The sequence below is a fragment of the Oncorhynchus tshawytscha genome, unplaced genomic scaffold (assembly GCF_018296145.1).
Source record: "Oncorhynchus tshawytscha isolate Ot180627B unplaced genomic scaffold, Otsh_v2.0 Un_contig_6947_pilon_pilon, whole genome shotgun sequence".
Classification (NCBI taxonomy): domain Eukaryota; kingdom Metazoa; phylum Chordata; class Actinopteri; order Salmoniformes; family Salmonidae; genus Oncorhynchus; species Oncorhynchus tshawytscha.
In genome coordinates, this window is record NW_024609040.1 from 1 (window position 1) to 71,266 (window position 71,266).

Below are 71,266 nucleotides of genomic sequence, written 5' to 3' on the forward strand. Positions count from 1 at the left end.
TGGTAACATTATAGCTGGTTTAACAGTATATATATATATATATGAGATGAGTAATGTAGGGTATGGTAACATTATAGCTGGTTTAACAGTATATATATATGAGATGAGTAATGTAGGGTATGGTAACATTATAGCTGGTTTAACAGTATATATATATGAGATGAGTAATGTAGGGTATTAACATTATAGCTGGTTTAACAGTATATATATATGAGATGAGTAATGTAGGGTATGGTAACATTATAGCTGGTTTAACAGTATATATATATGAGATGAGTAATGTAGGGTATGGTAACATTATAGCTGGTTTAACAGTATATATATATGAGATGAGTAATGTAGGGTATGGTAACATTATAGCTGGTTTAACAGTATATATATATATAGATGAGTAATGTAGGGTATGGTAACATTATAGCTGGTTTAACAGTATATATATATGATATTAGTAATGTAGGGTATGGTAACATTATAGCTGGTTTAACAGTATATATATATGAGATGAGTAATGTAGGGTATGGTAACATTATAGCTGGTTTAACAGTATATATATATGAGATGAGTAATGTAGGGTATGGTAACATTATAGCTGGTTTAACAGTATATATATATATAGATGAGTAATGTAGGGTATGGTAACATTATAGCTGGTTTAACAGTATATATATATATATGAGATGAGTAATGTAGGGTATGGTAACATTATAGCTGGTTTAACAGTATATATATATATGAGATGAGTAATGTAGGGTATGGTAACATTATAGCTGGTTTAACAGTATATATATATGAGATGAGTAATGTAGGGTATGGTAACATTATAGCTGGTTTAACAGTATATATATATGATATTAGTAATGTAGGGTATGGTAACATTATAGCTGGTTTAACAGTATATATATATGAGATGAGTAATGTAGGGTATGGTAACATTATAGCTGGTTTAACAGTATATATATATGATAGATTAGTAATGTAGGGTATGGTAACATTATAGCTGGTTTAACAGTATATATATATGAGATGAGTAATGTAATGTAGGGTATTGTAACATTATAGCTGGTTTAACAGTATATATATATGAGATGAGTAATGTAGGGTATGGTAACATTATAGCTGGTTTAACAGTATATATATATATGAGATGAGTAATGTAGGGTATGGTAACATTATAGCTGGTTTAACAGTATATATATATATGAGATGAGTAATGTAGGGTATGGTAACATTATAGCTGGTTTAACAGTATATATATATATATGAGATGAGTAATGTAGGGTATGGTAACATTATATATAGTGGCTAGTGAAACATTTATTACATCCAATTTTTAATTATTAAAGTGGTTAGAGATTTGAGTAACCACCTCAGACATGAGTTTTTAGAAAGGTTATGGTTTGCCTGACCTTTAACCCCTGACGTCTAACCCGTAAACCTCTCTGTGTGTGTGTGTCTCCCCCTCCACAGTGAGGCCTACGCTTTAGGTAAGAAGGAGAGGCCTCCGTTCGTCCCCAGGGACCAGTCCAGTTCCGAGGAAGACGAGGATCCAGTCCCTGATGAGCTCCTCTGTTTGCTCTGTAAAGACCTGATGACTGACGCTGTGGTCATTCCCTGCTGTGGCAACTCCTACTGCGACGACTGTGAGTCGACAAACACACACCTGTAAAGACCTGATGACTGACGCCGTCTCCTCTCCTCAGGTATCCATAGTGACTGACGCCGTCTCCTCTCCTCAGGTATCCATAGTGACTGATGCTGTCTCCTCTCCTCAGGTATCCATAGTGACTGATGCCGTCTCCTCTCCTCAGGTATCCATAGTGACTGATGCTGTCTCCTCTCCTCAGGTATCCATAGTGACTGATGCTGTCTCCTCTCCTCAGGTATCCATAGTGACTGATGCCGTCTCCTCTCCTCAGGTATCCATAGTGACTGATGCTGTCTCCTCAGTTATCCATAGTGACTGATGCCGTCTCCTCTCCTCAGGTATCCATAGTGACTGATGCTGTCTCCTCTCCTCAGGTATCCGTACGTCTCTGCTGGAGTCAGAGGAACATGTGTGTCCCACCTGTAGCCAATCGAATGTCTCCCCTGACGCGCTCATAGCCAATAAGTTCCTGCGCCAGGTAAAACTCTCTCAGGCTCCGCCTACTCAACACTGGCCTTTATTTATTTAGTGAGGTAACGTGTATGAAATGTTCCACAACATACAGGTGTCTTCAGAAAGCATTCAGACCCCTTGACCTTTTCCACATTTTGTTACGTAAGTCTTGTTCTATAATGGATTAAATAGTTTTTTCCCCCTCATCAATCTACACACAATACCCCATAGTGACGTCACAATACCCCATAGTGACATCACAATACCCCATAGTGACATCACACTACCCCATAGTGACATCACAATATCCCATAGTGACATCACAATATCCCATAATGACATCACACTACCCCATAGTGACGTCACAATACCCCATAATGACATCACACTACCCCATAGTGACATCACAATATCCCATAGTGACATCACAATATCCCATAATGACAAAGCTAAAACAGAAACAACACCGTTACATAAGTATTCAGATCCTTTACTCAGAACTTTGTTGAAGCACCTTTGGCAGCGATTACAACCTTGAGTCTTCTTGGGTTTGACGCTACAAGCTTGGCACACCTGTATTTGGGGAGTTTCTCCCATTCTTCTCTGCAGATCCTCTCAAGCTCTGTCAGGTTGGTTGGGGAGCGTCGCTGCACAGCTATTTTCAGGTTTCTCCAGAGATGTTAGATCGGGTTTAGGTCCGGGCCACTCAAGGACATTCAGAAACTTGTTCCAAAGCCACTCTTGTGTCGTTGTCCTGTTGGAAGGTGAACCTTCGCCCCAGTCTGAGATGCTGAGCGTTCTGAAGCATGTTGTTATCTCAAGGTTCTCTCTGTACTTTGCTCCGTTCATCTTTCCCGATCCTGACTAGTCTCCCAGTCCCTGCAGCTGAAAAACATCCCCACAGCATGATGCTGCCACCACCATGCTTCACCGTAGGGATGGTGCCAGGTTTCCTCCAGACGTGACGCTTGGCATTCGGGACAACGAGTTCAATCTTGGTTTCATCAGACCAGAGAATCTTGTCTCTCTCTACCATAAAGGCCTGATTGGTGGAGTGCTGCGGCCAGCTCTAGGAAGAGTCTTGGTGGTTCCAAACTTCTTTCATTTGAGACTGATGGAGCCACTGTGTTCTTGGGGGAACTTCAATGCTGCAGAAATGTTTTGGTACCCTTCCCCAGATCTGTGCCTCGACACAATCCTGTCTCAGATCTCTACGGACAATTCCTTCGACCTCATGGCTTGGTTTTTGCTCTGACATGAACTGTGGGACCTTATGTAGTTGTAGAAACATCTCAAGGATGATCAATGGAAACAGGAAGCACCTGAGCTCAATTTCAAGTCTCATATTAAAGTGTCAGAATAATTATGTAAATAAATAATCATTATTATTAGGTATTTCAGTTTTTTACTGGTAATAAATTTGCTAACATTTCTAAAAACCTGTTCGCCTTGTCATTATGGATATTGTGATGTCATTATGGGGTATTGTGATGTCATTATGGGGTATTGTGATGTCATTATGGGGTATTGTGATGTCATTATGGGGTATTGGGATGTCATTATGGGGTATTGTGATGTCATTATGGGGTATTGTGATGTCATTATAGGGTATTGTGATGTCATTATGGGGTATTGTGATGTCATTATGGGGTATTGTGATGTCATTATGGGGTAGTGTGATGTCATTATGGGGTATTGTGATGTCATTATAGGGTATTGGGATGTCATTATGGGGTATTGTGATGTCATTATGGGGTATTGTGATGTCATTATGGGGTATTGTGATGTCATTATGGGGTAGTGTGATGTCATTATAGGGTATTGGGATGTCATTATGGAGTATTGTGATGTCATTATGGGGTATTGTGATGTCATTATGGGGTATTGTGATGTCATTATGGGGTATTGTGATGTCATTATGGGGTATTGGGATGTCATTATGGGGTATTGTGATGTCATTATGGGGTATTGTGATGTCATTATGGGGTATTGTGTTGTCATTATGGGGTATTGTGTTTAGATTGAGGGAACTTTTTAAATTAATTTTAGAATAAGGCTGGGGTCTGAATACTTTCCTACTGCACTGTATATGCTATACTATATACTGTTAAATAAACATTAAATAAAACTAACATACTGTAGAAATATGTTGAATTCCTCTCCTCTCCTCTCCATCTCCTCCTCTCCTCTCCTCTCCTCTCTCAGGCGGTAAATAACTTTAAGAATGAGACCGGTTACACCAAACGCATGATGACGAGAGTAGCCCAGCCCCCCGTCGTCCCCACCCCTACCCCTCCTCTTCAGCCTCATTCCCGCCCTCAGTGCCCGCTCCAGCCTATCCGGAGCCAGCAGGACCCTCTCATGCCCCGCCCCTCAGCCTTAGACACGCCACCATTGGCTCAGCAGCAGGTTGGCCCGCCCCTCAGGTAAGATAAATGTAGTTGTCACTAGTGTCAAATGCTCAATAACCAACCAGGTGTCTGGGTGACATTTTCCTCACACATCTAATTGTGTTTTTTTCACTCTAGAGTCGGGAACCATAATAACTCCTCCCACATGGCTGCTGGCTCCTCCTATAACTCAACGGGTCCCTCCCCCCAGCACCCAACCAATCACAACAACACACTTATGCTAAAGTAAGATTCTCTCTCTTAAACTTGCCATTTCTTTTCTCTCTCTCTCTCTCTCTCTCTCTCTCTCTCTCTCTCTCTCTCTCAATTCAATTCAATTCAATTCAAGGGCTTTATTGGCATGGGAAACATGTGTTAACATTGCCAAAGCAAGTGAGGTAGACAACATACAAAGTGAATATATAAAGTGAAAAACAACAAAAATTAACAGTAAACATTACACATACAGACGTTTCAAAACAGTAAAGACATTACAAATGTCATATTATATATATATATACAGTGTTCTAACAATGTACAAATGGCTAAAGGACACAAGATAAAATAAATAAGCATAAATATGGGTTGTATTTACAATGGTGTTTGTTCTTCACTGGTTGCCCTTTTCTCGTGGCAACAGGTCACAAATCTTGCTGCTGTGATTGCACACTGTGGAATTTCACCCAGTAGATATGGGAGTTTTTCAAAATTGGATTTGTTTTCAAATTCTTTGTGGATCTGTGTAATCTGAGGGAAATATGTCTCTCTAATATGGTCATACATTGGGCAGGAGGTTAGGAAGTGCAGCTCAGTTTCCACCTCATTTTGTGGGCAGTGAGCACATAGCCTGTCTTCTCTTGAGAGCCATGTCTGCCTACGGCGGCCTTTCTCAATAGCAAGGCTATGCTCACTGAGTCTGTACATAGTCAAGGCTTTCCTTAATTTTGGGTCAGTCACAGTGGTCAGGTATTCTGCCGCTGTGTACTCTCTGTGTAGGGCCAAATAGCATTCTAGTTTGCTCTGTTTTTTTGTTAATTCTTTCCAATGTGTTAAGTAGTTATCTTTGTTTTCTCATAATTTCTGGGTCTAATTGTGCTGCTGTCCTGGGGCTCTGTAGTGTGTGTTTGTGTTTGTGAACAGAGCCCCAGGACCAGCTTGCTTAGGGACTCTTCTCCAGGTTCATCTCTGTAGGTGATGGCTTTGTTATGGAAGGTTTGTGAATCGCTTCCTTTTAGGTGGTTGTAGAATTTAACAGCTCTTTTCTGGATTTTGATAATTAGTGGGTATCGGCCTAATTCTGCTCTGCATGCATTATTTGGTGTTCTACGTTGTACACGGAGGATATTTTTGCAGAATTCTGCGTGCAGAGTCTCAATTTGGTGTTTGTCCCATTTTGTGAAGTCTTGGTTGGTGAGCGGACCCCAGACCTCACAACCATAAAGGGCAATGGGCTCTATGACTGATTCAAGTATTTTTAGCCAGATCCTAATTGGTATGTTGAAATTTATGTTTCTTTTGATGGCATAGAATGCCCTTCTTGCCTTGTCTCTCAGATCGTTCACAGCTTTGTGGAAGTTACCTGTGGTGCTGATGTTTAGGCCAAGGTATGTATAGTTTTTGTGTGCTCTAGGGCAACAGTGTCTAGATGGAATTTGTATTTGTGGTCCTGGTGACTGGACCTTTTTGGAACACCATTATTTTGGTCTTACTGAGATTTACTGTCAGGGCCCAGGTCTGACAGAATCTGTGCATAAGATCTAGGTGCTGCTGTAGGCCCTCCTTGGTTGGTGACAGAAGCACCAGATCATCAGCAAACAGCAGACATTTGACTTCGGATTCTAGCAGGGGAGGCCGGGTGCTGCAGACTTTTCTAGTGCCCTCGCCAATTCGTTGATATATATGTTGAAGAGGGTGGGGCTTAAGCTGCATCCCTGTCTAACCCCACGACCCTGTGTGAAGAAATGTGTGTTTTTTGCCAATTTTAACCGCACACTTGTTGTTTGTGTACATGGATTTTATAATGTCGTATGTTTTACCCCCAACACCACTTTCCATCAGTTTGTATAGCAGACCCTCATGCCAGATTGAGTCGAAGGCTTTTTGAAATCAACAAAGCATGAGAAGACTTTTGCCTTTGTTTTGGTTTGTTTGATTGTCAATTAGGGTGTGCAGGGTGAATACATGGTCTGTTGTACGGTAATTTGGTAAAAAGCCAATTTGACATTTGCTCAGTACATTGTTTTCATTGAGGAAATGTACGAGTCTGCTGTTAATAATAATGCAGAGGATTTTCCCAAGGTTACTGTTGACACATATTCCACGGTAGTTATTGGGGTCAAATTTGTCTCCACTTTTGTGGATTGGGGTGATCAGTCCTTGGTTCCAAATATTGGGGAAGATGCCAGAGCTCTCTCTCTCTCTCTCTCTCTCTGTCTCCCTGTCTCACTCTCTCTCTCTGTCTCTCTCTCTGTGTCTCTCTCTGTCTTTGTTTCTGTCTCTCTCTCTCTCTCTCTCTCTCTGTCTCTCTCTCTCTCTCTCTCTCTCTCTCTGTCTCTCTCTGTGTCTCTCTCTCTGTTTCTCTCTCTCTGTGTCTCTCTCTCTGTCTCTCTCTCTGTCTCTCTCTCTGTGTCTCTCTCTCTGTGTCTCTCTCTCTGTCTCTCTCTCTCTGTCTCTCTCTCTCTGTCTCTCTCTCTCTCTCTGTCTCTCTCTCTCTCTCTCTCTCTGTCTCTCTCTCTGTCTCTCTGTCTGTCTCTGTCTCTCTCTCTCTCTCTCTCTCTGTCTCTCTCTCTCTGTCTCTCTGTCTGTCTCTGTCTGTCTGTCTCTCTGTCTCTCTCTCTGTCTCTCTCTCTCTCTGTCTCTCTCTCTGTCTCTCTCTCTGTCTCTCTCTCTCTCTCTCTCTCTGTCTCTCTCTCTGTCTCTCTCTCTCTCTCTCTCTCTCTCTCTCTCTCTGTCTCTCTCTCTGTCTCTCTCTCTCTCTCTCTCTGTCTCTCTCTCTGTCTCTCTCTCTCTCTCTCTCTCTGTCTCTCTCTGTCTCTCTCTCTGTCTCTCTCTCTCTCTCTGTCTCTCTCTCTGTCTCTCTCTGTCTCTCTCTCTCTCTCTCTCTCTTCCCCTCTCATAGACACAGCCAGTGAAACAGAGGTGTCTGTCAGGTTGAGGTTAAGTAACGATGATACATGTCTGTTTTTCCAGAGAGCCAGAGAGTGGGGGAGTTCAGTCTGTGGTGGTCTCAGCCGACCCCCCTCTTGCCACTGCCCCCATGGCCAAGGTGAACACACACACACACACACACACACACACACACACACACACACACCTTCCAAATAGATCAGGTGTGTATTATCAGACGTTATGTTGTTGTTGCTACCAGAGTGTCTGTGTGTTGTTGTTGTCTATAGGAATACCATGTTCCAGTGATGAGCCAGTCTGACGGTCACTCCCTGCAGAGGACAGGTAACCCCCCACTACCCCAACCCCAGTCTGACGGTCACTCCCTGCAGAGGACAGTACCCCCCCCACTACCCCAACCCCAGTCTGACGATCACTCCCTGCAGAGGACAGGTAACCCCCACTACCCCAACCCCCACCCCCAGTACCCCACCCCCAACCCCCGTCTGACAGTCACTCCCTGCAGAGGACAGGTAACCCCCACTACCCCAACCCCACCCCCACCCCCAGTACCCCACCCCCAACCCCCACCCCCTTCTGACAGTCACTCCCTGCAGAGGACAGGTAACCCCCCACTACCCCCACTACCCCAACCCCAGTCTGACAGTCACTCCCTGCAGAGGACAGGTAACCCCCCACTACCCCAACCCCAGTCTGACAGTCACTCCCTGCAGAGGACAGGTAACCCCCCCTCCACTACCCACCCCCCAGAGACCTTCTCCTCCAACTCACACTGTAGTATTTAACGGTGCTGTTGTCCTCCTAAAACAGGTCCTCCTCCCAGACTTTCTGAAGGACCATCCCATTGGGACAGGTACAGGTGTGTGTGTTTATCTGTGTGTTAACTGACTGGCTCAGTGATCTTTTGCCTATGTTATGAAGTTTTAACATTTGACACATCTGACTAGTGATGTCACGTCCTGTTCCTGTCTCTCTCACTCTCCAGCCCCTCCGGTCGTGGCAGGAACCATAGCGACCGTGCCCCTCCCTCCCAGCCTCCGCCCACCAACGTGCCACCCCTTCTCTACAACCCTCCCTCCATTTTCTCCTCCCCTCTTCCCCATCCCCCAGGTGTCATACCCCCCCACTACCCCCTCCCCACTTCCCCGGGCAACAGCCCCCTCCAGCTACTCCCTGCCCCCTCCTGGCTACCCCCTACCCCAGGAGTCACCAACCCCCTGGGTGCCCCCCAACACCCAGCCCCCCCTCGCCGGGAAGCCAATCCCCTCCTCTTCCTTCCTGTCCAAGGATGAGTTCTACAGACAACAGAAGAGGCTGAAGGATAAGTGAGTAGACTGACTGTCAGTCTGACTGTTGTTCTGACTGTTGTTCTGTGAACTGACTGTCAGTCTGACTGTCAGTCTGACTGTCAGTCTGACTGTTGTTCTGACTGTTGTTCTGATGGACTGACTGTCAGTCTGACTTGTTCTGGTGGACTGACTGTCAGTCTGACTGTTGTTCTGGTGGACTGACTGTCAGTCTGACTTGTTCTGATGGACTGACTGTCAGTCTGACTTGTTCTGATGGACTGACTGTCAGTCTGACTTGTTCTGATGGACTGACTGTCAGTCTGACTGTTGTTCTGGTGGACTGACTGTCAGTCCGACTGTTGTTCTGATGAACTGACTGTCAGTCCGACTGTTGTTCTGGTGGACTGACTGTCATTCTGACTGTCGTTCTGACTGTCCTTCTGATGGACTGCCTGTCATTCCGACTTTTGTTCTGATAGACTGACTGTCATTCCGACTGTTCTGATGGACTGCCTGTCATTCTGACTGTCGTTCTGATGGACTGACTGTCGTTCTGACTGTCGTTCTGATGGACTGCCTGTCATTCTGACTTTTGTTCTGATGGACTGACTGTCGTTCTGACTCGTTCTGATGGACTGCCTGTCATTCTGACTGTCGTTCTGATGGACTGCCTGTCATTCTGACGGACTGCCTGTCATTCTGACTGTCATTCTGACTGTCGTTCTGATGGACTGCCTGTCATTCAGACTTTTGTTCTGATAGACTGACTGTCATTCCGACTGTTCTGATAGCCTGACTGTCATTCCGACTGTTCTGATGGACTGCCTGTCATTCTGACTGTTCTGATGGACTGCCTGTCATTCTGACTGTCGTTCTGATGGACTGCCTGTCATTCTGACTGTCGTTCTGATGGACTGCCTGTCATTCTGACTGTCGTTCTGATGGGCTGCCTGTCATTCTGACTGTCGTTCTGATGGACTGCCTGTCATTCTGACTGTCGTTCTGATGGACTGCCTGTCATTCCGACTGTCGTTCTGATGGACTGCCTGTCGTTCTGATAGACTGCCTGTTGTTCTGGCTGTCGTTCTGATGGACTGACTGTCATTCTGACTGTCGTTCTGATGGATGGACTGCCTGTGTCTGACTTCGTTCTGACTGTCGTTCTGACTGTCGTTCTGATGGACTGCCTGTCATTCTGACTGTCGTTCTGATCTGACTGACTCGTTCTGATGGACTGCCTGTCATTCTGACTGTCGTTCTGATGGACTGCCTGTCTGATGGATTCTGACTGTCGTTCTGATAGACTGCCTGTTGTTCTGGCTGTCGTTCTGATGGACTGACTGTCGTTCCGACTGTCGTTCTGATGGACTGCCTGTCATTCCGACTGTCGTTCTGATGGACTGCCTGTCGTTCTGACTGTCGTTCTGATAGACTGCCTGTCGTTCTGATGGACTGACTGTCGTTCCGACTGTCGTTCTGATGGACTGCCTGTCATTCTGACTGTCATTCTGACTGTCGTTCTGATGGACTGCCTGTCATTCCGACTGTCGTTCTGATGGACTGCCTGTCGTTCTGACTGTCGTTCTGATAGACTGCCTGTCGTTCTGGCTGTCGTTCTGATGGACTGACTGTCGTTCTGACTGTCGTTCTGATGGACTGCCTGTCATTCTGGCTGTCGTTCTGATGGACTGACTGTCGTTCTGACTGTCGTTCTGATGGACTGCCTGTCATTCTGACTGTCATTCTGACTGTCGTTCTGATGGACTGCCTGTCATTCTGACTTTTGTTCTGATAGACTGACTGCCATTCCGACTGTTCTGATAGCCTGACTGTCATTCCGACTGTTCTGATGGACTGCCTGTCATTCCGACTGTTCTGATGGACTGCCTGTCATTCCTTCTGTCGTTCTGATGGACTGCCTGTCATTCTGACTGTCGTTCTGATGGACTGACTGTCGTTCTGACTGTCGTTCTGATGGACTGCCTGTCATTCTGACTGTCGTTCTGATGGACTGCCTGTCATTCCGACTGTCGTTCTGATGGACTGCCTGTCATTCCGACTGTCGTTCTGATGGACTGCCTGTCATTCTGACTGTCGTTCTGATGGACTGCCTGTCATTCTGACTGTCGCTCTGATGGACTGACTGTCATTCTGACTGTCGCTCTGATGGACTGACTGTCATTCTGACTGTCGCTCTGATAGACTGACTGTCATTCTGACTGTCGTTCTGGTGGACTGCCTGTCATTCTGACTGTCGCTCTTATAGACTGACTGTCATTCTGACTGTCGTTCTGATGGACTGCCTGTCATTCTGACTGTTGTTCTGATGGACTGACTGTCGTTCTGACTGTTCTGATAGACTGACTGTCGTTCTGATGGACTGCCTGTCATTCCGACTGTCGTTCTGATGGACTGACTGTCATTCCGACTGTCGCTCTGATGGACTGACTGTCATTCTGACTGTCGCTCTGATGGACTGCCTGTCGTTCTGGCTGTCGTTCTGATGGACTGCCTGTCGTTCTGACTGTCGTTCTGATAGACTGCCTGTCGTTCTGGCTGTCGTTCTGATGGACTGACTGTCGTTCTGACTGTCGTTCTGATGGACTGCCTGTCATTCCGACTGTCGTTCTGATGGACTGCCTGTCGTTCTGACTGTCGTTCTGATAGACTGCCTGTCGTTCTGATGGACTGACTGTCGTTCTGACTGTCGTTCTGATGGACTGCCTGTCATTCTGGCTGTCGTTCTGACGGACTGCCTGTCATTCTGACTGCCTGTCATTCTGACTGTCGTTCTGATGGACTGCCTGTCATTCCGACTGTCGTTCTGATGGACTGCCTGTTGTTCTGACTGTCGTTCTGATAGACTGCCTGTCGTTCTGATGGACTGACTGTCGTTCTGACTGTCGTTCTGATGGACTGCCTGTCATTCTGACTGTCGTTCTGATGGACTGCCTGTCATTCTGACGGACTGCCTGTCATTCTGACTGTCATTCTGACTGTCGTTCTGATGGACTGCCTGTCATTCTGACTTTTGTTCTGATAGACTGACTGCCATTCCGACTGTTCTGATAGCCTGACTGTCATTCCGACTGTTCTGATGGACTGCCTGTCATTCTGACTGTCGTTCTGATGGACTGCCTGTCATTCTGACTGTTGTTCTGATGGACTGCCTGTCATTCTGACTGTCGTTTTGATGGACTGCCTGTCATTCTGACTTTTGTTCTGATGGACTGACTGTCGTTCTGACTGTCGTTCTGATGGACTGCCTGTCATTCTGACTGTCGCTCTGATAGACTGCCTGTCATTCTGACTGTCGTTCTGATGGACTGCCTGTCATTCTGACTGTCGCTCTGATAGACTGGCTGTCATTCTGACTGTCGTTCTGATGGACTGCCTGTCATTCTGACTGTTGTTCTGATGGACTGACTGTCATTCTGACTGTTCTGATGGACTGACTGACTGACTGTTCTGATGGACTGCCTGTCATTCTGACTGTTCTGATAGACTGCCTGTCATTCTGACTGTCGCTCTTATACTGCCTGGACTGTTCTGATAGACTGACTGTTGTTCTGATGGACTGACTGTCGTTCTGACTGTTCTGATAGACTGACTGTCGTTCTGATGGACTGCCTGTCATTCCGACTGTTCTGATAGACTGACTGTCGTTCAGATGGCCTTAAAAGATCCATCAAAGTAGAAGGGGGGGTTGGGGAGTGACAACTGAGTGTGATGTCATTCTTCTCTGCTAATATTTATTGTGTGAGCGACTGGGTCTCGTGCCCGCGTGCTGCTCTGACTGTTAGCCCACTGAACTAAAGTCTCAGTCTGTTTCGATCCGCCTCTTAGTTTATCATTGAAACTACGACGGGAAAACCTTGTTGAACTTTTTGCGGTATTGCTTCTCTCGTCTTACTTCTCCTACCGTTGTCCAAATATCTTCCTCTCGTCCCCCAGCTCCGACTGTCGCTACGGTAACCGGGAAAAGTCCAAGCTGGATGAGTTCACCAACGACTTTGCCAAGGAGCTGCTGGAGTACAGAAAGATCCAGAAGGAGAGACGACGCTCTTATTCCAGGTAGAGTACAGAAAGATCCAGAAGGAGAGACGACGCTCTTATTCCAGGTAGAGTACAGAAAGATCCAGAAGGAGAGACGACGCTCTTATTCCAGGTAGAGTACAGAAAGATCCAGAAGGAGAGACGACGCTCTTATTCCAGGTATAATACTCATATAATACAGAAAGATCCAGAAGGAGAGACGACGCTCTTATTCCAGGTATAATACTCATATAATACAGAAAGATCCAGAAGGAGAGGAGACCCTCTTATTCCAGGTATAATACTCATATAATACAGAAGGAGAGGAGACTCTCTTATTCCAGGTATAATACTCATATAATACAGAAAGATCCAGAAGGAGAGACGACGCTCTTATTCCAGGTATAATACAGAAAGATCCAGAAGGAGAGACGACGCTCTTATTCCAGGTATAATACTCATATAATACAGAAGGAGAGGAGACTCTCTTATTCCAGGTATAATACTCATATAATACAGACGGAGAGGAGACTCTCTTATTCCAGGTATAATACTCATATAATACAGAAGGAGAGGAGACTCTCTTATTCCAGGTATAATACTCATATAATACAGAAGGAGAGGAGACTCTCTTATTCCAGGTATAATACTCATATAGTACAGAAGGAGAGGAGACTCTTATTCCAGGTATAATACTCATATAATACAGGAGAGGAGACTCTCTTATTCCAGGTATAATACTCATATAATAGAGAAGGAGAGGAGACCTCTTATTCCAGGTATAATACTCATATAATACAGAAGGAGAGGAGACTCTCTTATTCCAGGTATAATACTCATATAATACAGAAGGAGAGGAGACTCTTATTCCAGGTATAATACTCATATAATACAGAAGGAGAGGAGACTCTTATTCCAGGTATAATACTCATATAATACAGGAGAGGAGACTCTCTTATTCCAGGTATAATACAGAAGGAGAGGAGACCCTCTTATTCCAGGTATAATACTCATATAATACAGGAGAGGAGACTCTCTTATTCCAGGTATAATACTCATATAATACAGAAGGAGAGGAGACTCTCTTATTCCAGGTATAATACTCATATAATACAGAAGGAGAGGAGACTCTCTTATTCCAGGTATAATACTCATATAATACAGAAGGAGAGGAGACCCTCTTATTCCAGGTATAATACTCATATAATAGAGAAGGAGAGGAGACCCTCTTATTCCAGGTATAATACTCATATAGTACAGAAGGAGAGGAGACTCTCTTATTCCAGGTATAATACTCATATAATACAGAAGGAGAGGAGACTCTCTTATTCCAGGTATAATACTCATATAATACAGAAAGATCCAGAAGGAGAGGAGACCCTCTTATTCCAGGTATAATACTCATATAGTACCCATGCATTATTCACATAGTACTAATAACTGTAATACAATACTCCTACAATACTCGTATAATAGTATTCTATACCTGCGTAGTAGTATTCTATACTTGCAAAATAGTATTCTTTACTCATATAATAGTATTCTATACTACTAACACTTAATCTCTCCCCCATCTCTCTCTCTCTCTGTCTCTCTCTCTCTCTCTCTCTCTCTCTCTCTGTGTCTCTCTCTCTGTGTCTCTCTCTCTGTGTCTCTCTCTCTCTGTCTCTCTCTCTGTGTCTCTCTCTCTGTGTCTCTCTCTCTGTCTCTCTCTCTGTGTCTCTCTCTCTGTGTCTCTCTCTCTCTCTCTCTCTGTCTCTCTCTGTGTCTCTCTCTGTGTCTCTCTCTCTGTGTCTCTCTCTCTGTGTGTCTCTCTCTGTGTCTCTCTCTCTGTGTCTCTCTTTCTCTCTCTCTGTGTCTCTCTCTCTCTGTCTCTCTGTCTCTCTCTCTCTCTCTCCAGGTCTAGGTCGTCCTACAGTAGCTCATCCTACTCCAAATCCCGTTCCCGTTCTCGTTCATACTCCCGTTCCTCCAGTCGATCCAGATCCCGTTCCAGATCCCGTTCCAGATCCCGTTCCAGGTCTTACTCCCGCTCCTCTCCGTACTCCCGCCGCCACGGACGACCTCGCGGCTACCGCTCCCGTTCCCGTGGCTACCGCCGATCACGCTCGCCGCCGCCTTTCAGGGACGGGGGAGGGGCGGGACGGGGGAGAGGACGGGGACGAGGTTACCGGTCACGCTCTAGATCACCTGGCCAAGGGGGGTACCGGACCCACACTCCTCCACCCCCAAGCTCCCGGAAGCCTGCCGCTGCTGGAGCGCCACCGGAGGGTGAGAGGAAGTACCCGGGCCGGACCCGGGAGAGGGATCGGGAGCCTGCCGCTGCTGGAGCGCCACCGGAGGGTGAGAGGAAGTACCCGGGCCGGACCCGGGAGAGGGATCGGGAGCCTGCCGCTGCTGGAGCGCCACCGGAGGGTGAGAGGAAGTACCCGGGCCGGACCCGGGAGAGGGATCGGGAGCCGGCGGTGTACGACTGGGGTCCAGAGCACAAAGACCCGTACGAGAGGGAGAGGTACCGGGAGTGGGAGAAGGAGTACAGGGAATGGTATGAGAAATACTTCAAAAACTACAACTCCCACAACCCTCCTCCCAATAACCCCCCTCCCTACAGGGGCCGACCCCCCCTTGGTTTCGCCCCTGCCCCTGTGGCACCCCCAGCCGGACGAGACAGAGACCCCTACAACCCTCCTCCACCCTCGGACTTCTACCCATCCCCCCGACACCGCCTGGACCGTGGATCCTCCCCCTTCAGTCGAGGGAGGAGGCGAAGTGAGGGCTTTCCCCCTCCCCCCTCACACCCCTCCCCCAGGGGCAGGAACCAGCCAATGACTTACCAGGAGAAGTGTGCTGAGCAGTTTGGAACTCTGCCGCTGTCCCGGTCAGCCAATCAGGATCATCAGATGCCACTGAAGGTCGCAAAGGGTGAGAGAGATCCGTCGTCAAGCGTCGCCTCTCCCGCGGTCACTGTGACCTCCGACCTGAAAGAGCAGAAGCACAGGAAGAGGAAGAAGAGGAAGACTGAGCAGGGGAGAGGGGGAGGGGAGTCCTTCAGTGCTTCTGACTCTACGGACGACGCTCGGAAAGAAGAGAAGAAGAAGAGAACCGGGAGTACTCCCATTGGTTCGTCAAGCCATGACGACTCCACCCCAGTACGGGACGAGCCAATAGACAGCGACGCCTCAGACTCAGTCCCGGACAAAGCTGATAGGTGGACCAGGGACAGTAAGGAGGAGGAAGTGAGGAGAAAGAGTGACAGAGTTTATAAACGCGGACCGGACTCCAGCGTAGCGAGGAAAGACTCATCGTCCAAGAGCTGGAAGACCGTTAGAGAGACAGACCGGGACAAGACTGGTACAGACCGGGACAAGACTGGTACAGACCGGGACCAGACTGGTACAGACCGGGACCAGACTGGTACAGACCGGGACCAGACTGGTACAGCCGGTTTAGTCTACCAGAAGACTTCTCTAACAGAACCGTCAGCCAAACGGGTCAAAGATGAATCTATTCCCCTCCAACCAGACTCTTGCACCTCCCTCCAGAGAGAGATGGAACTCCAACACCCTGCGCCCCTAGCATCAGCTCCCAAACTACCTCTTCCTAAACCCCACGCAGACCAACTCGACACAGTTAGAATCAACCCAGACCTATTCAAACCGGTTAGAACCGACCCAAACCAATTTAAACCTGTCAGAACCGACCCAGACCAGTTTAAACCTGTCAGAACCGACCCAGACCAGTTCAACACAGTTAGAACCGACCCAGACCAGTTTAAACCGGTTAGAACTGACCTGGACCATTCCAGACCAGCCAAAGAGGAGCAGAGAGGGAAGAGAGATCCAGGGTTTCGGCAGGACAGGGGCTCAGGGAGAGAGGACAAGCCCAGGAGAGAGGCTGACATCAGGGTGGGTAGAGAACAGGAGAGAGACCCTGGCAAAGCTCCAGACACCAAGTCTGAGAAGAAGAGGAGGAGGAGGAAGGAGGAGGAGGAGGAGAAGAAGACGACGAGAAAGGAGGAGAGGAGTATGTCTGATAAGGAGATGGAGGTGCCCCGAATCAAATCTCCCGGAGTGGAGCTCACCGAGACCGTAAAACCCTGCAACCTCAAACGTGACGTAGAGGAGGAGAGGGAGAGGGCTTCCGTAAGGCCTCCGATGGAGAGTGGGATGAAAGGAGGAGAACCCCAGAGGAAGATTAAGCCCAACAGAGAAGAAGGGAGGAGGGCCGGCAAGCTTGCGGGCGTGGCCGGAACAGAGGCAGCCAATCAGAGCGGCTATATAAAGGGAAGCGTGGAGAGGAGCAAAGCCAAGAGGAACCGTAAGGTCCTAGCGTCCGACGGACTGGGAACCACAGTGGACGACACCAGGTGAGACTGGCTGTGTGGAAAACTGATTGTTTCATCTAGTAGTAACGAGTTTCTACCTGAGTGGGTTGACAGGAAGTCTCTCTGGGATAACAGGAAGTCTCTCTGGGATAAGAGTGTCAATGTCAAGTCATAACACATGATACAGTCCTACCCAATCCCCCAGGGGGCAGTAGTCCTGTGAGGAGGTGGAGGAGGAGGAGGTGTCTATATTAACTATGTGTTGTTGTGTATTACATCACCAGTCCCCTAGGGGGCAGTAGTCCTGTGAGGAGGAGGAGGAGGAGGAGGAGGTGTCTATATTAACTATGTGTTGTTGTGTATTACACCACCAGTCCTCCAGGGGGCAGTAGTCCTGTGAGGAGGAGGAGGTGTCTATATTAACTATGTGTTGTTGTGTATTACACCACCAGTCCCCTAGGGGGCAGTAGTCCTGTGAGGAGGAGGAGGAGGTGTCTATATTAACTATGTGTTGTTGTGTATTACACCACCAGTCCTCCAGGGGGCAGTAGTCCTGTGAGGAGGAGGAGGAGGAGGAGGTGTCTATATTAACTATGTGTTGTGTATTACACCACCAATCCCCCAGGGGGCAGTAGTCCTGTGAGGAGGAGGAGGTGTCTATATTAACTATGTGTTGTTGTGTATTACATCACCAGTCCTCCAGGGGGCAGTAGTCCTGTGAGGAGGAGGAGGAGGAGGTGTCTATATTAACTATGTGTTGTTGTGTATTACAGTCCTCCAGGGGGCAGTAGTCCTGTGAGGAGGAGGAGGTGTCTATATTAACTATGTGTTGTGGTCCCCCAGGGGGCAGTAGTCCTGTGAGGAGGAGGAGGAGGAGGAGGAGGAGGAGGAGGTGTCTATATTAACTATGTGTTGTTGTGTATTACATCACCAGTCCTCCAGGGGGCAGTAGTCCTGTGAGGAGGAGGAGGAGGAGGTGTCTATATTAACTATGTGTTGTTGTGTATTACATCACCAGTCCTCCAGGGGGCAGTAGTCCTGTGAGGAGGAGGAGGAGGAGGAGGAGGTGTCTATATTAACTATGTGTTGTTGTGTATTACATCACCAGTCCCCCAGGGGGCAGTAGTCCTGTGAGGAGGAGGAGGTGTCTATATTAACTATGTGTTGTTGTGGAGGGGGCAGTAGTCCTGTGAGGAGGAGGAGGTGTCTAATATTATTACATCACCAGTCCTCCAGGGGGCAGTAGTTGTCTATATTAACTATGTGTTGTTGTGTATTACACCACCAGTCCTCCAGGGGGCAGTAGTCCTGTGAGGAGGAGGAGGAGGAGGTGTCTATATTAACTATGTGTTGTTGTGTATTACATCACCAGTCCTCCAGGGGGCAGTAGTCCTGTGAGGAGGAGGAGGAGGAGGTGTCTATATTAACTATGTGTTGTTGTGTATTACATCACCAGTCCTCCAGGGGGCAGTAGTCCTGTGAGGAGGAGGAGGAGGAGGTGTCTATATTAACTATGTGTTGTTGTGTATTACATCACCAGTCCCCAGGGGGCAGTAGTCCTGTGAGGAGGAGGAGGAGGAGGAGGAGGAGGTGTCTATATTAACTATGTGTTGTTGTGTATTACACCACCAGTCCTCCAGGGGGCAGTAGTCCTGTGAGGAGGAGGAGGAGGAGGTGTCTATATTAACTATGTGTTGTTGTGTATTACATCACCAGTCCTCCAGGGGGCAGTAGTCCTGTGTGTGGCGATGGATCAGAGGGCAGAGCAGAGCAGAGGAAGACTGTCGTTAAAACACTGGAGGAATACACCAACGACAGCTCGGCACCTGCTGACGGACATATAGTACTCATACAGGTCAGAGACACACAGCTCTACACCTGTTAGACTAGATAGTACTCATACAGGTCAGAGACACACAGCTCTACACCTGTTAGACTAGATAGTACTCATACAGGTCAGAGACACACAGCTCTACACCTGTTAGACTAGATAGTACTCATACAGGTCAGAGACAAGCTCTACACCTGTTAGACTAGATAGTACTCATACAGGTCAGAGACACACAGCTCTACACCTGTTAGACTAGATAGTACTCATACAGGTCAGAGACACACAGCTCTACACCTGTTAGACTAGATAGTACTCATACAGGTCAGAGACACACAGCTCTACACCTGTTAGACTAGATAGTACTCATACAGGTCAGAGACACACAGCTCTACACCTGTTAGACTAGATAGCACTCATACAGGTCAGAGACACACAGCTCTACACCTGTTAGACTAGATAGTACTCATACAGGTCAGAGACACACAGCTCTACACCTGTTAGACTAGATAGTACACATACAGGTCAGAGACACACAGCTCTACACCTGTTAGACTAGATAGTACTCATACAGGTCAGAGACACACAGCTCTACACCTGTTAGACTAGATAGTACTCATACAGGTCAGAGACACACAGCTCTACACCTGTTAGACTAGATAGTACTCATACAGGTCAGAGACACACAGCTCTACACCTGTTAGACTAGATAGTACTCATACAGGTCAGAGACACACAGCTCTACACCTGTTAGACTAGATAGTACTCATACAGGTCAGAGACACACAGCTCTACACCTGTTAGACTAGATAGTACTCATACAGGTCAGAGACACACAGCTCTACACCTGTTAGACTAGATAGTACTCATACAGGTCAGAGACACACAGCTCTACACCTGTTAGACTAGATAGTACTCATACAGGTCAGAGACACACAGCTCTACACCTGTTAGACTAGATAGTACTCATACAGGTCAGAGACACACAGCTCTACACCTGTTAGATAGTACTCATACAGGTCAGAGACACACAGCTCTACACCTGTTAGACTAGATAGTACTCATACAGGTCAGAGACACACAGCTCTACACCTGTTAGACCAGATAGTACTCATACAGGTCAGAGACACACAGCTCTACACCTGTTAGACCAGATAGTACTCATACAGGTCAGAGACACACAGCTACACCTGTTAGACTAGATAGTACTCATACAGGTCAGAGACACACAGCTCTACACCTGTTAGACTAGATAGTACTCATACAGGTCAGAGACACACAGCTCTACACCTGTTAGACTAGATAGTACTCATACAGGTCAGAGACACACAGCTCTACACCTGTTAGACTAGATAGTACTCATACAGGTCAGAGACACACAGCTCTACCTGTTAGACTAGATAGTACCTACAGGTCAGAGACACACAGCTCTACACCTGTTAGACTAGATAGTACTCATACAGGTCAGAGACACACAGCTCTACACCTGTTAGACTAGATAGTACTCATACAGGTCAGAAACACACAGCTCTACACCTGTTAGACTAGATAGTACTCATACAGGTCAGAGACACACAGCTCTACACCTGTTAGACTAGATAGTACTCATACAGGTCAGAAACACACAGCTCTACACCTGTTAGACTAGATAGTACTCATACAGGTCAGAGACACACAGCTCTACACCTGTTAGACTAGATAGTACTCATACAGGTCAGAGACACACAGCTCTACACCTGTTAGACTAGATAGTACTCATACAGGTCAGAAACACACAGCTCTACACCTGTTAGACTAGATAGTACTCATACAGGTCAGAGACACACAGCTCTACACCTGTTAGACTAGATAGTACTCATACAGGTCAGAGACACACAGCTCTACACCTGTTAGACTAGATAGTACTCATACAGGTCAGAGACACACAGCTCTACACACCCTGAATCAATGAAGACGTGTTCTCTTCTCTCCTCGTCCAGGTCCCTCGCTCCAAGTGGGAGAAGGAGGACTACGAATCAGAGGAAGAGGAAGGAGGAGGGGCCAGGGTTCAACTCCACCCCCTGCTCACCCCTTTCCCCCCTGGACCCCATATCACCGTGACGACGGAGACGGAGGCAGGGCGAAGGAAAGAGAGGGACTGTACCTTTTCCAAGCCAGTGAGAACTATGTCCCCCTCTAGTGGCAGAGACAGAGAAGACGGCCTGCAGGATGGAAAACACTCTGGAGACCCCATCCCTTCTGAGAAAGACGGAGAGACCGAGAGAGAGAGAGATCAGTTAAAGGAAAAGGAGCAGGAGAGGGATAAAGAACAGGACAGAGAGCGGGGGAAAGAGAGAGAAAGAGAGAGGGAACACGGCCGTGCTTCTGACAAAGATATGGACAGACCGAGAAAGATTCCCTCTTCCTCTCAGCGGCCGGAGAGGAGAGAGAGAGAAGGAGAGAGGACTGGGGAGAGAGGGATCGACCACGTCAGTGAGAAGAGCTCCTCTCAGCGGCCGGAGAGGACAGAGAGAGAAGGAGAGAGGACTGGGGAGAGAGGGATCGACCACATCAGTGACAAGTACTCCTCTCAGCGGCCGGAGCGAGAGAGGAGAGAGAGAGAAGGAGAGAGGACTGGGGAGAGAGGGATCGACCACGTCAGTGAGAAGAGCTCCTCTCAGCGGCCGGAGCGAGAGAGGAGAGAGAGGACTGGGGAGAGAGGGATCGACCACGTCAGTGAGAAGAGCTCCTCTCAGCGGCCGGAGCGAGAGAAGAGAGAGAGGGAAGGAGAGAGGACTGGGGAGAGAGGGATCGACCACGTCAGTGAGAAGAGCTCCTCTCAGCGGCCGGAGCGAGAGAGGAGAGAGAGAGGAGGAGAGAGGACTGGGGAGAGAGGGATCGACCACGTCAGTGAGAAGAGCTCCTCTCAGCGGCCGGAGCGAGAGAGAAGAGAGAGAGGAGGAGAGAGGACTGGGGAGAGAGGGAGCAACCACGTCAGTGAGAAGAGCTCCTCTCAGCGGCCGGAGCGAGAGAGAAGAGAGAGAGGAGGAGAGAGGACTGGGGAGAGAGGGAGCGACCACAGCAGCGAAAAGAGCTCCTCTTCCTCCTCACACTCTTACTCACGAGATCGTAAACCTTTTTCTTCTTCCAGGGACCACAAAGCGACCTCTGACCCCAGAGCCAGGGAGCACAGAGACCACAAACATAAAGACCACAACGACCAGAACTCCTCCACCGTTGACCGTAACACCAACTCTACTGACCGTAGACCACTAGACGACCAGGAGACCACCAGAGAACACAGAGACTGCCTCGACCCCAAACACAAAGACCACAGAGAGCTAGGCAGTGCCTCTCCCGTCTCCAAGAGAGCCCTACCCCCATCGGACCCCTCCTCCTCCAGCACCCAGAGATCTCAGGGAAGCTCTGAGCCCACCAGACCTAGCGAAAGCAGCCCTGGCAGGGACACGACGCAGGACAGATACCCCTCTCCTCAGGTCTCCATCTCCGTGGAGAACCAGCCCGGGAGGGGGAAGGCTGAGGGAGAAGAGCCCAGAGTAGAGCGCTCCTCAGCGGGGAGACTGAGCCAGCAGGCCAGCCTAGGAAACCTAGAGAAGGAGATGAGTGGTGGAAAGCCCCACCAACACCCAGCCTCACTCCTACAGCCCCCCAGGACTGACAACAGGGCAGGGGTGCCCAGAGCTGTCAGAGAGAGAGAGAGAAAGAAAGAGAGAGAGTGGCAGATGCAAAAGATGAGGGAGAAGATGGAGAAGGAGAGAGATGAGGAGGGAGATAAAGAGGTCGATAGGGAGAAGGAGAGAGAGAGAGGGGTCGATAGGGAGAAGGAGAGAGAGAGAGGGGTCGATAGGGAGAAGGAGAGAGAGAGAGGGGTCGATAGGGAGAAGGAGAGAGAGAGAGGGGTCGATAGGGAGAAGGAGAGAGAGAAGGGGGTCGATAGGGAGAAGGAGAGAGAGAGAGGGGTTGATAGGGAGAAGGAGAGAGAGAGAGGGGTTGATAGGGAGAAGGAGAGAGAGAGAGGGGTGGGTAGGGAGAAGGAGAGAGGGAGGGAGAACCCTAAAGTCAGACCTCCTCCCTCGGTCCCTTCTTCCAGACCCCCTCCCTCGGTCCCTTCTTCCAGACCCCCTCCCTCGGTCCCTTCTTCCAGATCTCCTCCCTCGGTCCCTTCTTCCAGACCTCCTCCTGACCTGGTCAGAGAGACTGATGAGGCCTTCGAACCTGACTACAGCGAGGGAGAGATCTCAGAGGGGGAGGAGGAAGGAGAGAGAGCGCTGGAGGGAGAGCGAGCGCTGGAGGGAGAGAGAGCGCTGGAGGGAGAGCGAGAGGTGGAGGGAGAGAGAGAGGTGGAGGGAGAGAGAGAGGAGCATGGGGGGGGCAGCGGCAGAAGTCGTAGCAGCAGCGCCAGCTCTGTCGGTAGCCTGGGCAACAAGAAAGACAAGAAGAAGAAAGATAGAAAAGAGAAGAAGAAACAGAAGAAGAAGAAGAAGAAGAAGGATAGAAAGCAGAAGAGACAGGGGAGCCTGGACGCTGAGGAGGGAGAGATCACGGGACTGAAACACAAACACAAGAAGAAGAACAAGGAGAAAGAGGAGAGAGAAGAAGAAGAAGAGGAGGAGGAGGAGGAGGAGGAGAGAAGAGGAGAAGACCAAATGGCTAGCGTGGCCTTATGAGACGTTTTCGTTGTGAAGCATTTTTCGACACGTTTCAGCCCAAGGCTCGTGGCCCCTAAACCTCTTATTCCCTAACTAGTGCACGACTTCAGGACAAGCCTAGTGTACTAAAGAAGGGAATTCGGGTGCCATTTTTCAGAGGAAAGAGACTTGGTTTTTTCTTCCCTCCTGTCAGTGAACTGTAAGGTCCTCAGAGAGGCATCACACAGCCTGTATTCCAAACACCTATTCCCTATATAGGGCACTACGTAGGGGACGTGGGTGTCGTTTGTGACGGATCCCGTAGTGTAGATCGTAAAGAGGACTTAAACCGCTCTGATCTAAGGGGGATGTTTTGTTTTTTTTTGCTGAGGATTTGAAATAATTTAATGAATTTAAAGGCTGATGTATAAAATAAATCTATAATTTCTTTTTTTTTGACTCTGCTAAAACAGAGGCTGTTTGCTTGGACGAGTCGGTTTACTTGAATGATGCTTCGAACTTTGATTTCTATTTTTTTTTGTTGTGTGTGTTTAAAAAATAAATACAAGGATGTAATTGCTAAACCTCGATTTGTCCCTCCCGTCCCCGGTCTCTTCCCCCAGGTCTTTATTTGATTTGTCCCTCCCGTCCCCTGGTCTCTCCCACCCCCAGGTCTTTATTTGATTTGTCCCTCCCGTCCCCGGTCTCTTCCCCCAGGTCTTTATTTGATTTGTCCCTCCCTCCCCCGGTCTCTTCCCCCCCAGGTCTTTATTTGATTTGTCCCTCCCGTCCCCTGGTCTCTTCCCCCCCAGGTCTTTATTTGATTTGTCCCTCCCGTCCCCGGTCTCTCCCCCCCAGGTCTTTATTTGATTTGTCCCTCCCGTCCCCGGTCTCTTCCCGCCCCCCCCCCAGGTCTTTATTTGATTTGTCCCTCCCGTCCCCTGGTCTCTCCCACCCCCCAGGTCTTTATGGAAGAGTTTCTACGACCTGGGATGTATCCCAAATAGCAACTAGTTCCCGATGTAGTGGACTATATACAGAATAGTGAACCGTTATGGACACACACACACAATATATACCATCTGATTAGATATGTATTCTAGAGTGAAAATACCATCTATTCATATCAGATATACATTCTCTAGAGTGAAAATGTGTAGGAGGAGGACGAAAAGCACTATCGAGATGTGAATGAATGTTACTCTGCTGTCAACAGACTGAGCTAGACTGACCTAGAGGTAGTTGTGGGTCTATATTACTCTGCTGTCAACAGACTGACCTAGAGGTAGTTGTGGGTCTATATTACTCTGCTGTCAACAGACTGACCTAGAGGTAGTTGTGGGTCTATATTACTCTGCTGTCAACAGACTGACTAGACTGATCTAGAGGTAGTTGTGGGTCTATATTACTCTGCTGTCAACAGACTGACCTAGAGGTAGTTGTGGGTCTATATTACTCTGCTGTCAACAGACTGAGCTAGACTGACCTAGAGGTAGTTGTGGGTCTATATTTTGCAAAAGTACTTCCCAAAATTCACCAGATTTCCAGAAATCCCAGGTTGTAGGATTCCCAGATTTCCCTTCTTGATTTTAGGAATCTGGGATAAAAAAATAAAAAATAAAATATATATATATATATATATATATAAATAAAAATAAGTTTCCAGAGTTGTTCAACCCTAGAGGTAGTAGGGGGCCCCCCATGTCTTATGGCACCTGCATTAATTATATTTCCACAATTATGACAATCTGTGAATATTGTTGTTAGTTGAGCTGGACTGGGGGTAGAGATGCACTGGATGGTGTTACGTATTGGATTTAAAAGGTTTGATGCATTGCACTGTGAAGATTCATCCATCTGTTACTTGGTTTACTGCAATGACCTCTGTTTAATTTAAACTACCAGCTGAATGAATACCGGAGGGACATTTTTAATTTTTTCCCCTCTGTTGTTTTGAAGACAATACTAAAAAAAATAAAAATTCTGCAAAAAAAAAATAAATGTTCTCCATTTTCTTTGTTCTTCACTTTTAGTTTATTTTTTTTACCCAGAAATCAAAGGTGCTTCAAATGTGGATCACTTTATATTAAGGGTCTGTAATTTATATCAAGGGTCTGTAATTTATATTAAGGTTTATATTAAGGGTCTGTAATTTATATTAAGGTTTATATTAAGGGTCTGTAATTTATATTAAGGGTCTGTAATTTATATTAATGTTTATATTAAGGGTCTGTAATTTATATTAAGGTTTATATTAAGGGTCTGTAATTTATATTAAGGGTCTGTAATTTATATTAATGTTTATTTAACTAATTTATCTAGGGTCACATTTAATAAGGTATATTGTGGGTCTATTTTATACAGGGCTGTAATTTATATTGTCTAATTTATATTAAGGGTCTGTAATTTATATTAAGGTTTATATTAAGGGTCTGTAATTTTTATATTAAGGTTTATATTAAGGGTCTGTAATTTATAGGGACTAAGGGTCTGTGTTTATATTAATGTTTATAAAGGTCTGTAATTTATGAATCTGATTCACCATGAGAGTTTATATTGGACTGAATTTATATTCAGGGTCTGGATTTCACTATCTGGACTTTATATTCAAGGGTCTGCTAGATTTTTTAGGGGAAGTTTTATATTAAGTCTGTAATTTATATTAACTAGTCTGTAGTTTATATTAAGGGTCTGTAATTTATATTAAGTCTGTAGTTTATATTAGGGTCTGTAAAGAGGGCTGGACGGGTCTGAGTTTATATTGGGTCTGTATTTTATTAAGGGTCTTAGTTTTTATTAAGCTATTTATATCCCAGGGTCTGTAATTTATATTAAGGGTCTGTAATTTTATTAAGGGTCTGCAGGATAAAAGGTTAAAAATAAAAAGGGTCTGTAATTTATATCAAGGGTCTGTAATTTATATAAGGTTAATATTAAGGGTCTGTAATTTATATTAAGGTTTATATTAAGGGTCTGTAATTTATATGGCAAGGGCTTAATTTATTTAATGTTTATATGACAGGGTCTGTAATTTATATTAAGGGTCTGTAATTTATATTGAAGGTTTATATTAGTTGAATTTAGATTACTGGATTGGTAACTGTAATTTATTTAAAGGTTTGATGCATTTAACTGTAAGATTCATCCATCCAGTTTTAATGAGGGTCTGTAATTTAAAAGGGTCTGAATTAATGGAGGACAACAGAACGGGTCCTCTGTTGTTTTGAAACAAAACTTATAAAAATTTAATTAATTCTGCAAAAAAATATAAAGGTTCTCCATTTTTAGTTCACTTTTAGTTTATAGTCCACCAGAAATCAAAGGTGCTTCAAATGTGGGTCACTTTATATTAAGGGTCTGTAGTTTATATTAAGGGTCTGTAATTTATATTAAGGGTCTGTAGTTTATATTAAGGGTCTATAATTTATATTAAGGGTCTGTAGTTTATATTAAGGGTCTGTAATTTATATTAAGGGTCTGTAGTTTATATTAAGGGTCAGTTTGCTCATTGCTGCTCATTGTTACTTCCACATCTGTTAATGTTTTACTAAATCTAGTCACAAATGTATATTTTCCTTAAACAGCCTTGTCTACCAATGTGCTCGTCTTCTTGGTGGGAAATTACACTGGTCAACTCAAAACATTTTAATAAAGTATAAATCACACTCATTTTAGATTAGGGACTGGAAAAACATACTAATGATGGGGTGCGCAGGGGGCGGAGTTGAACCCTGACCCCTCCTCCAGACGTGTCCAAGTGAAAAGCTTGGCGAGTGAAGACCTTTGACCTTCTTAACGTGTTGTTCTGTCGGATCAGCTATGCCTCGACTAGTTTTACGATGGTTTTTAGGAACTTTTAATTGAAGTCGCCTATCATACTAGTCAAGTGCAGGATCTGCAAGGAAGGTTCGATGCCAAGATTAGGTTTTTAGGCTTCTGGTAAAAGAGGGAGATGGAGGAACGAGGCTAACAAATGTCTGTAGCTTTATTTATTTTTATTCAGCTATTTAACTTGGCAAGTGAGTTAAGAACAAATTCTTATTAACAATGACGGACGACGCTGGGTCAATTGTGCACCGCCCTATGGGACTCCCATTCACGGTCGGATGTGATACAGCTAAACTAGTTAGGTAAATGTTTAAATTAGTTGACCAAACTGACAAACATGAGCTTCAATGATTCGTCCACGTAATGCCCATTTTAATCGGATGAAAAATATGGACCCACCAGTCGACGACAACAGAACGGTTCCCACCTGAGGAAAAGGAATAGACCACCAGACGACAACAGAACGGTTCCCACCTGAGGAAAAGGAATAGATCCACCAGTCGACGACAACAGAACGGTTCCCACCTGAGGAAAAGGAATAGACAACAACGGTCCCACCTGAGGAAAAGGAATAGATCCACCAGTCGACGACAACAGAACGGGTCCCACCTGAGGAAAAGGAATAGATCCACCAGTCGATGACAACAGAACAGTTCCCACCTGAGGAAAAGGAATAGATCCACCAGTCGACGACAACGGTCCCACCTGAGGAAAAGGAATAGATCCACCAGTCGATGACAACAGAACGGTTCCCACCTGAGGAAAAGGAATAGATCCACCAGTCGACGACAACGGTCCCACCTGAGGAAAAGGAATAGATCCACCAGTCGACAACGGTCCCGACAACGGTCCCACCTGAGGAAAAGGAATAGATCCACCAGTCGACGACAACAGAACGGTCCCACCTGAGGAAAAGGAATAGATCCACCACCAGTCGACAACAGCAGAGAGGTTCCCACCTGAGGAAAAGGAATAGATCCACCAGTCGACGACAACAGAACGGTTCCCACCTGAGGAAAAGGAATAGATCCACCAGTCGACGACAACAGAACGGTTCCCACCTGAGGAAAAGGAATAGATCCACCAGTCGACGACAACAGAACGGGTCCCACCTGAGGAAAAGGAATAGATCCACCAGTCGACGACAACACAGAACGGTTCCCACCTGAGGAAAAGGAATAGACCACCAGACGACAACAGAACGGTTCCCACCTGAGGAAAAGGAATAGATCCACCAGTCGACGACAACAGAACGGGTCCCACCTGAGGAAAAGGAATAGATCCACCAGTCATAAGACTGATAAACAGGATTGATAAATGGCTACCCAGACTGCCTACATAGACCCTGTAAAAAAAAAAAACTAACTAGCACTGACTCTTGGCACACATACTTACAATGACGCCCCAACACACACACACACACACACACATACTTACAATGACGCACACCACACACACACACACACACACACACACACACACACATACTTACAATGACGCCCCAACCCACACACACACACACACACACACACACACACACACACACACATACTTACAATGACGCCCCCAACAACACACACACACACACACACATACTTACAATGACGCCCCACACACACACACACACACATACTTACAATGACGCCCCCAACACACACACACACACACACATACTTACAATGACGCCCCACACACAACACACACACACACACACACATACACAATGACGCCCATACACACACACACACACACACACACATACTTACAATGACGCCCAACACAACACACACACACACACACACACACACACACACACACACACACACACATACTTACAATGACGCCCCACACACACACACACACACACACACACACATACTTACAATGACGCCCCAACACACACACACACACACACACACACATACTTACAATGACGCCCCACACACACACACACACACACACACATACTTACAACACACACACACACACACACTTACAATGACACACACACACACACACTTACTTACAATGACACCCCAACACACACACACACACACTTACAATGACACCCCAACACACACACACACTTACAATGACACCCCAACACACACACACACACACACTTACAATGACACCCCAACACACACACACACACACACATACTTACAATGACACCCCAACACACACACACACACCACACACATACTTACAATGACACCCCAACACACACACACACCCACACACATACTTACAATGACACCAACCACACACACACACACATACTTACAATGACACCCCAACACACACACACATACTTACAATGACACCCCAACACACACACACATACTTACAATGACACCCCACACACACACACATACTTACAATGACACCCCAACACACACACACACATACTTACAATCACACACACACACACACACACAATATAACCATGTTATTTTAACTTGTTATTCACTGTGTATTCATTACTAATGTAGGGGTACATGGACTCAGTACTGGTACTCTCTGTATAGAACCATGTTATTCAAACTTGTTATTGTTACTATTTCTATATATTGTTTTATCTGTATTGTTGGAAAAAATACCCAGTAAGTAAAGCATTTTACTGTTGGTCTATAAAATGTGATTTGATCTCATTAAAACACATCTATATTCTAGTGGGTTTTTTTTTCTCTCCTGGTAATATTCAATCAACACAATACTCTACCTCTCTACGCCGAACCTAACTCATCAGATCTTCAGCTATAGGAAAGACCAGTCCTGCCAGGATTTTCGTGGAGGTTTTTTTTGTGTGATATTTGCGGACAAAAAAATGCTTGATTTTGCTGCGGAAATGTTGATATTTTGCATGGCAGTATGCAATTATTTTGTTCAATTTATCACAAATGCGCTGACGAGGGAAAAAGTTTATTGACTTGATTCAACCATATTATGCGGTAAATTGTGCAGTGATTGGTTGAAATTGCGAGCCCTCTTTTTTGTCGTGCGGTGATGGGTCAGTTTTATGCGACACGATTGTGACGATTTGACTGTTTTATACAGTAATTGATTAGATTTGTAAACTCTTGCGTAATATGCGGGGAATTGTTGATTTGGGGGGAAAAAAAAAAACACATTTACGATCGCAGAATCCTGGAGGAACAGGGACAGACGCAAGGAGATGAAACCTTATCCGAAATAGCAGGTGATGTTGTGAAGCTATTTTTGGGTAGTGTATTTTCAGATAATAGTTCATGACTGATCCTTTTTTCTGTCTGTCCGACCGGTTTATAGTTGTAGTGTTGACAGTCTAAAGACTAGTTTATAGTTGCAGGATTCAGTCTAAAGACCAGTTTATAGTTGTAGGATTCGCAGTCTAAAGACTAGTTGTAGTGTTGACAGTCTAAAGACCTGTTTATAGTTGCAGGATTCAGTCTAAAGACCAGTTTATAGTTGTAGTGTTGACAGTCTAAAGACTGGTTTATAGTTGTAGTGTTGACAGTCGAAAGACCAGTTTATAGTTGTAGTGTTGACAGTCGAAAGACTAGTTTATAGATGTAGGAGTCGCAGTCTAAAGACCAGTTTATAGTTGTAGTGTTGACAGTCGAAAGACTAGTTTATAGTTGTAGGAGTCACAGTCTACAGACCGTCTGTCGCTCTCTCTACCCGTGTCCCTCTGTCTATCTGTGACATACTCTCACAGAGTTGAAGAGATAGTGAGATAAGGGAGAGGAGTTATTTTTTGTTGCAGGCAGGTCAATGGTCACCTCATTGTGTTCTGTCACACACACACAAGGGTCTGAGTTATGCCATTCATAGACGCTAACTACCCTTAGCGCCTATCAACGATAGTATCTTCTGACCGGGGGAGTGTTGCTGTCATTAATAGGAGCTTCACCAGGACGTCATCTCTCTTTCCCCACCTTCATCTATGATCTGAGTATTATCTTGTATAGACAGTCTGTCACCATCTCTGTCCGACACCCCCCCTGATAACTCAACTTCACACTAGTTTTAGGCTATTTTCCAGTGGTGGTAAAAGTATAGATAACTTAATAGAAAGTTTCTCAAGTAAAAGTCACCCAGTAAAATACTACTTTGAGTAAAAGTATTTGGTTCTAAATATACTTAAGTATCAAAAGTACTTAAGTACTTAATTTCAAATTCCTTCTTTTAAGCAGGCGGCACCATTTTAAAAATATATTTTTTTAATGTATAGATAGCCAGGTGCACACTTCAACACTCAGACATATTTGACAAAAGATGCATTTGTGTTTAGTTGATCACCTTGTATTTTTTTTTTTTTTTAACTTAACACTTATTTTCCTTAACAGCATTGTTGGTTTTAAGGGCTTGTAAAGGAAGCATCACACTGTTGCATTGGGCGCATGTAACAAACCAAATGTGATTTGATTAGCGCTATTATTTTGTTGTCAATAACTTGCTGATAAGAACTTACTCTCTTATCAGCTCTTGGACTTTGGTAACCCTTGCACCTACAGCTGTGTGAATGGTACTGTTAATCAACTTAAGAACTCTAAAAACAAACCCTATAGAAATTGAAGTAGTGTATTTCTTCACGCAACACTAAGTGACCAGGTAAACTGTAGCTTGCTACTATAACTCCAGAGAAACTAGACTTTTGGCACTTCGCAGTGCTCTACTCCAAAGCGACCATTTTGGGTCTGTGTGTGTGTCTCTCTGTGTGTCTCTGTGTGTCTCTGCGCCTTCGAGAGGAAGTGGTGCAACTCATTTCCTGCAGCCCCCCGAATACACACAGCGAGAAGAGGGGCAAAGCAGCAGCAGCAGCAACATAAAAAAAAAATCAAAAAAAGGTTTGCGAGTGAAGGAAATGGCTGATCGCACAGGACAAATGGCTCTCCTTGTAAAAGCGACAAAAAATGCATTGAATTTCTTTTAGCCTTTTTTTTTTTTTTTTTACAGCCGGTTTCCATTTCCACTTTACATGTTATGAGGTAAGGCTCTTTTTTATTAAAGACGTTTTCCAGGTTGTGTAATCGTGCTTTTTCACCCCCTAGCCAGTATCGATGTGTTACGCAGCTCGCCGGGCAACTGGGGAAAGCTTGTTAGCATGTTAGCATGTTAGCCATTGAGCCCGCTTGTATTAACGTGTTAGCATGTTAGCATATTAGCCTGCTTGTATTAACGTGTTAGCATGTTAGCATGTTAGCCATTGTGCCCGCTTGTATTAACGTGTTAGCATGTTAGCATGCTAGCCATTATGCCCGCTTGTATTAACGTGTTAGCATGTTAGCATGCTAGCCATTATGCCCGCTTGTATTAACGTGTTAGCATATTAGCCTGCTTGTATTAACGTGTTAGCTTCATAGTCGGTAGTTACGCGGTAGTGTGTTTTTTCAAGGAAGAAAATGACGAAAGGTCTTGTTTTTTAAAATTAAAGTATCGAAAGGTTAGATTGAAATGCACTGTACGATTTGATTAGTTTATTATTACCGGTATGTGGATGACCCGGTCTGAAACTATTAACGCTAACGTTGGCTAACTAAATGCTGCAGTCGGTGGTGCAGAATTTAAATGGCGTCAAATATAAGCCGATTTTTCTTCGGTAACTTAGTTTCATCAATACTGCCAACACAAATATGTTAAGATTTGTCCTTTTAACTGTTTGCTGTTTTTACCATAGCTAGTTAAAAGGTGTTTTTGTTAGTTTATGCTAACTGCTAGTTAGCATAAATCCAACCCAGGTCGTCGCTAGGATACGCGGCTGCGGAATCTGTAAAATAAAAATAAATCATGAACGTCCTCACTGTAAACCATGGCACAGGTTTATTAACAAATAACTTTTTTTTACAATTTTTTAGTGTGCAACATCTCTTATTTGTCCTTGGGTTGTTTTGATAGCCAGCAAGTTATTGTCCCTGTTAGCTAAGCTAACAACAAGGGGTTTTATGCACAGGAGTAGCCTAGCTAGCTAGTTATCGGGTTTTTAACTGCACTTTTATCAAACCAAACAAGCGCTTCCTAAAGTAGTAAGTTAATATATACATTTTTAAAACATGGGATATGTTTGCTAGTGAGCTGTGTTTGCAGAGCTAGTCGGTACAGTGGCCCATGTTAAGCTGCCAGCTAACGGCAGATCAAACCCTCTATTTTCCTTTCAGACTAGTTTAGGCCTTTAAACTCTTAACGTTTGGCTAGCTGACTCTAGAAGGGTGCCACTGCAGCCAGCAAATCGGGGCGTTCCTGTATCTGCAGGAACGCCTCTCTATACTTCTATTGGTCCATTTTTTTTTTTAAACCTATTAGTTCAGTACATAGGCGGGAGGCCGGGTCCAGTACAGTAGATGGCGGTAATGCGCCATAACATTGGATGCCAACTGCCAATAGTTTGCGCGCGGTGTCTCTGGCTAGTTTGCGCGCGGTGTCTCTGGCTAGTTTGCGCGCGTTGTCTCTGGCTAGTTTGCGCGCGTTGTCTCTGGCTAGTTTGCGCGCGGTGTCTCTGGCTAGTGTCTTTAGTTTGCGCGCGTTGTCTCTGGCTAGTTTGCGCGCGTTGTCTCTGGCTAGTTTGCGCGCGGTGTCTCTGGCTAGTTTGCGCGCGTTGTCTCTGGCTAGTTTGCGCGCGGTGTCTCTGGCTAGTTTGCGCGCGGTGTCGCCGGCTAGTTTGCGCGCGGTGTCGCTCCAGCCTCACGCCTGCTGTACTAGTGGGAGGTGGGGGCTACAGGTACCGGTAGACTGTTTTCCCACGTTTCTGTTCTGATTTTTTTTTTTTTTTTTGTGTGTGTGTGGGGGGTGGGGGGGGCAGGAAATCTCTTGTCAAATTGACTGGGCCTGAGCTGCACGTTAATTGTCTGTGGCACAATCCGTGCACAATCCCTTAGTGCGCTGTACTAAAACTCTCAGCCCCAGTTAATTTGACACCAAGAGATTTGCTGCCACAACAAATATTGCACGAAGCTCCTTTTAACATCTCTATGTGGTCAACATGCTCATTGGCTCTGCCCAGGCCCATAGTACATCATGTGTCAACATGCTCATTGGCTCTGCCCAGGCCCATAGTACATCATGTACTAGGTGACATGTAGTAGGTATGGCAAACCCTGTTTTGGTCACAATCCTCAAATATAAATCAATTGTTGCCAGGCTATAAAATGTTATTTTGGGTCCACCAGCCACTGTGGCAAATAGATCATTAAAAATACCAGCCAAAATACTTTTGGGGCCCTAAAATTATACCAGTAAAACACACAAAAAACAGATCAGTATGCTCTGTAATGTTTTATGAGTAAGAGGTAGATATAGAAATGTTCTTTAATTTCATTTTTTTTTGTCTATTTACCAAAATATCACCTTTGAGTCAAACACTTGTTTTTGTCGCCTGCAGGTTACCACGGTAACATGCCTTGTGTTTATACCTCTGTGAGATTAAGTCTGACTAGTAGAAGAAGAGTCTTCTCTTAACTTGTAAACTTGTAGCTTGTAAACTAAACTAAACAATATAACTAGACCAAGAAACACGAGGACAAAGTCTAATTTCAGTAGACTTTCTTTTCAAGTCAATTAGACCAACTTGTATGCCCGTGGGCAGCGCTTCTAAAAATAAATAAATGAATCTTTCACTCTGCTCTTGACAGGAAGTGTTGCAGCGCGAGGTGGACTCGGCTTATTTAGGATTTGTCGTTCTTTGACTTTGTGCTATTAATTGACTAGCTATGAAACAAAACGGCAAAACATCCATTGGAAACAGCGACTTGCAGTGTTTACGTTACTATAAATGTGATCATACTTTACTATACACGTGATCATACTTTACTATTATGTTATCATACTTTACTATACATGTGATCATAGTTTACTATACACGTGATCATAGTTTACTATACACGTGATCATACTTTACTATACACGCGATCATACTTTACTATACATGTGATCATACTTTACTATACACGTGATCATACTTTACTATACACGTGATCATACTTTACTATACACGTGATCATACTTTACTATATATGTGATCATACTTTACTATACATGTGATCATACTTTACTATACATGTGATCATAGTTTACTATAGATGTGATCATAGTTTACTATACACGCGATCATACTTTACTATACATGATCATACTTTACTATACATGTGATCATACTTTACTATACACGCGATCATACTTTACTATACACGCGATCATACTTTACTATACACGCGATCATACTTTACTATACACGCGATCATACTTTACTATACACGCGATCATACGTTACTATAAATGTGATCATACGTTACTATAAATGTGATCATACTTTACCTTTCACAAAAAATGCAAAAACAATTCTGAATGGTAAAAACACGCATTTTAGTCGCTTAGTAGATGAAGCAATTTTTTCAAGGGCACATCGATAGATTTTGTCATTTCTTTACCTGGTCATTCGGGGATCTGACCTTCGGTTACTGGTCCAAACCTTTTTAGTGTATTTCCTGAAGTTTGAAAATGGTGTCAGTTACTTTCCTACCCACAACCCTGTAGATGAAAATGCTGGTTGGTGCCTTGCTCAAGGGCTAGATGAAATGGAGGATCTGACCCATATCGGTTACTGGTCCAACGCTGTCAATTCCAGTCTATCCAAACAAATTCCTTTAAAAAAACAAAAACAAGAACTTTTTTTAGTGGTCCCCAAAGTAGAATAAATGGAGTTGACCCAAACCCTGGTAGACGGGTCCCTAGCTAGATAAATGGAGTTGACCCAAACGCTGGTAGACTGGTCCCTAGCTAGATAAATGGAGTTGACCCAAACCCTGGTAGATGGACGGGTCCCTAGCTAGGATAAATGGAGTTGACCCAAACCCTGGTAGACTGGTCCCTAGCTAGATAAATGGAGTTGACCCTTTAAAAAAACAAAAACAATTCTGAATGGAAAAACCTTTTTTAGTGTATTTCCTGATAGATAAATGGAGTTGACCCAAACCCTGGTAGACGGGTCCCTAGCTAGATAAATGGAGTTGACCCAAACGCTGGTAGACGGGTCCCTAGCTAGATAAATGGAGTTGACCCTAACGCTGGTAGACGGGTCCCTAGCTAGATAAATGGAGTTGACCCTAACGCTGGTAGATGGGTCCCTAGCTAGATAAATGGAGTTGACCCTAACGCTGGTAGACGGGTCCACAGTATTTACATTTCTGAAATAATAAACTTCTTTCAAACTCTTAAAACCTAGTGGTGTATAACTGACCTGTCTTTGTTTTGACTGGGTAGTGTATTAGGGAGCAGGATAAATGAAATGGTCTTTGTTTTGACTGGGGAGTGTATTAGTGAGCAGGATAAATGGTCTTTGTTTTGACTGGGGAGTGTATTAGTGAGCAGGATAAATGAACTGACCTGTCTTTGTTTTGACTGGGAGTGTATTAGTGAGCAGGATAAATGGTCTTTGTTTTGACTGGGGAGTGTATTAGTGAGCAGGATAAATGGTCTTTGTTTTGACTGGGTAGTGTATTAGTGAGCAGGATAAATGGTCTTTGTTTTGACTGGGGAGTGTATTAGTGAGCAGGATAAATGGTCTTTGTTTTGACTGGGGAGTGTATTAGGGAGCAGGATAAATGAACTGACCTGTCTTTGTTTTGACTGGGGAGTGTATTAGTGAGCAGGATAAATGAACTGACTGGTCTTTGTTTTGTCAGTGGAGTTTATTAGTGAGCAGGATAAATGAACTGACTGGTCTTTGTTTTGACAGGGAGTTTATTAGTGAGCAGGATAAATGGTCTTTGTTTTGACAGGAGAGTTTATTAGTGAGCAGGATAAATGAACTGACTGGTCTTTGTTTTGTCAGTGGAGTTTATTAGTGAGCAGGATAAATGAACTGACTGGTCTTTGTTTTGTCAGTGGAGTTTATTAGTGAGCAGGATAAATGGTCTTTGTTTTGACAGGAGAGTTTATTAGTGAGCAGGATAAATGGTCTTTGTTTTGACAGGAGAGTTTATTAGTGAGCAGGATAAACCAGGTCAAACCTGAACGACGCCGGAGCCAATTGTGCGCCGCCCCACGATACTCCCAATCACGGCCGGATGTGATACAGCCTGGATTCGAACCAGGGTCTGTAGTGACACCTCTTGTTCTGAGACGCAGAGACCGTAGACCTCTGTGCCTCTCGGGAGCACATCTTGGTTTTTTTAGAGCCCCTGTGTGGTTTTTTTAGAGTGAACTGAGCCCTGGAACTGTTGGTTTATTTTAGAGCCCTGGAACTGTGTGGTTTATTTATAGAGCCCAATGGTTTATTTACAAGCCCTGTGTGGTTTATTTATAGAGCCCAAACTGTGGTTTATTTATAGAGCCCACTGTGTGGTTTATTTATAGAGCCCTGGAACTGTGTGGTTTATTTATAGAGCCCTGGAACTGTGTGGTGTATTTATAGAGCCCTGGAACTGTGTGTGGTTTATTTATAGAGCCCTGGACGTGTGTGGTTTATTTATAGAGCCCTGGAACTGTGTGGTTTATTTATAGAGCCCTGGAACTGTGTGTGGTTTATTTATAGAGCCCCTGACGTGTGTGGTTTATTTATAGAGCCCTGGAACTGTGTGTGGTTTATTTATAGAGCCCTGGACCTGTGTGGTTTATTTATAGAGCCCTGGTGTGTGGTTTATTTATAGAGCCCTGGAACTGTGTGTGGTTTATTTATAGAGCCCTGGAACCTGTGTGTGGTTTATTTATAGAGCCCTGGAACTGTGTGGTTTATTTATAGAGCCCTGGAACTGTGTGGTTTATTTATAGAGCCCTATGGTTTATTTATAGAGCCCTGGACCTGTTTATAGAGCCCTGGACTGTGTGTGGTTTATTTATAGAGCCCTGGACTGTGTGTGGTTTATTTATAGAGCCCTGGACCTGTGTGTGGTTTATTTATAGAGCCCTGGACCTGTGTGTGGTTTATTTATAGAGCCCTGGACCTGTGTGTGGTTTATTTATAGAGCCCTGGACTGTGTGTGGTTTATTTATAGAGCCCTGGTGTGGTTTATTTATAGAGCCCTGGAGAGCCCTGAACTGTGTGGTTTATTTATAGAGCCCTGGACCTGTGTGTGGTTTATTTATAGAGCCCTGGACCTGTGTGTGGTTTATTTATAGAGCCCCTGGTGGTTTATTTATAGAGCCCTGTGTGTGGTTTATTTATAGAGCCCTGGACTGTGTGTGGTTTATTTATAGAGCCCTGACCTGTGTGGTTTATTTATAGAGCCCTGGACCTGTGTGTGGTTTATTTATAGAGCCCTGGACCTGTGTGGTTTATTTATAGAGCCCTGGACCTGTGTGTGGTTTATTTATAGAGCCCTGGACCTGTGTGTGGTTTATTTATAGAACCCTGGACCTGTGTGTGGTTTATTTATAGAGCCCTGGACCTGTGTGTGGTTTATTTATAGAGCCCTGGACCTGTGTGTGGTTTATTTATAGAGCCCTGGACCTGTGTGTGGTTTTATAGAGCCCTGGACCTGTGTGTGTGCCTGCCTGGCCTTTTCCTGTGTGTGTGTGTGTGTGTGTGTAGAGGGGGAGGACATCAATGTGTGCGTGCATACTGGAGGTAAAGTCTGGTACAAGCAGCACATGCAGTTCCGTTGTAATGTAGCAACCGAGCGGCCAGGCCCCCCTGCTGAGTCAGCGCTGCTGTTATAAAGGCTAACCTACTGTCACACTTCTGTTGTGGACGGCTGTTTGTGTAGCTCATTGTAGTCGTACAGTTCATGTGGAGACAAAAGACCTGTGACCCCCCCCTAGCCAACCCGTTCCTATCTTCAGCTCCTACCCACCCCTCTTCCAATCCCCCAGGTGCTACCCTGACCCCCTAGCCACCCCTCTTCCAATCCCCCAGGTGCTACCCACCCCTCTTCTAATCCCCCAGGTGCTACCCTGACCCCCTAGCCACCCCCTGTTCCTATCTCCCCCAGCTACTACCCACCCCTCTTCCAATCCCCCAGCTACTACCCACCCCTGTTCCTATCTCCAGCTACTACCCACCCCTCTTCCAATCCCCCAGCTACTACCCACCCCTCTTCCAATCCCCCAGCTCCTACCCTGACCCCCTAGCCACCCCTCTTCCAATCCCCCAGGTCCTACCCACCCCTCTTCCAATCCCCCAGCTACTACCACCCCTCTTCCAATCCCCCAGGTGCTACCCTGACCCCCTACCCACCCCTCTTCCAATCCCCCAGCTACTACCCACCCCTGTTCCTATCTCCAGCTACTACCCACCCCTCTTCCAATCCCCCAGCTACTACCCACCCCTCTTTCAGCAACCCTCTTCCCCCCAGCTACTACCCACCCCTCTTCCAATCCCCCAGCTACCCACTTCCAATCCCCCAGCCACCCCCTCTTCCAATCCCCCAGGTGCTACCCTGACCCCCTAGCCACCCCTCTTCCAATCCCCCAGGTCCTACCCACCCCTCTTCCAATCCCCCAGGTGCTACCCTGACCCCCTAGCCACCCCCGTTCCTATCTCCAGCTCCTACCCACCCCTCTTCCAATCCCCCAGGTGCTACCCTGACTTGACCCCCTCCTACCCACCCCTCTTCCAATCCCCCAGCTACTACCCTGACCCCCTAGCCACCCCTCTTCCAATCCCCCAGCTACTACCCTGACCCCCTAGCCACCCCTCTTCCAATACCCCCAGCTACTACCCACCCCTCTTCCAATCCCCCAGGTGCTACCCTGACCCCTAGCCACCCCTCTTCCAATCCCCCAGGTCCTACCCTGACCCCCTAGCCACCCCTCTTCCAATCCCCCAGCTACTACCCACCCCTCTTCCAATCCCCCAGGTGCTACCCTGACCCCCTACCCACCCCTCTTTCAATCCCCCAGGTCCTACCCTGACCCCCAGCTTCTATCCTGACCCCCATCCCACAGGTCCTACCCCATCCCCCAGGTCCTACTCCGTCCTCTGACCCCCATCCCTACCCTGTCCTCTGTCTAACATACCCCTATAGGCCTGTATAACATACCCCCTATAGGCCTGTGTCCTACGGGCCTGTAGTTCACCCCCTGCGCTAATTATCAGGAGAACTTTTCCTGGACAGAGGAACCAGCAGCCAGCCTCTATGACATAATCATCCTCATGCTAATGAAGGCTGATGTCATCATGGCTGAATGCTACATTAGCCACGCGCCGCCAGACACTGACTTATTGTTCATGGTGTGAGTGTGGATGCATCCCAACACGTTGTGGAGGTTAGCGGGCGTGTTAGCCTTTCTATGTAGCCTGGCTCTGCTCTCACTCCCAGGAGAGTATTCTGTTGTGTGGATGCATCCCAACACGTTGTGGAGGTTAGCGGGCGTGTTAGCCTTTCTATGTAGCCTGGCTCTGCTCTCACTCCCAGGCAGCCATTTTTATGTGGTCGATTCACTTTCAATACACACTTAAGTGTTTATTCGCTCCCCTGGTGGAAGTCTGATGTTTGAATGTGTTTAACATGTTGTTCTTGGAGTCACCCTGACTCTGACCTCTGTAGACTTGAACTTCAGGGGTGAAAGGTTAGGGAAGGAAGCAAATGGCCTGGGGCCCCATTCAGTAGCTAAATGTGGTTGAAGGAAGCTAATGGCCAGGGGCCCCATTCAGTAGCTAAATGTGGTTGAAGGAAGCTGATGGCCTGGGGCCCCATTCAGTAGCTAAATGTGGTTGAAGGAAGCTGATGGCCTGGGGCCCCATTCAGTAGCTAAATGTGGTTGAAGGAAGCTAATGGCCTGGGGCCCCATTCAGTAGCTAAATGTGGTTGAAGGAAGCTAATGGCCTGGGGCCCCATTCAGTAGCTAAATGTGGTTGAAGGAAGCTAATGGCCTGGGGCCCCATTCAGTAGCTAAATGTGGTTGAAGGAAGCTAATGGCCTGGGGCCCCATTCAGTAGCTAAATGTGGTTGAAGGAAGCTAATGGCCTGGGGCCCCATTCAGTAGCTAAATGTGGTTGAAGGAAGCTAATGGCCTGGGGCCCCATTCAGTAGCTAAATGTGGTTGAAGGAAGCTAATGGCCTGGGGCCCCATTCAGTAGCTAAATGTGGTTGAAGGAAGCTAATGGCCTGGGGTCCCATTCAGTAGCTAAATGTGGTTGAAGGAAGCTAATGGCCTGGGGCCCCATTCAGTAGCTAAATGTGGTTGAAGGAAGCTAATGGCCTGGGGCCCCATTCAGTAGCTAAATGTGGTTGAAGGAAGCTAATGGCCTGGGGCCCCATTCAGTAGCTAAATGTGGTTGAAGGAAGCTAATGGCCTGTGTCTGTGGTGGAGGGGGCAGTAGTGTGTCTGTGGTGGAGGGGGCGGTAGTGTGTCTGTGGTGGAGGGGGCGGTAGTGTAGTGTGTCTGTGGTGGAGGGGCGGTAGTGTAGTGTGTCTGTGGTGGAGGGGGCGGTAGTGTAGTGTGTCTGTGGTGGAGGGGGCGGTAGTGTAGTGTGTCTGTGGTGGAGGGGGCGGTAGTGTAGTGTGTCTGTGGTGGTGGAGGGGGCGGTAGTGTAGTGTGTCTGTGGTGGAGGGGGCGGTAGTGTAGTGTGTCTGTGGTGGAGGGGGCGGTAGTGTAGTGTGTCTGTGGTGGAGGGGCGGTAGTGTAGTGTGTCTGTGGTGGAGGGGCGGTAGTGTAGTGTGTCTGTGGTGGAGGGGGCGGTAGTGGGTGTGTCTGTGGTGGAGGGGCGGTAGTGTGGTGTGTCTGTGGTGGAGGGGGCGGTAGTGTAGTGTGTCTGTGGTGGAGGGGCGGTAGTGTAGTGTGTCTGTGGTGGAGGGCGGTAGTGAGTGTGTCTGTGGTGGAGGGGGCGGTAGTGTAGTGTGTCTGTGGTGGAGGGGGCGGTAAAGTAGCAGTGTGTCTGTGGTGGAGGGGGCTGTGGTGGTGGGGGGCAGTGTAGTGTGGTGGAGGGGGCGGTACCACTGTGTCTGTGGTGGAGGGGGCGGTAGTGTACTGTGTCTGTGGTGGAGGGGGCGGTAGTGTACTGTGGTGGAGGGGGCGGTAGTGTCGTGAAGCTGCTTGGTGTCAGACTGGCCTTGTTGTTCCCTTGGTGACCCTGAAGTCAACAAACTTTGAGTTCCCCACCCTCGACCTGCTTCTCCAGAAAGACCTCACCCTCCAACTCTCCCTCTTTATAGGCAGAGACGGGGGTTAGACTGAAAACGTATTAATCGTTGGCTTAAACAAGGCTCCAACCCCAGAACCAAGTATCGGAGCCTGGACTAAAGTAGCAATACCTTACATAGGGGGTAGGGTGCACTACGTAGGGGTTGGGGTGCACTACGTAGGGGGTGGGGTGCACCACGTAGGGGGTGGGGTGCACTACGTAGGGGGTGGGGGTAGGGGGGGGCACACGTACGTAGGGGTGGGGTGCACTACGGGGGGGGTGGGGTGCACTACGTAGGGGGTGGGGTGCACTACGTAGGGGGTGGGTTGACGTAGGGGGTGGGACGTAGGGGGTGGGGTGCACTACGGGGGGGGGGTGGGGTGCACTACGTAGGGGGGGGGCGGGGTGGGTGCACTACGTAGGGGGTGGGGTGCACACGTAGGGGGTGGGGTGCACCACGTAGGGGGCGGGGTGCACCACGTAGGGGGCGGGGTGCACCACGTAGGGGGGGGGTGCACCACGTAGGGGGGGTGCACCACGTAGGGGGGTGCACCACGTAGGGGGTGGGGTGCACCACGTAGGGGGGGGGTGCACTACGTAGGGGGTGGGGGGGTGCTACGTAGGGGCGGGGCGCACCCTATTACGGAATAGAAACATGTTCTGGTCAGGAGCCCCAGAGACAGGACCCAATAGTCGGAGCCGCCCCCCCCAGGAACACAAGGCCCTTGTGTGGTGTAAATAGACAGGAACTAACGTCTCCCTCCCCACTCTGCCTCTACAGGGAACCAGCCCATAGAAGACAGAACAGTGGATGGAAGAGCGCGAGAGAGAGTGAAGTGGACGGAGGCTAAGATACAGGGGCTGGTCAACAGGTAAGAACCTATTTTTAGACATCATCAACATCATTTGGGGCGGCAGCGTAGCCTAGTGGTTAGAGCGGTGGACTTGTAACCGAAAGGTTACAAGTTCAAATCCCCGAGTTGACAAGGTACAAATCTGTCGTTCTGCCCCCTGAACAGGCAGCTAGTTAACCCAGTTAACCCTCCTAGGCCGTCATTGAAAATAAGAATTTGTTCTTAAAATCTCTTAACCTTTTCACTGGCCAACATCCAGTGAAAATGCAGAGCGCCAAATTAAAGCTACACTTGTTGTCAATCCAGCCAATATGTCAGATTTCAAAAATGCTTTACGGCGAAAGCCAACGATTGCTATTATCTGAGGATAGCACCCTCAGTAAACAAAGAAATTAGAATTTGTTCTTAACTGACTTGCCTAGTTAAAAAGAGGTAAAATAATAATACACATCAACATAATACCCAGTTTTTAGAATTCTGTTGATATTGATGTCTAATCTACCAGGACTGACACTATTGGCTGTCCTCTATTTGAACCCTCCCCTTTTGGCCCTCTGAAGAGCCAATAGATTCTCTGCCTCGGGTTAGATGTTCTGTTGTTGTGGTCTGAACCATTTTAGAAGAACAACAACAACACAATGCTGCTATTATCTGGAGGTTTCCGTGGTAACGCAAGTAGCCTTGGCCCCCGGCTCAGCCCGGCAGCCTTGGCCCCCGGCTCAGCCCGGCAGCCTTGGCCCCCGGCTCAGCCCGGCAGCCTTGGCCCCCGGCTCATCCCGGCAGCCTTGGCCCCCGGCTCAGCCCGGCAGCCTTGGCCCCCGGCTCAGCCCGGCAGCCTTGGACCCCGGCTCAGCCCGGCAGCCTTGGCCCCCGGCTCAGCCCGGCAGCCTTGGCCCAGTGTCAGCTCTTGTGTTTTACCTGACATCGTTTCCCAGGCAGGAGGGGCCCCCTGAGACAACATCATTCAATTGGTTTTGAGAAGGTTTAGATGTCCCTCCCCCTCTCTGATCTTCTCATCTAATTGGTTTTGAGAAGGTGGTGAGGAAAGAGCACGTGAGAAATCAAGGAAATTACGTTAAAAAAAAAAATTAGAATTCTTAAGTTTTTAGGCCTACTTCCTTTTTAATTGAGGAAATGGAACAGAATTGACCCGCTGAACTCTGGTGGGAGAACCAATGGAGCCGGGGGGCAGTGTGCCCACACCAGGCCAATGGGTTGTTTTTACTGGTTGGAGTGATACAGTTGATCATCGGGCAGGGTTTGAGTCAGGGGTGGGTCTCAGTAGCAGAGTTAACTTATCTCCTGTCTTAGACAGCCACAGCCGGGTCCCCAACACAGAGTAGCTACTAGCTGGTTACATGTTGTTAGCCTAGCTGTTCTGCAGGGTAGCTACTAGCTGGTTACATGTTGTTAGCCTAGCTGTTCTGCAGGGTAGCTACTAGCTAGTTACATGTTGTTAGCCTAGCTGTTCTGCAGGGTAGCTACTAGCTAGTTACATGTTGTTAGCCTAGCTGTTCTGCAGGGTAGCTACTAGCTAGTTACATGTTGTTAGCCTAGCTGTTCTGCAGGGTAACTGCTAGCTAGTTACATGTTGTTAGCCTAGCTGTTCTGCAGGGTAGCTACTAGCTAGGTACATGTTGTTAGCCTAGCTGTTCTGCAGGGTAGCTGCTAGCTAGTTACATGTTGTTAGCCTAGCTGTTCTGCAGGGTAACTGCTAGCTAGTTACATGTTGTTAGCCTAGCTGTTCTGCAGGGTAGCTACTAGCTAGGTACATGTTGTTAGCCTAGCTGTTCTGCAGGGTAGCTACTAGCTAGTTATATGTTGTTAGCCTAGCTAGTCAGAGGACAGACCAGTCTATCCACCTCTTTCCTGTCTCCTAATTGTTTCTAGTTAGTTTATTTTAGTACAGGGTTGTTTATATAAGGTGTAAGAGACTGAGCCAAGCATTTCCTTTCCCTAGGGTACAGTGAAGTTAGTTTCCTGTTGTGTTGTCGTCGTGCTCTCTCCTCTGTCACTCTGTCGATTAGCTGTTAGGCTAAACCCCACGCTGGTCCTGACGAGCCACAGGGGGGGGTGCAGGCTTTCATTCCAGCCCTGCTGTGAAACACATCAGCTTCAGATACACCTGTCCCACCAGACTGAATGACCATGATTAGTTCATCATTGGAAACAGGTATGTTAGTGAAGGGCTGGAACAAAATCCTGCACACCCAGTGAACATGAACGTCTTCGGCCTCTTGTCCTTTCAGACACTCTGATCTGAACGTCTAGTCCACATACCAACATCTAGTCCACATACCAACATCTAGTCCACACCAACACAACATCTAGAGAGTCCAGTTATAGAGACTATCAACATGGTGATCCACATCCCACCAACATCTACATCCACATACCAACACAACCAGCTGTCCAGAGACCAGTTATAGAGACTATCAACATGGTGCTCTGAGATCAGTTATAGAGACTATCAACATGACCAACGTCTAGTCCACATACCAACGTCTAGTCCACATACCAACGTCTAGTCCACATACCAACGTCTAGTCCACATACCAACGTCTAGTCCACATACCAACACAACCAGCTGTAGAGATCAGTTATAGAGACTATCAACATGGTGACGTCTAGTCCACATACCAACGTCTAGTCCACATACCAACGTCTAGTCCACATACCAACGTCTAGTCCACATACCAACGTCTAGTCCACATACCAACACAACCAGCTGTAGAGATCAGTTATAGAGACTATCAACATGGTGATCTGAACGTCTAGTCCACATACCAACACCTAGTCCGCGTCCCAACATCTAGTCCACATACCAACACAACCAGCTGTAGAGATCAGTTATAGAGACTATCAACATGGTGATCTGAAGGTCTAGTCCACATACCAACATCTAATCCACATACCAACATCTAGTCCACAACACCTAATCCAAAACCTAACCCAACACCTAGTCCACATTCCAACACCTATCTCTCTTCTACCTAGCTTCTCTCTCTCTCTGAGGTTTTGTTACCACGGAATCAGATCATTTTCTAAGCCTGTTGTATAACAGCGACTAGAGTTCCCTGTTCTCACAGTCATCAGAGTTGAGGAGGGGACTAACACACCTGTGACCGTAATGGTATCTCTCCTCTCTGGGCTCTTGGCCGTGTTTACAAACAGACACACACATTCTGTTCTCCTAGAGGTGGTGTGGAATTACCAGACTGACGCTACACTGCCTGGTGCCCATGATATTCTCCTGGGAAGGAGGGAGGATCACTGTCACTAAGTGTGTTGCGTCTGTGTTAGTCAGTGGTTGGATCAGGAGAAGTGTGGAGGCAGCCAGCCAGCCAGCCGAAAGGTTTTAGAAGAGGATGAGGAAGAGAGGAAGAGGAAGTAGGAGAAGTTCTGTTGTCTGACACTCACATCAAAGTACACAGGAGTATCCAACCTAACTCCTTCTTCTCCTTCCTCTTCTCCTTCTTTTTCTCCTTCCTTCTTCTTCTCCTTCCCCTTCTTCTCCTTCCCCTTCTTCTCCTTCCCCTTCTTCTCCTTCCTCTTCTTCTCCTTCCTCTTCTTCTCCTTCCTCTTCTCCTTCTTTTTCTCCTTCCTTCTTCTTTCCTTCCCCTTCTTCTCCTTCCTCTTCTTCTCCTTCCTCTTCTTCTCCTTCCTCTTCTCCTTCTTTTTCTCCTTCCTTCTTCTTCTCCTTCCTCTTCTTCCTCTTCTTCTCCTTCCTCTTCTCCTCCTCCCTCTTCTCCTCCTTCCTCTTCCTCCTCCCTCTTCCTCCTTCCTCCTCCCTCCTCTCCTCCTCTGCAGTGTCAGAACATATCAAATCCAGGCAGACTCCTGCTCCTTGGCCTGCCAATCTGAACGACAACCTCCCCACCACACACACACACACACACACACACACACACTGCTCCGAGCATCTTCAGTAATGCCAACAGGGTCCCAGCCAGCTGCCAGCCCCTCTCCCAGCCTGCCCCTGTTTGCCCAGCCCTGAGCCCTGAGCCCTAACCACAAACTGGCCCCGTGGCTCTAGGAACCCCCCCCAGTGCAGCTGTCCTCCACACAGCCAGGTGGCGCCCTGACCCACCGCTGGACAGGCAGCGCTACTAACAGGTAATACAATGTAGATTAGATTACTTTACCTCACCTAGACTACATCCTGGCTCTGTTTAGTCCACTACTGTTAGTAACATTACCTCACCTAGACTACATCCTGGCTCTGTTTAGTCCACTACTGTTAGTAACATTACCTCACCTAGACTACATCCTGGCTCTGTTTAGTCCACTACTGTTAGTAACATTACCTCACCTAGACTACATCTGGAATGGCTCTGTTTAGTCCACTACTGTTAGTAACATTACCTCACCTAGACTACATCTGGAATGGCTCTGTTTAGTCCACTACTGTTAGTAACATTACCTCACCTAGACTACATCCTGGCTCTGTTTAGTCCACTACTGTTAGTAACATTACCTCACCTAGACTACATCTGGAATGGCTCTGTTTAGTCCACTACTGTTAGTAACATTACCTCACCTAGACTACATCTGGAATGGCTCTGTTTAGTCCACTACTGTTAGTAACATTACCTCACCTAGACTACATCCTGGCTCTGTTTAGTCCACTACTGTTAGTAACATTACCTCACCTAGAATACATCTGGAATGGCTCTGTTTAGTCCAGTACTGTTAGTAACATTACCTCACCTAGACTACATCCTGGCTCTGTTTAGTCCACTACTGTTAGTAACATTACCTCACCTAGACTACATCCTGGCTCTGTTTAGTCCACTACTGTTAGTAACATTACCTCACCTAGACTACATCTGGAATGGCTCTGTTTAGTCCACTACTGTTAGTAACATTACCTCACCTAGACTACATCCTGGCTCTGTTTAGTCCACTACTGTTAGTAACATTACCTCACCTAGACTACATCTGGAATGGCTCTGTTTAGTCCACTACTGTTAGCAACATTACCTCACCTAGAATACATCTGGAATGGCTCTGTTTAGTCCACTACTGTTAGTAACATTACCTCACCTAGACTACATCCTGGCTCTGTTTAGTCCACTACTGTTAGTAACATTACCTCACCTAGACTACATCCTGGCTCTGTTTAGTCCACTACTGTTAGTAACATTACCTCACCTAGACTACATCCTGGCTCTGTTTAGTCCACTACTGTTAGTAACATTACCTCACCTAGACTACATCCTGGCTCTGTTTAGTCCACTACTGTTAGTAACATTACCTCACCTAGACTACATCCTGGCTCTGTTTAGTCCACTACTGTTAGTAACATTACCTCACCTAGACTACATCCTGGCTCTGTTTAGTCCACTACTGTTAGTAACATTACCTCACCTAGACTACATCTGGAATGGCTCTGTTTAGTCCACTACTGTTAGTAACATTACCTCACCTAGACTACATCTGGAATGGCTCTGTTTAGTCCACTACTGTTAGTAACATTACCTCACCTAGACTACATCTGGAATGACTCTCTGTTTAGTCCACTACTGTTAGTAACATTACCTCACCTAGAATACATCTGGAATGGCTCTGTTTAGTCCACTACTGTTAGTAACATTACCTCACCTAGACTACATCTGGAATGACTCTCTGTTTAGTCCACTACTGTTAGTAACATTACCTCACCTAGAATACATCTGGAATGGCTCTGTTTAGTCCACTACTGTTAGTAACATTACCTCACCTAGACTACATCTGGAATGGCTCTCTACACGCCATGGTAATCCGTCTGGCCCTGGGCTGGGCTAGAGACACTGGGACTGGCCTGGGTAATCCGTCTGGCCCTGGGCTGGGCTAGAGACACTGGGACTGGCCTGGGTAATCCGTCTGGCCCTGGGCTAGAGACACTGGGATTGCCAGTTTGTCAGCGTATGATCTGAGGACACGTCCTGAGGACACGTCCTGAGGACACGTCCGTCCTGGTAATCCGTCTGGCCCTGCGCGGCCTTGGGAATGTTGCCCTGTTTAAAGGTGTTGCTCACGTCGGCTACAGAGAGCGTGAGCACACAGCCATCCGGAACAGCTGGTGCTCTCATGCATGCTTCATTGTCGCTTGCCTCGAGGCGAACATAAAAGGCATTTAGCTCGTCTGGTAGGCCCTCGTCACTGGGCAGCTCGCGGCTGGGTTTCCCTTCGTAGTCCGTAATAGTTTGAAAGCCCCCTGCCACATCCAACGAGCTTCAGAGACGATTTTTCTAAACGTCCGGATTAGTGTCCCGCTCCTTGAAAGCGGCAGCTCTAACCTTTAGCTTTTAGCCTTTAGCTTTTAGCCTTTAGCTTTTTTAGCCTTTAGCTTTCTAGCCTTTAGCTTTCTAGCCTTTAGCCTTTAGCTTTCTAGCCTTTAGCCTTTAGCTTTAGCCTTTAGCTAAGAGTATTGTCTGTAGGGGGTTATTTGTCTCTTGTAAACCCTGCTTTATTTCTTTAGCCTTTAGCTTTCTAGCCTTTAGCTTTCTAGCCTTTAGCTTTAGCCTTTAGCTTTAGCCTTTAGCTTTAGCCTTTAGCTTTCTAGCCTTTAGCCTTTAGCTTTAGCCTTTAGCTAGAGCTGACAGTATTGTCTGTAGTATTTGTCTCTTCTTGTAAACCTGCTTTATTTCTTCGTCTGCTTGTCTTCCTGACGCTGTTTTAACATTTTTAATGGTGTTTTTCTTCTATCCCTTGTCTCTCTCGCTAACCCCTCTCTCGCTAACCCCTCTCTCGCTAACCCCCTCTCTCGCTAACCCCTCTCTCGCTAACCCCCTCTCTCGCTAATCCCCCTCTCTCGCTAACCCCCTCTCTCGCTAACCCCCTCTCTCGCTAACCCCCTCTCTCGCTATCCCCTCTCTCGCTATCCTCCTCTCTCGCTAACCCCCCTCCCTCTCTCGCTTCCCCCCTCTCTCTGCTATCCCCCTCTCTCGCTATCCTCCTCTCTCGCTAACCCCCTCTCTCGCTAACCCCCTCTCTCGCTAACCCCCTCTCTCGCTATCCCCCTCTCTCGCTATCCCCCTCTCTCGCTTCCCCCCTCTCTCGCTATCCCCTCTCTCGCTAACTCGGCCAGCCACTCTCGCTAACCAAACTCTGACTAACCTTTTATTTTACCCCCTTGACCTCTAACCTTCTCTCTCTGCCTTCCCCCCTCTCCCTATCCCCTACTCCAGTCAGACAAGGTCATTCCTGAACCCCTCTCCCAGTTCCCCCCGTCCAGGTGCTCCTCTCACGTTAACGTTAGCTGCTATGAGGTCTCAGTAACCCCCTCTCTCGCTAACCCCTGTCTGATCTCTTCTACTGTAACCCCTCACCTTGTTATTCTCGTTAAACTACCCCCTCTAGGGGTTAAAGGCACAGCATGTGCTCCTACAAAGGTAGGGTTAGGGGTTAAAGGCACATCCTCTACAAAGGTAGGGTTAGGGGTTCACTCTCTCTGTCCTCAAATTTTCTTTCCTCTCTTAAAGGCACAGTCCTTTAGCATGTGCTCCCTAGGCATGGCTAAAGGGACAGGCCAGCCACTCTCCTAACCAAACAGGTGACAACCTTTTTATTTTACATTTGCTCCTCAAACTAGGGTTCTCTGCCTTCCAGGACCTCTCCTATCAAAGGTCCAGTCAGACAAGGTCATTCCAGAATCCCAGTTCCCCCCTCCAGGTGCTCAGGGTTAGGGGTTAAAGGCACAGGTCTCATGTGCTCCTACAAAGGTAGGGTTAGGGGTTAAAGGCTACAGAACAGCATGTGCTCCTACAAAGGTAGGGTTAGGGGTTAAAGGCACAGAACAGCATGTGCTCCTACAAAGGTAGGGTTAGGGGTTAAAGGCACAGAACAGCATGTGCTCCTACAAAGGTAGGGTTAGGGGTTAAAGGCACAGAACAGCATGTGCTCCTACAAAGGTAGGGTTAGGGGTTAAAGGCACAGAACAGCATGTGCTCCTACAAAGGTAGGGTTAGGGGTTAAAGGCACAGAACAGCATGTGCTCCTACAAAGGTAGGGTTAGGGGTTAAAGGCACAGAACAGCATGTGCTCCTACAAAGGTAGGGTTAGGGGTTAAAGGCACAGAACAGCATGTGCTCCTACAAAGGTAGGGTTAGGGGTTAAAGGCACAGAACAGCATGTGCTCCTACAAAGGTAGGGTTAGGGGTTAAAGGCACAGAACAGCATGTGCTCCTACAAAGGTAGGGTTAGGGGTTAAAGGCACAGAACAGCATGTGCTCCTACAAAGGTAGGGTTAGGGGTTAAAGGCACAGAACAGCATGTGCTCCTACAAAGGTAGGGTTAGGGGTTAAAGGTGAGCGTGGCTTTGCAGAAAACCGAGGTGGTTAATTGCCAGAAAAGCGGATCACTGGAGACATGAAAGGGTTCATTTAGTTCTGAGGAAGAGGTTCTCGTCGTAAAATAACAAACAGCCCCCTCCCCACCCCTCTCTCCAATGTCCCTCCTCCCTCCCCACCCCTCTCTCCAATGTCCCTCCTCCCTCCCCACCCCTCTCTCCAATGTCCCTCCTCCCTCCCCACCCCTCTCTCCAATGTCCCTCCTCCCTCTCTCCCCCCTCCCTCCTCCCTGTCTCCCCCTCCCTCCTCCCCTCCCTCCCTCGTCTCTCCCCTCCCTCCCTCGTCTCTCCTTCCCCTCTCCCCTCCCTCCTCTGTCTCCCTTCCCCGTCTCCCCTCCTCCCTCCTGGTTGGCTGTAGCATCACACTGCTGAAACAAAATGGTGTCTGCTGACTAGACTGACACACTAGACTGAATGCCATGATCACTGACATCACTGGGCTGAATGGGTTAGAGGGACTGGGCTGGGTTAGAGGGACTGACATCACTGGGCTGGGTTAGAGGGACTGGGCTGGGTTAGCACGGGGACTGGGTTAGAGACACGGGGACTGGGTTAGAGAGGCACGGGGACTGGGTTAGAGGCACGGGGACTGGGTTAGAGGCACGGGGACTGGGTTAGAGGCACGGGCACGGGGACTGGGTTAGAGGCACGGGCACGGGGACTGGGCTAGAGGCACGGGGACGGGTTAGAGGCACGGGGACTGGGCCGGGTTAGACGGGGACTGGGGGACTGGGCCGGGTTAGAGGCGGGGACTGGGCCGGGTTAGAGCGCGGGGACTGGGCCGGGTTAGAGGCGCGGGGACTGGGCCGGGTTAGAGGCGCGGGGACTGGGCCGGGTTAGAGGCGCGGGGACTGGGCGCGGGGACTGGGGAGGCGCGGGGACTGGGCCGGGTTAGAGGCGCGGGGACTGGGCCGGGTTAGAGGCGCGGGGACTGGGCCGGGTTAGAGGCGCGGTATCACAGTACTTCAACAATGCACCTTTCCATCTTCTCACTCAGTAACAGGTGGACGTCTGGGTTAGAGGGGCGGGGACTGGGCTGGGTTAGACGTCTGGGTTCCATCACTCCGTTTCCACCAATCCACACGTCAGATCAATGATTAGTGAAAGAATGTCCTGGTGTGTTCTCATGTGAGCTAACCAAACCTCCACCACCACCCCGTCTCTCCGTCTTCCTGTCCCCAGGTTTGGACCCCCCTGGCCTGGATTCTCAGTATGAGAATTGCCCCTGGAGCTCTGGTTCTCCCTGCAGCAGAGACAGTAACTGGGACACGGTGGGTACTCTCTGAGGTTCTCCAAACGTAAATACTATCATGTTTGGTTTTTGGGTAGGTGGGTACTCTCTGAGGTTCTCCAAACGTAAATACTATCATGTTTGGTTTTTGGGTAGGTGGGTACTCTCTGAGGTTCTCCAAACGTAAATACTATCATGTTTGGTTTTTGGGTAGGTGGGTACTCTCTGAGGTTCTCCAAACGTAAATACTATCATGTTTGGTTTTTGGGTAGGTGATAGAGGAATTCTAAATTCCTTTAAGTATTATTGCCAAAACCAATTCGCACTCATTTCTAATTCATTAATGAATTGTAAGTTCATTAATTATGCATGAAGTAGATTGAGACCAGTCTTAAAAGCCAGGTAAATAGCGTTTAATTCAAGTGAGTACTAACCCAAAATACAAAGAACATTACATTTTAAAGAAGGTGAACATAAAATGACGTCATCAGTTTCACACCCTCTCCCAGCCTTACAATGGCGTAGTATTCAGTCCTAGAGATTTTTTTTTACTCCCCTTCATAAACTACATTCCAACCTGTCTAAAAGATATACTTCTCTCCGCTAATGGAATCCAACCAAAACATTCTTATCTGTTTGGAAAAACTATCTTATCCCTTCTCCTTAAACTTCCCAGGAGGCACAGACAATTAATTCGTTCTGCTTACATTTTCAGTAACAGCTCAACCAAAAACTCATACTTTTCAAATCGTAACATAATAGTATTAGAATAAATGGTTCTAATCAATAATGTATACATAATTAATCATCTAAACTATAATTTCCTCTAACAGTAGGTGGGTACTCTCTGAGGTTCTCCAAACGTAAATACTATCATGTTTGGTTTTTGGGTAGGTGGGTACTCTCTGAGGTTCTCCAAACGTAAATACTATCATGTTTGGTTTTGGGTAGGTGGGTACTCTCTGAGGTTCTCCCGTAAACGTAAATCATGTTTGGTTTTTCTCACTTGCATTTTAATCTACAAACGCTCTAATGTGATTCGTCTTTTACGGGAAACCCGTTCGGATGTCTCGCCAAAAATGCAACGGAAATCTGTTTTTCTGGTTGTTTTTGTAAATCCTTTCAATCCTTTACTGTAAAATGTAATTTAAATAAAAAAGATTGTATGATTTGACTTAATAAGGAACATTTCCAAGTTGAGTTAGCATTATGTGAAAACGTTAGCTCAAACTTCCCTGACCTCTGAGTGTCGCATCTGGTTTAGACAGAATGGGGAACTAGCTAGTTAGTACTGAAATCAGACTGGTTTAGACAGAATGGGGAACTAGCTAGTTAGTACTGAAATCAGACTGGTTTAGACAGAATGGGGAACTAGCTAGTTAGTACTGAAATCAGACTGGTTTAGACAGAATGGGGAACTAGCTAGTTAGTCCTGAAATCAGACTGGTTTAGACAGAATGGGGAACTAGCTAGTTAGTACTGAAATCAGACTGGTTTAGACAGAATGGGGAACTAGCTAGTTAGTACTGAAATCAGACTGGTTTAGACAGAATGGGGAACTAGCTAGTTAGTACTGAAATCAGACTGGTTTAGACAGAATGGGGAACTAGCTAGTTAGTACTGAAATCAGACTGGTTTAGACAGAATGGGGAACTAGCTAGTTAGTACTGAAATCAGACTGGTTTAGACAGAATGGGGAACTAGCTAGTTAGTCCTGAAATCAGACTGGTTTAGACAGAATGGGGAACTAGCTAGTTAGTCATGAAATCAGACTGGTTTAGACAGAATGGGGAACTAGCTAGTTAGTCACTGAAATCAGACTGGTTTAGACAGAATGGGGAACTAGCTAGTTAGTCACTGAAATCAGACTGGTTTAGACAGAATGGGGAACTAGCTAGTTAGTACTGAAATCAGACTGGTTTAGACAGAATGGGGAACTAGCTAGTTAGTACTGAAATCAGACTGGTTTAGACAGAATGGGGAACTAGCTAGTTAGTACTGAAATCAGACTGGTTTAGACAGAATGGGGAACTAGCTAGTTAGTACTGAAATCAGACTGGTTTAGACAGAATGGGGAACTAGCTAGTTAGTACTGAAATCAGACTGGTTTAGACAGAATGGGGAACTAGCTAGTTAGTACTGAAATCAGACTGGTTTAGACAGAATGGGGAACTAGCTAGTTAGTACTGAAATCAGACTGGTTTAGACAGAATGGGGAACTAGCTAGTTAGTACTGAAATCAGACTGGTTTAGACAGAATGGGGAACTAGCTAGTTAGTACTGAAATCAGACTGGTTTAGACAGAATGGGGAACTAGCTAGTTAGTACATGAAATCAGACTGGTTTAGACAGAATGGGGAACTAGCTAGTTAGTACTGAAATCAGACTGGTTTAGACAGAATGGGGAACTAGCTAGTTAGTCCTGAAATCAGACTGGTTTAGACAGAATGGGGAACTAGCTAGTTAGTCCTGAAATCAGACTGGTTTAGACAGAATGGGGAACTAGCTAGTTAGTACTGAAATCAGACTGGTTTAGACAGAATGGGGAACTAGCTAGTTAGTCATGAAATCAGACTGGTTTAGACAGAATGGGGAACTAGCTAGTTAGTCCTGAAATCAGACTGGTTTAGACAGAATGGGGAACTAGCTAGTTAGTACTGAAATCAGACTGGTTTAGACAGAATGGGGAACTAGCTAGTTAGTACTGAAATCAGACTGGTTTAGACAGAATGGGGAACTAGCTAGTTAGTCATGAAATCAGACTGGTTTAGACAGAATGGGGAACTAGCTAGTTAGTACTGAAATCAGACTGGTTTAGACAGAATGGGGAACTAGCTAGTTAGTACTGAAATCAGACTGGTTTAGACAGAATGGGGAACTAGCTAGTTAGTCATGAAATCAGACTGGTTTAGACAGAATGGGGAACTAGCTAGTTAGTCATGAAATCAGACTGGTTTAGACAGAATGGGGAACTAGCTAGTTAGTAATGAAATCAGATTGGTGAACTAGCTAGTTAGTAATGAAATCAGATTGGTGAACTAGCTAGTTAGTACTGAAATCAGACTGGTTTAGACAGAATAGTGAACTAGCTAGTTAGTACTGAAATCAGACTGGTTTAGACAGAATAGTGAACTAGCTAGTTAGTACTGAAATCAGACTGGTTTAGACAGAATAGTGAACTAGCTAGTTAGTAATGAAATCAGACTGGTGAACTAGCTAGTTAGTACTGAAATCAGACTGGTTTAGACAGAATGGGGAACTAGCTAGTTAGTACTGAAATCAGACTGGTTTAGACAGAATGGGGAACTAGCTAGTTAGTACTGAAATCAGACTGGTTTAGACAGAATGGGGAACTAGCTAGTTAGTCATGAAATCAGACTGGTTTAGACAGAATGGGGAACTAGCTAGTTAGTAATGAAATCAGACTGGTTTAGACAGAATAGTGAACTAGCTAGTTAGTAATGAAATCAGACTGGTTTAGACAGAATAGTGAACTAGCTAGTTAGTAATGAAATCAGACTGGTTTAGACAGAATAGTGAACTAGCTAGTTAGTAATGACTTCAGACTGGTTTAGACAGAATAGTGAACTAGCTAGTTAGTAATGAAATCAGACTGGTTTAGACAGAATAGTGAACTAGCTAGTTAGTAATGACTTCAGACTGGTTTAGACAGAATAGTGAACTAGCTAGTTAGTAATGAAATCACCCTATTAATAGAAGTTGATTTTCTTTTCAAGGTGCTGGTAGACTCGGTCGGCAGCGACACGCCTTCCTCCTCCTCCTCCTCGGCAGCCGGCAACGACCCCGAGCTCACCTCAGAATGCATGGACACGGACTCTGCCTCTAGCTCTGGTGGCTCGGAGAGGAACTTGGTCACCGCGATGACGTCGTCGTCGCCGCCACCGCCTCCCGGCACCAAAGGGAACGGAGGCCGTAACGGGAACCACTTCTCCCCGTTGACTAACGGCAGCGTTCCTCCCGGTAGCAGCAATAACATCATAATGTGTAACGGGCCGGCGAAAGGCCCCAACGACGCCTCCGCCCCCGCCGACGGTAGCCACGGCAACAAGCCGAGCCCCTGGGCGTCGGCCAACGGTGCTGGTCTGACCCCCGGCACTCTGAACCCAAAAGTTAACCACAGTGCCTGGCCCGGTCCCCAGGGACCCTCCGGCTGTAAGATTGTCCAGCAGGGAGGCTCTCTGGGCTGGGGAGGGACACAGCCGGACAGCCTCTCTCTGTCTGAACAGCCGCAGCGCCTCCTCCTGAATGATACCACTGTCAAGACTCGCCACCTTAACACGACCAACGGACCAAATAACACTACTAACGCCATCGACACCTCTAGTTTACCAAACTCTACAGGCGGCTCAGTGCACAGGAACGAGTCCGGCTCGGGGCTGCGTTCCTGGGGAGCGGGAGGAGGAGGAGGAGATCAGCTCTCCAACGGTACCCTGTCTGGCGCCCAGCACCCCCACAGTGAGGGCCTGGCAGGGGGCTTCTCTAAGCCCTGGGGGGCCTCGGGCCCTGGAGACACTGTGAACGGCCAGGGACACGGCCAGCCCTCCCCTGCTGCTGCTGTTTACAACAGTAAAACTAACAGCAAGGCCCCTGTAGGGAGGTGGGACTCTGCTTCTCCTCACAACCTGGGGACTGGAGGAGGGGCGAGCAATGGGAACGGACTGGGTCCTGCCGGGATCCCCCGACCATGGGCGGCCTCCTCTAACAGGCAACCCCCCAATGGGGAGTGGAGCTCGTTGCCCGGTAACAAATCTCAGGATTCCGGCGACGGACGGAAGTCAGGGGGAGGAGCCAACGGCTGGAAGAGTCTTGAAGACGACGCCCTCAGGATGGGAGGTGGAGGAGGAGGAGTGCAGGGACCTGCGAGCGTTGGGGCGTCTGGCAGCAGTGAGGGGAGTGGGGAGAGCTCTGGAGGCCCTAGCTTAGACAGGGACAGGAACGACCCCTGTCGACAAGGCCCCCTCCCTGGGTCTACTCAAGTCCTCTTCTGTTCAGACGTTGACCCCCGTGTCCTGTGCAACACCGGCTGGGGCCAGACCCCAGTACGTCAGGACACCGCCTGGGACGTCACCTCTCCCGTCCCCAGACCCGATGACAGGAAACCCAGTAACGTAGGCCCTGGCTGGGGATCGAAAAGCCACGCCGCTCGTTCTCATACCTCCAGCTCTGGAGGATGGCGATGGGAGGAGGGGGCGGCCCGGGCCCAGAGTCAGGAGGGTCTGGCTGGGTAGAGCAGAAGACCTTGTCTGGGTGTGGAGACCGAGACAACAAAGGTCCTGGAGGAGAGCGAGGATGGGACAACTCTTCCTCTACCTGGGGGAACAGCCAGAAGGAGGACCTCTCCAACACCTGGATCAACCCTCCGAAACCTCAAAAGCAGGGCTGTGGTGGAGACCGCTCCAGAGGAGGAGGGAGCAGCTACTGGAGTCAGCCCCAGAAGACTAGTGTGTCTGGGGGATGGGACCGCGACCTTTCAGGGTCTGCAGGATGGGGTGAGCCCGGCCGCCCGGCCAACACCAACACGCACCCCGACGGAAGCAGCAGCACCTGGGGTGGCAGCGGAGGGACCCCTGACCACCCCAGCAACCCTCACTCTGGCTGGGGAGAGCCCCCTGTATCCCACTCCGTCGGACACAAACCCCAGAACCACCAGACCCAGGGAGGGTGGAGCGAACCAGCCATGAAGCCCAGCCACCCCTCTCAGAGCTGGGGAGACCCGGCCGAGTGGGGTAAAGATCCAGACGCCAACCCGGACCCTAGAGGACCTCCACCAGGCGGTCCCCACCCCTCCAAACCCAGCGGATGGACTGGGGTGGCGGTCCCAGTTGGACCCTCCCACAAGGAGGAGGAGTCGTCGACAGGGTGGGAGGAGCCTAGTCCAGAGTCGGTGAGGAGGAGGATGGACATCGATAATGGCACCTCGGCGTGGGGAGACCCCAGCAAATACAACTGTAGCGGGGTCAATTTGTGGAACAAGACCAGCCAATCAGAGCAGGATGCCATGGTCACGACCAAACCCCCCCAGCCCCAGCAGCAGCCCCCACCACCCCTGAACAACATGGCCAACAAGGACAAGACCTGCAGCTCTGGTGAGTGGAGGGAGCTGTACACACACACACACACACACACACAGTGTCCTCCACCTCCCCTTTGTGTGTGTGTGTTTTAGGGTTGCGTCATCCTTCTGGAATGTTCTACAGATTATTCTCTCTGAGCTGTGAGTGCAGGCAGAAACACAGACCTTTGTTTGGACTGAAATGCAGATAGTTCCAGGGGGGGGTAGACTGAGACAGGAAGGGGGTAGACTGAGACAGGAAGGGGGTAGACTGAGACAGGAAGGGGGTAGACTGAGACAGGAAGGGGGTAGACTGAGACAGGAAGGGGGTAGACTGAGACAGGGGGGAGGACTGAGACAGGAAGGGGGTAGACTGAGACAGGAAGGGGGGAGACTGAGACAGGAAGGGGGGAGGGAGAGACAGAGAGGGGGAGGGAGAGACAGGAGAGGGGGGAGGGAGAGACAGAGAGGGGGGAGGGAGAGACAGAGAGGGGGAGAGAGACAGAGAGGGGGGAGGGAGAGAGGGGGGAGAGAGGGGGGGGGAGAGACAGAGAGGGGGGAGGGAGAGACAGAGAGGGGGGGGAGAGACAGAGAGGGGGGAGACAGAGAGGGGGAGAGACAGAGAGGGGGAGAGACAGAGAGGGGGGGGAGAGACAGAGAGAGGGGGGAGACAGAGGGGGGGACAGACAGAGGGGGGGGGGGGAGAGACAGAGAGGGGGAGAGACAGAAATCCAGGGAGGGGGCTGAGAGACAGACAGACAGAAAGGGGGAGAGAAATACAGAAAGGGGGAGAGACAGAGACAGAAAGGGGACAGAGAGGGGGAGAGAGAGACAGAAAGGGGGGAGAGAGACAGGTCCAGGGCTCTATAAATATCTGCATTGCAGAGAACGCAGACAGAATCATGGAATCCAGACATTATCAAACTTGTATTGAACCTAGTAGGGAATCAAGTAAATATATTGAACCTAGTAGGGAATCAAGTAAATATATTGAACCTAGTAGGGAATCAAGTAAATATATTGAACCTAGTAGGGAATCAAGTAAATATATTGAACCTAGTAGGGAATCAAGTAAATATATTGAACCTAGTAGGGAATCAAGTAAATATATTGAACCTAGTAGGGAATCAAGTAAATATATTGAACCTAGTAGGGAATCAAGTAAATATATTGAACCTAGTAGGGAATCAAGTAAATATATTGAACCTAGTAGGGAATCAAGTAAATATATTGAACCTAGTAGGGAATCAAGTAAATATATTGAACCTAGTAGGGAATCAAGTAAATATATTGCTAGTAGGGGAATCAAAAACATATTGAACCTCTTGTAGGGAATCAACAACGGCCTCTTGCTAAACAACAACGGCCTCTTGCTAGGTGGGAATCAACAACGGCCTCTTGCTAGGTGCTAAACAACAACGGCCTCTTGCTAGGTGCTAAACAACAACGGCCTCTTGCTAGGTGCTACTCTGTTATTGATCATCTCAGTCTAGAAACCCAGCTAGTCTGTTATTGATCATCTCAGTCTAGAAACCCAGCTAGTCTGTTATTGATCATCTCAGTCTAGAAACCCAGCCAGTCTGTTATTGATCATCTCAGTCTAGATACCCAGCTAGTCTGTTATTGATCATCTCAGTCTAGAAACCCAGCTAGTCTGTTATTGATCATCTCAGTCTAGAAACCCAGCTAGTCTGTTATTGATCATCTCAGTCTAGAAACCCAGCCAGTCTGTTATTGATCATCTGAGTGAGTACAACAGCAGAGTTGAGAAGATACAAGGTTACCTGCCATTTCCGAAACTCCACCTCACATACCCTCACTCTCCCCTCCCTCTCCCCTCCCCTCTCTCTCCTCCCCCCCTCCCTCTCTCTCCCCTCCCTCTCTCTCCTCCCCTCCTCGCTCTCCTCCTCTCTCTCCTCCCTTCCTCGCTCCTCCTCTCTCTCTCCTCCCCTCCTCGCTCTCTTCCCCCTCCCTCTCTCTCCTCCCCTCCTCGCTCTCTTCCCCTCCCTCTCTCTCCTCCCCTCCTCGCTCTCTCCCCCCCCTCCCTCTCTCTCCTCCCCTCCTCTCCCCCTCTCCTCCTCCCCCCTTCCTCTCTCTCCTTCCCTCCTCGCTCTCCTCCTCTCTCTCCTCCCCCTCCTCTCTCTCCCTCCTCCCTCTCTCTCCTCCCCCTCCCCTCTCTCTCCTCCCTCTCTCTCTCTCCTCCTCCCCCTCTCTCTCTCCTCCTCCCTCTCTCTCTCCTCCTCTCCTCTCTCTCTCCTCCTCCCTCCCTCCCTCTCTCTCTCCTCCTCCCTCTCTCTCTCTCCTCCTCCCTCTCTCTCCTCCTCCCTCTCTCTCTCTCCTCCTCCCTCTCTCTCTCTCCTCCTCCCTCTCTCTCTCTCTCCCTCCTCCTCCCTCTCTCTCTCTCCCCTCCTCTCCTACTCTCTCTCTCCTCCTTTCTCTCTCCTCCTCCCCCTCTCTCTCCTCCTCCAGGTTGGGGTGAACAATACACCGGTCCCCAGAAGATGGAGTCAGGAACGTGGGGTGATCCGCCAGGCCCACCCGTCTCTGTGGACAACGGGACATCGGCCTGGGGGAAACCCATGGACACCAGCTCCACCTGGGAGGAGCTGAGAGACAGAGGGGACAGAGACAGAGGGGACAACTCTGCGACAGGAGGCTGGGAAGGACCTGGAGCACAGAACCACCACAAACCTGGTAAGACACATACACACACACACACACCAACCTGGTGAGACAGACACACACACACCCATCTCCTCGTCTCTCTCCAGGCCCCCCTGGTGTCTCTCTCCAGGCCCCCGGTGTCTCTCTCCAGGCCCCCGGTGTCTCTCTCCAGGCCCCCTGGTGTCTCTCTCCAGGCCCCCTGGTGTCTCTCTCCAGGCCCCCGGTGTCTCTCTCCAGGCCCCCGTTGTCTCTCTACAGGCCCCGGTGTCTCTCTCCAGGCCCCTGGTGTCTCTCTCCAGGCCCCCGGTGTCTCTCTCCAGGCCCCCGGTGTCTCTCTCCAGGCCCCCCGGTGTCTCTCTCCAGGCCCCCGGTGTCTCTCTCCAGGCCCCCGGTGTCTCTCTCCAGGCCCCCGGTGTCTCTCTCCAGGTCCCCCGGTGTCTCTCTCCAGGCCCCCGGTGTCTCTCTCCAGGCCCCCGGTGTCTCTCTCCAGGCCCCCGGTGTCTCTCTCCAGGCCCCCCCGGTGTCTCTCTCCACCCTTCTCTCTCCAGGCCCCCTCGTGTCTCTCTCCAGGTCCCCTCGTGTCTCTCTCCAGGTTTAATCCCAGTCCCTCTCTCCAGGCCCCCGGTGTCTCTCTCCAGGCCCCCTCGTGTCTCTCTCCAGGTCCCCTCGTGTCTCTCTCCAGGCCCCCCGTGTCTCTCTCCAGGCCCCCTCGTGTCTCTCTCCAGGCCCCCTCGTGTCTCTCTCCAGGCCCCCGGTGTCTCTCTCCAGGCCCCCGGTGTCTCTCTCCAGGCCCCCGGTGTCTCTCTCCAGGCCCCCGGTGTCTCTCTCCACCCTTCTCTCCAGGCCCCCTCCTCCAGGCCCCCTCGTGTCTCTCTCCAGGTCCCCTCGTGTCTCTCTCCAGGGTGTCTCTCTCCAGGTTTAATCCCTTTGTCCTCTCTCCACCCTCCAGGTCCCAAGCCCATGCAGCAGGAGAGTAGTACCTGGTGTGGGGAGGAGGTGTCGTGCCAGGCCAGTTGGGAACCGGAGGAGGAGCTGGAGATCGGGATGTGGAGCAACACCCCAAGTCACAGAGACCGGGACAGAGACGGTCACAGAGAGAACCACAGAGACCGGGACAGAGACGGTCACAGAGAGAACCACAGAGACTGTCAGGACAACAGGAACAACGGGCCACAGCAACACAGCTGGAACTACATGAAGAAAATTCCTCCCAAGGTATTACTGAGTAGTTATATTAACCCAGGTCTCTCTGTGTGGGTTATTAACCCAGGTCTCTCTGTGTGGGTTATTAACCAGGGGGTCTCTCTGTGTGGGTTATTAACCAGGGTCTCTCTGTGTGGGTTATTAACCAGCGGGTCTCTCTGTGTGGGTTATTAACCAGCGGGTCTCTCTGTGTAGGTTATTAACCAGCGGGTCTCTCTGTGTGGGTTATTAACCCAGGTCTCTCTGTGTGGGTTATTAACCAGCGGGTCTCTCTGTGTAGGTTATTAACCAGCGGGTCTCTCTGTGTGGGTTATTAACCGGGTCTCTCTGTGTGGGTTATTAACCCAGGTCTCTGTGTGGGTTATTAACCCAGGTCTCTCTGTGTGGGTTATTAACCCAGGTCTCTCTGTGTGGGTTATTAACCCAGGTCTCTCTGTGTGGGTTATTAACCCAGGTCTCTCTGTGTGGGTTATTAACCCAGGTCTCTCTGTGTGGGTTATTAACCCAGGTCTCTCTGTGTGGGTTATTAACCCAGGTCTCTCTGTGTGGGTTATTAACCCAGGTCTCTCTGTGTGGGTTATTAACCAGCGGGTCTCTCTGTGTAGGTTATTAACCAGCGGGTCTCTCTGTGTGGGTTATTAACCCAGGTCTCTCTGTGTGGGTTATTAACCAGCGGGTCTCTCTGTGTAGGTTATTAACCAGGGGTCTCTCTGTGTAGGTTATTAACCAGAGGGTCTCTCTGTGTGGGTTATTAACTCAGGTCTCTCTGTGTGGGTTATTAACCAGCGGGTCTCTCTGTGTAGGTTATTAACCAGCGGGTCTCTCTGTGTAGGTTATTAACCAGAGGGTCTCTCTGTGTAGGTTATTAACCAGAGGGTCTCTCTGTGTAGGTTATTAACCAGAGGGTCTCTCTGTGTGGGTTATTAACCCAGGTCTCTCTGTGTGGGTTATTAACCCAGGTCTCTCTGTGTAGGTTATTAACCCAGGTCTCTCTGTGTGGGTTATTAACCCAGGGTATTACTGAGGCTTATTAACCAGAGGGTCTCTCTGTGTAGGTTATTAACCAGAGGGTCTCTCTGTGTAGGTTATTAACCAGAGGGTCTCTCTGTGTGGGTTATTAACCAGGGGGTCTCTCTGTGTGGGTTATTAACCCAGGTCTCTCTGTGTAGGTTATTAACCAGAGGGTCTCTCTGTGTGGGTTATTAACCAGAGGGTCTCTCTGTGTGGGTTATTAACCAGAGGGTCTCTCTGTGTGGGTTATTAAGCAGAGGGTCTCTCTGTGTGGGTTATTAACCAGAGGGTCTCTCTGTGTGGGTTATTAACCCAGGTCTCTCTGTGTAGGTTGTTAACCCAGGTCTCTCTGTGTGGGTTATTAACCCAGGGTATTACTGAGGCTTATTAACCAGAGGGTCTCTCTGTGTAGGTTATTAACCAGAGGGTCTCTCTGTGTAGGTTATTAACCAGAGGGTCTCTCTGTGTAGGTTATTAACCAGAGGGTCTCTCTGTGTAGGTTATTAACCAGCAGGTCTCTCTGTGTAGGTTATTAACCAGAGGGTCTCTCTGTGTGGGTTATTAACCAGAGGGTCTCTTTGTGTAGGTTATTAACCAGAGGGTCTCTCTGTGTAGGTTATTAACCCAGGTCTCTCTGTGTGGGTTATTAACCAGAGGGTCTCTCTGTGTGGGTTATTAACCCAGGGTATTACTGAGGCTTCTAGCTGAAGTTCAACTTCTAGGCTTTTACTGGAGTTATATTAACCCAGGTCTCTCTGTGTGGGTTATTAACTAGGGGTCTCTCTGTGTGGGTTATTAACCAGGGGTCTCTCTGTGTAGGTTATTAACCCAGGTCTCTCTGTGTAGGTTATTAACCAGAGGGTCTCTCTGTGTGGGTTATTAACCAGAGGGTCTCTCTGTGTGGGTTATTAACCAGAGGGTCTCTCTGTGTGGGTTATTAACCAGGGGTCTCTCTGTGTGTGGGTTATTAACCAGAGGGTCTCTCTGTGTAGGTTATTAACCCAGGTCTCTCTGTGTAGGTTATTAACCAGAGGGTCTCTCTGTGTGGGTTATTAACCAGAGGGTCTCTCTGTGTGGGTTATTAACCAGAGGGTCTCTCTGTGTGTGGGTTATTAACCAGGGGGTCTCTCTGTGTGTGGGTTATTAACCAGAGGGTCTCTCTGTGTAGGTTATTAACCCAGGTCTCTCTGTGTGGGTTATTAACCAGAGGGTCTCTCTGTGTGGGTTATTAACCCAGGGTATTACTGAGGCTTCTAGCTGAAGTTCAGCTTCTAGGCTTTTACTGGAGTTATATAACCAGGGGGTCTCTCTGTGTAGGTTATTAACCAGGGGGTCTCTCTGTGTAGGTTATTAACCAGGGGGTCTCTCTGTGTAGGTTATTAACCAGGGGGTGTCTCTCTGTGTAGGTTATTAACCAGGGGGTGTCTCTCTGTGTAGGTTATTAACCAGGGGGTCTCTCTCTGTGGGTTATTAACCAGGGGTCTCTCTGTGTGGGTTATTAACCAGGGGTCTCTCTCTGTGTGGGTTATTAACCAGGGGTCTCTCTCTGTGTGGGTTATTAACCAGGGGTCTCTCTGTGTGGGTTATTAACCAGGGGTCTCTCTCTCTGTGGGTTATTAACCAGGGGGTCTCTGTGTGGGTTATTAACCAGGGGGTCTCTGTGTGGGTTATTAACCAGGGGTCTCTCTGTGTGTGGGTTATTAACCAGGGGGTCTCTCTGTGTGTGGGTTATTAACCAGGGGGTCTCTGTGTGTGGGTTATTAACCAGGGGGTCTCTCTGTGTGTGGGTTATTAACCAGGGGGTCTCTCTGTGTGTGGGTTATTAACCCAAGGTATTACTGAGGCTTCTAGCTGAAGTTCAACTTCTAGGCTTTTACTGGAGCTATTTTAACCCAGGTCTCTCTGTGTAGGTTATTAACCAGAGGGTCTCTCTGTGTGGGTTATTAACCCAGGTCGCTCTGTGTGAGTTATTAACCCAGGGTATTACTGAGGCTTCTAGCTGAAGTTCAACTTCTAGGCCTTTACTGGAGTTTTATTAACCAGAGGGTCTCTCTGTGTGGGTTATTAACCCAGGTCTCTCTGTGTAGGTTATTAACCCAGGTCTCTCTGTGTAGGTTATTAACCAGAGGGTCTCTCTGTGTAGGTTATTAACCAGAGGGTCTCTCTGTGTAGGTTATTAACCCAGGTCTCTCTGTGTAGGTTATTAACCAGGGGGTCTCTCTGTGTAGGTTATTAACCAGGGGTCTCTCTGTGTAGGTTATTAACCAGGGGGTCTCTCTCTGTGTAGGTTATTAACCAGGGGTCTCTCTGTGTAGGTTATTAACCAGGGGGTCTCTCTCTGTGTGGGTTATTAACCAGGGGTCTCTCTCTGTGTGGGTTATTAACCAGGGGGTCTCTCTCTGTGTGGGTTATTAACCAGGGGGTCTCTCTCTGTGTGGGTTATTAACCAGGGGGTCTCTGTGTGGGTTATTAACCAGGGGTCTCTCTCTGTGTGGGTTATTAACCCAGTCTCTGTGTAGGTTATTAACCAGGGGCTCTCTCTGTGTAGGTTATTAACCCGGGTCTCTCTGTGTTTCAGATCAACAAATCGGTGAACAAGCAGGAGGATGCCTGGATGAACCAGTTCGTCAAACAGTTCAACAACATGACCTACCCTGTGAGTACGCAGGGAAGAGGGGTTGGAACTCGTCAGGTGTCGACCCTTTAGTGAAGAGGGGTTGGAGCTCGTCAGATGTCGACATTTTAGTGTATAGGGGTTGGAGCTCGTCACATGTTGACCCTTTAGTGAAGAGGGGTTGGAGCTCGTCAGGTGTCGACCCTTTAGTGAAGAGGGGTTGGAGCTCGTCAGATGTCGACATTTTAGTGTATAGGGGTTGGAGCTCGTCACATGTTGACCCTTTAGTGAAGAGGGGTTGGAGCTCGTCACATGTTGACCCTTTAGTGAAGAGGGGTTGGAGCTCGTCAGATGTAGTGAAGAGGGGTTGGAGCTCGTCACATGTTGACCCTTTAGTGAAGAGGGGTTGGAGCTCGTCAGATGTAGTGAAGAGGGGTTGGAGCTCGTCAGATGTCGACCCTTTAGTGAAGAGGGGTTGGAGCTCAGATGTCAGATGTAGTGAAGAGGGGTTGGAGCTCGTCAGATGTCGACCCTTTAGTGAAGAGGGGTTGGAGCTCGTCAGATGTAGTGAAGAGGGGTTGGAGCTCGTCAGATGTCGACCCTTTAGTGAAGAGGGGTTGGAGCTCGTCAGATGTAGTGAAGAGGGGTTGGAGCTCGTCAGATGTCGACCCTTTAGTGAAGAGGGGTTGGAGCTCGTCACATGTCGACCCTTTAGTGAAGAGGGGTTGGAGCTCGTCAGATGTCGACCCTTGTGAAGAGGAGTTGGAAGGGTAATCCGGGTAATTTGTTCCCGGAACCCGACCCTTCAGGTGTGATTGGAACAGGTCTTGGGTAGACTTAATGTGTAACAGATTTGCCTGCTAGGACCCATCTAGACCCGAACGCTGCAGTAGAGCGAGATAAATAATTATACATGTTCTCCTGCTGCACTTGCAAACCTCTGCCTCCAGGGGCAGCAGCACGACCACAAGACCACCCCCCAGCACATCAGTGGACTATCTCTCTCATCTCTGACCTATCTTATCCCTCTCTCTGTCCATCCCCACCTAGAGAGACTCTCCTGAAGACTTGTCGAAGTGCAATAAGATGGAAGGAGGAGGGATGATGTCTGACAAGCGTATGGATGTGAACATGGGAGAGTACAGTGGAGTGATGGGGAAAAACTCAGCTTCCAGGCACCAGATCCACAAAGAGCCTTCCATGGAGAGAAGCCCTTACTACGACAAGGTACTGTCTGTGTAGTGTACCGTCTCCCAGCGTTGCACTGCCCCTGGTGGTAGCTCAGTGTTATTATAGAATGTAGTCCCCTGGTGGTAGCTCAGTGTCATATCAGAATGTAGTCCCCTGGTGGTAGCTCAGTGTCATATCAGAATGTAGCCCCCTGGTGGTAGCTCAGTGTCATATCAGAATGTAGTCCCCTGGTGGTAGCTCAGTGTCATATCAGAATGTAGGCCCCTGGTGGTAGCTCAGTGTCATATCAGAATGTAGGCCCCTGGTGGTAGCTCAGTGTCATATCAGAATGTAGTCCCCTGGTGGTAGCTCAGTCTCATTATAGAATGTAGTCCCCTGGTGGTAGCTCAGTGTCATATCAGAATGTAGTCCCCTGGTGGTAGCTCAGTGTCATATCAGAATGTAGGCCCCTGGTGGTAGCTCAGTGTCATATCAGAATGTAGCCCCCTGGTGGTAGCTCAGTGTCATATCAGAATGTAGCCCCCTGGTGGTAGCTCAGTGTCATATCAGAATGTAGTCCCCTGGTGGTAGCCAGTGTCATATCAGAATGTAGCCCCCTGGTGGTAGCTCAGTGTCATATCAGAATGTAGCCCCCTGGTGGTAGCTCAGTGTCATATCAGAATGTAGGCCCCTGGTGGTAGCTCAGTATTATTGCAGAATGTAGGCCCCTGGTGGTAGCTCAGTGTCATATCAGAATGTTGTCCCCTGGTGGTAGCTCAGTGTCATATCAGAATGTAGTCCCCTGGTGGTAGCTCAGTGTCATATCAGAATGTAGTCCCCTGGTGGTAGCTCAGTGTCATATCAGAATGTAGTCCCCTGGTGGTAGCTCAGTATTATTGCAGAATGTAGTCCCCTGGTGGTAGCTCAGTGTCATTACAGAGTGTAGTCCCCTGGTGGTAGCTCAGTATTATTGCAGAATGTAGGCCCCTGGTGGTAGCTCAGTGTCATATCAGAATGTAGCCCCCTGGTGGTAGCTCAGTGTCATAAAAAAGCTTTGGCTTCCTGCCGCTTCTCTGGCTCCCTCCATCCTCTGGGGCCTTCTCTCCTCCCTCTCTCTACCTCCCTCCATCCTCTGGGGCCTTCTCTCCTCCCTCTCTCTACCTCCCTCCATCCTCTGGGGCCTTCTCTCTCTACCTACCTCCATCCTCTGGGGCCTTCTCTCCTCCCTCTCTCTACCTACCTCCATCCTCTGGGGCCTTCTCTCCTCCCTCTCTCTACCTCCCTCCATCCTCTGGGGCCTTCTCTCCTCCTCCTCTCTCTACCTCCCTCCATCCTCTGGGGCCTTCTCTCCTCCCTCTCTCTACCTCCCTCCATCCTCTGGGGCCTTCTCTCCTCCCTCTCTCTACCTCCCTCCATCCTCTGGGGCCTTCTCTCCTCCCTCTCTCTACCTCCCTCCATCCTCTGGGGCCTTCTCTCCTCCCTCTCTCTACCTCCCTCCATCCTCTGGGGCCTTCTCTCCTCCCTCTCTCTACCTCCCTCCATCCTCTGGGGCCTTCTCTCCTCCCTCTCTCTACCTCCCTCCATCCTCTGGGGCCTTCTCTCCTCCCTCTCTCTACCTCCCTCCATCCTCTGGGGCCTTCTCTCCTCCCTCTCTCTACCTCCCTCCATCCTCTGGGGCCTTCTCTCCTCCCTCTCTCTACCTCCCTCCATCCTCTGGGGCCTTCTCTCCTCCCTCTCTCTACCTCCCTCCATCCTCTGGGGCCTTCTCTCCTCCCTCTCTCTACCTCCCTCCATCCTCTGGGGCCTTCTCTCCTCCCTCTCTCTACCTCCCTCCATCCTCTGGGGCCTTCTCTCCTCCCTCTCTCTACCTCCCTCCATCCTCTGGGGCCTTCTCTCCTCCCTCTCTCTACCTCCCTCTCTCTATCTCCCTCCATCCTCTGGGGCCTTCTCTCTCTTCCTCCCTCTCTCCATCCTCTGGGGCCTTCTCTCCTCTCTCTCTTCCTCTCCCTGTTTTCCAGGATGTCATGCCTCCTTCCTCATCTGTCCGTCTGTCCTTGCCTCTGCAGCTGTCCCTGCCGCTCTCTGCTTATGATCGCTCCGCCTCGGAGGAGCTCTCCTCCAATCACGGCATGAGCTTTTCCCCCTCCCACTCTGCTCAGCCTATCCCCTCTCTCTGCTCAGGGCAGGCTCCCACCCCCTCTGTCTCTGAGGCTGGTAGGCAGGTGAGTGGTTACGCTGCTCTTGAGTATAGTGTGTTTGTGACAATCTGTCCGAAGTGTGTGTGTGTGTGTGTGTTTCAGTCCTCTTCACGTGTGTGTGTGTGTGTGTGTGTGTGTGGTGTGTGTGTGTGTGTGTGTGTGTGTGTCCTGTGTGTTTCAGTCCTCTTCACGTGTGTGTGTGTGTGTTTCAGTCCTCTTCACGTGTGTGTGTGTGTGTGTGTGTGTGTGTTTCAGTCCTCTTAACGTGTGTGTGTGTGTGTGTGTGTGTGTGTGTTTCAGTCCTCTTCACGTGTGTGTGTGTGTGTGTGTTTCAGTCCTCTTCACGTGTGTGTGTGTGTGTTTCAGACCTCTTCACGTGTGTGTGTGTGTGTGTCCTGTGTGTTTCAGTCCTCTTCACGTGTGTGTGTGTGTGTGTGTGTTTCAGTCCTCTTCACGTGTGTGTGTGTGTGTGTGTGTCAGTCCTCTTCACGTGTGTGTGTGTGTGTGTTTCAGTCCTCTTAACGTGTGTGTGTGTGTGTGTGTGTGTGTTTCAGTCCTCTTAACGTGTGTGTGTGTGTGTGTGTGTGTGTGTGTGTGTGTGTGTGTTACAGAATGTAAACTCCATGTATGGCAGCAGTGCAGTACCATCTCATAACGCTCCCCTCAACTCAGCCCAGAACAATCTCCGTAACCAAGTGCCTCCACCCGTCCTGTCCTCTCAGGTACACACACACACACACACACACACACACACACACACACACACACACACACACACACACACACACACACACACACTCAATATATGTGGCCACCGATGAACTACCTGGTGTGATCATATAAAAATGTTAACCAGACTGTCCCTTTAAAGGGGATGTTAACCAGACTGTCCTTTTAAAGGGGATGTTAACCAGACTGTCCTTTTAAAGGGGATGTTAACCAGACTGTCCTTTTAAAGGGGATGTTAACCAGACTGTCCCTTTAAAGGGGATGTTAACCAGACTGTCCCTTTAAAGGGGATGTTAACCGGGAGGTCCCTTTAAAGGGGATGTTAACCGGGAGGTCCCTTTAAAGGGGATGTTAACCGGGAGGTCCCTTTAAAGGGGATGTTAACCGGGAGGTCCCTTTAAAGGGGATGTGAACCGGGAGGTCCCTTTAAAGGGGATGTTAACCGGGAGGTCCCTTTAAAGGGGATGTTAACCGGGAGGTCCCTTTAAAGGGATGTTAACCGGGAGGTCCCTTTAAAGGGGATGTTAACCGGGAGGTCCCTTTAAAGGGGATGTTAACCGGGAGGTCCCTTTAAAGGGGATGTTAACCGGGAGGTCCCTTT

General features: G+C 48.1%; 2 protein-coding genes and 3 long non-coding RNA genes across 5 annotated transcripts in view; all 5 read left to right on the forward strand.

Annotated features, from left to right (window-relative positions):
• Positions 1 to 1,467: 1,467 nt before the first annotated feature.
• Positions 1,468 to 24,338, forward strand: LOC121844138 (E3 ubiquitin-protein ligase RBBP6-like; the record flags this gene model as incomplete). Its single annotated transcript, XM_042314055.1, is given in 14 exon segments — positions 1,468 to 1,640; positions 2,020 to 2,123; positions 4,304 to 4,524; positions 4,627 to 4,734; positions 7,678 to 7,753; positions 7,884 to 8,126; positions 8,164 to 8,334; positions 8,425 to 8,473; positions 8,600 to 8,939; positions 12,858 to 12,977; positions 14,839 to 17,304; positions 18,979 to 19,117; positions 21,070 to 22,893; positions 23,017 to 24,338. Coding segments are annotated over 14 exon segments (6,775 nt in total), but the record flags the coding sequence as incomplete, so codon positions are not given.
• Positions 12,984 to 14,548, forward strand: LOC121844140. Its single transcript, XR_006081880.1, has 3 exons — positions 12,984 to 13,024; positions 13,072 to 13,282; positions 13,436 to 14,548. It is a non-coding gene; the product is annotated as an uncharacterized LOC121844140 (long non-coding RNA).
• A 611-nt stretch (positions 24,339 to 24,949) lies between the features above and the next one.
• LOC121844139 lies at positions 24,950 to 25,341 on the forward strand. Its single transcript, XR_006081879.1, has 2 exons — positions 24,950 to 25,106; positions 25,154 to 25,341. It is a non-coding gene; the product is annotated as an uncharacterized LOC121844139 (long non-coding RNA).
• Positions 25,342 to 31,900: 6,559 nt separating this feature from the next.
• On the forward strand, positions 31,901 to 48,091 carry LOC121844137. The gene is made up of 3 exons (XR_006081878.1): positions 31,901 to 32,519; positions 43,368 to 43,458; positions 47,251 to 48,091. It is a non-coding gene; the product is annotated as an uncharacterized LOC121844137 (long non-coding RNA).
• Positions 48,092 to 58,065: 9,974 nt separating this feature from the next.
• LOC121844136 (trinucleotide repeat-containing gene 6A protein-like) overlaps positions 58,066 to 71,266 on the forward strand; it is a 31,996-nt gene continuing 18,795 nt past the window's right edge. The window contains exons 1-7 of the mRNA XM_042314054.1: positions 58,066 to 59,110; positions 61,546 to 61,770; positions 62,690 to 62,955; positions 66,533 to 66,610; positions 67,619 to 67,795; positions 69,805 to 69,960; positions 70,548 to 70,658. Of these exons, the coding sequence (XP_042169988.1) occupies positions 58,195 to 59,110; positions 61,546 to 61,770; positions 62,690 to 62,955; positions 66,533 to 66,610; positions 67,619 to 67,795; positions 69,805 to 69,960; positions 70,548 to 70,658 (1,929 nt within the window). The 5' untranslated portion in view covers positions 58,066 to 58,194. The remainder of the gene's footprint in view (positions 59,111 to 61,545; positions 61,771 to 62,689; positions 62,956 to 66,532; positions 66,611 to 67,618; positions 67,796 to 69,804; positions 69,961 to 70,547; positions 70,659 to 71,266) is intronic.